Source organism: Falco peregrinus, chromosome 3 (assembly GCF_023634155.1).
Source record: "Falco peregrinus isolate bFalPer1 chromosome 3, bFalPer1.pri, whole genome shotgun sequence".
NCBI lineage: Eukaryota > Metazoa > Chordata > Aves > Falconiformes > Falconidae > Falco > Falco peregrinus.
This window is the reverse complement of record NC_073723.1, coordinates 95,581,647-95,653,735: the sequence shown is the minus strand read 5'-3', so window position 1 is coordinate 95,653,735 and position 72,089 is coordinate 95,581,647. Positions and strand designations below refer to the sequence as shown.

Genomic DNA, 72,089 nt, shown 5'->3' with positions numbered 1-72,089 from the left:
AATCCAAGCAAGAGTGGCTAAGTTTTCACTGCTTTATGAATAACTTTTCTTTACATTTTATTTACCCAAAATTGTATCATTTTTATGTCCCAATGCCAAGAAATCTGGTTAGTAAAGTGCCAGATTCTTTTATTTGATTTTATTTGATTTCATTAGGGACCATCAGCCTAGCTGCTTAAGTGCCCGACTACTGTTTGCAGTTAAACATTCATTAGGGAATCCCCAGTGGGTTCATTCATTTCACTGAGGTCCAATTACAGTGCCACAAAAGCAGTTTTTGCAGCAATTAGCTGATTTTTCCTGTTTATGTTCTGTCTCTTTAGGAAGAGGACTATTTTGTGGAGGTCAGATTTTTAATTAGGCGCAATTTAGGGCCAATAAGAAAACTGATAATTTACTAAATGGCTGTGGTGGACTTAACTACTCAGAGCCGAGGTAAATAACACAACAGGGACACCAGGAATAAGCTCTCCTGGTGTGCATAGCTCAGAGCCCTACAGAGTAAGGAATAGATTACATGTTAAATGGCTGTCAGGGCCCTCATTGCATTGCCTGTATCACCAATCGACCTCACCTCAAGAGCCACCATGTTATTAGCAATGGGTAGAGGGAAGCCAGCCTGCAACAGGACATGCAGGGAGCTGTTGGTCTCAGGTAGCTGGAAAAAGATCTCAGGGTGAAAGAAAACAACAAAAGATCAGGTTCTGCTTCCTGAAGATTTGGTTCACCTCTTTCAACTGCTGCTCCTGTCAAGACGACAATATCAAAGCATGTGTGAAGTCCTCACAGTCCCTATGAGTGTGCCTTTACCATCACGGATTGCCAGGTGATAGCTTCTATTTCCGTGGTGGTCTATGCTTTCTGCCCTTAAACATTGCATTTTCTAAGCGATGCGTGCCGGTAGCCTTACACCTTGGGAAATTAAGAACTGTGATAGCCGATGAACAGCACACGTTAACATCCTCATCTTGTGATCTCTTCTGAAAGTCTAAACAGACCCACTACTTCAACATTTCCTCGTCTAAAGAACATGATATTTGAATTTCAGACATCGTACCACAACAGAATTTCTGAAGAGACTCACAGCTGCTGAAAGGTTGCTCTCCTACAGGAAATAGGTAAGGAAAGGCCAGAAGGTCACTGCATTTTTTCTTCAGCCTTTGACCCAGCACTCAATTGCAAAGTCATAGCCAGACATGTAAAAAAGCAACACCAGCAGGAAGCGTAAGCTACAAACATTGAGATTTCATGGCCGGTTACCATTTCTGGCAACATTTATAAAAACAAAACAAAGAGTAGAATAGAAATTCCTGTGCCTTCTAATGGGAAGAAAAATGTTCAACGAAGCTGTAAGTGTTCACAGAAAATACATGATGGCCTTGTGTCTAAGTGCATGTAGAAATGTAACACAACAATTCTGGAAAACCTAGCGTCTTGATTAAAACACACTCTATATCACAATTCTTCTCCTTCCCATGAAAACTCTTTACCCTAGCATGGGGTCCACAACCAGGGCTACAGTTCTTCATTAAAAAAACCAACCAACCAACCAAAATATTTTATGTTTTTCAGAAATCTTTAAAACATGAAAATCTGTTATTAGGCAGTTATTCCCTTTCTAATTATTTACATAGCCAAAAAAGCATCAGGTTTTTGTCAACGCATCTGTTTTCCTTGCACATAGAAAGAGGATTGAAAGATGCTGGCTACAAAAAGAAATTAAGCACTCACATTTTGAGAACGTGAAACCAAAGGTTTAGATGAGTGGTGAGCCAAAGAACATCTCTTTAAGACAGTCTGAAAGGAACCTGCAGGTGTGTAGATGGTGACTCCATGGTCTAAATTACCTAATACGGTGTAAATTCTGTTCAAACTTGCATTCTACTTTTGTGAGGGCTCTTAAACCAGTAAAATAGCAGAATAACAGGAATGCCATTTTGATTCCTTTTTATTATTCTTTTCATCTAGTAAAGCACACAGCGTTGAGGAAGGCCTTTCTTTTCTAGTAAGTTTTAAAATATTTTCCACATTTTAAAGAAATGTTTGGGGGTTTTCAAGCAAATGAACAATATTTTTTTTTCAATGTTATTGCAAGAATACAACACAACAGGCAAATACATTGCAGCATTAACTCCTAATTACTTTGGAAACCAAATTTCATTTGGAGTCCAGCTTGACTTGCAAAGAACTCAGGACGGTAATTTATAACAATCAGCTACTGAAGTAACTTTGTATAAATAATGTGCTGAACTATGTCCCAACAGAGCTAATACAAACACATGGACTTCAGCATGAGCTCAGCCAAATGAAAAAGAAGAAAAAAAAAATTCTTGTGAGTGACTAAATTTCCTACTTTTTCTGCTTAGCTGTTCCCTTCCTGTATTACCCATTGTATCTCAAAGTCCAGGTTTGCTGTCATTAACATAATCAGAAATGCAATTTTCTTACTACAAGTCACATAAACAATGAGCTGATGGCAGCTAGGTGATAGGCATCATCCACAGCAGGTAGTTCTGGTGGGAAGACAGAAACAATGAAGTGACAAGGAAGCATCACTATTAGGGTGAGAACCACTTCCAAATACACCAGAGAAAGAGACGTTTTCACATTTCAGAGAGTCTCTCACGCTGTCAAACAGTCTGTTGTTTCACCAGTTCACATCCTTCTGCAGAGGAAGAACATCACAGCAGCAGGAACCAGGGACAGAAACGAGCTGTTAGACCAAGGGCTTATAGGTCAGCTCAGGTCGGAGGGGTCCGAATACGACCTCCTGCTCAGAGCAGGGTCAGCCTCAATCACTCCATTCTCTTGTGACAGCACATAAATGAACTAATTCAGCTAAAATAACATATACATATACTAATTAATACATATACTAATTATTGTTATTAAAGTCATACAAGTTAATCCTGGCTTCTTAAGGAAATGAAGCTAATGGGATCACACTGTCTGTGTTTATACTCAGGGGTTGGCCCATCTCATCCATAGTTAGCAGAAGGATAAAAGGTGTGAAGGCTTCAGGCAATCCCAACAGAGTAAAGGTGGTGTCGTGAACAGCCCAGATGCAGGAAAAGCTTTGACGAAATGTTATCCCTTAGTAGAGCCAGCACAAACCAAATATCAAACATGTAGGCACTGAAAAACAGGCCTCATGTGCTACTCGCACTGTTTTCTTGCTTCTTTTAAAATGCTCCATCTCTTCCTTACATGCAGGTGGAAAACAGAAGGGCGAGCACAGAGAAGGCAAGAACTCAGTATTTTCAATTTAACTACAAGCCCAAAGCATTGGAAGTCCCATGAGAAAGGTGATTTTCTGGTATTTGCAGCTTAGTTGGACAACTTGAGGTGGTCTCAGCGAGGCCACCTATTTAAGGACCTACTTGGGCCTCCAGACTTTCTTTCCTTCTGGTTTTCAACTTACAGGTAAGCCTGGTGCTTGGTGGATACTCCAGAGGCCACAGAAAGCTGCTCAACCACAAGCTCCACTTCACCACCCAGCCCTCCTCCCGGTGCAAACAAAACACTCCCAAAGACTCCGACCAGAGAGGGACCAAGTCCTGGAAAGCGGCATTCAAATAATTACATGGCTAAGTGGGTAACCATTTTTTGCAGCCATTTCTTGTTGTACTGCTTTTGAGGACTCCAACACAACAGCAGGGTCGCAGTCCACCCTGCTGTGTTCAGCTTTTTCCTTCACACAGAATTTTAAAACCCATTAGGTTTCAATACACCCCCTATAAAAATTTCTTCAGAGAAGTGTTTAGCTAAGTTTAAAATTATATTTAGCAGATGGTTAGACCAGAATGCTGGTTGAGGTGATCTGGTATTTAAAAACTAAACTAAAATTTAAATAAATTTTATTATTTTTTTTAAATAAATTAAAGAAATTAAATAAATAAAGCAACAGCTTTATTATTTTAATTGAACATCTCAAGCTTGGCTGCTAAGCATCTGCATACCGCAAGAGATGTCCAAGGTGTACATTTTTATTAGTAACCTGTCAGCAACCTTGTAGAGAAATACAAGAGGAGAACAAACACAGAATCATTGTCAGCACACTAAGAGCCTTTGAAGGTTCTCCTGGCTTCAAGCAACAGAGGCAAGAACAATCTTAATTAATAATGAATAATATAGTCACATAAAATAACCTGTTACATTGAGAATCATTGCAGGCCTGGTATTACTTGATCCTATGTGTGTATGAAGTGCCATGATGATGCTTTTGGACAAAACATTCTTGTGTGTACAAATGTAATGCTATATGTGTATTGTTAGGCACCTAAGGAATTTATTGAGAAGTAACAGTTCCTAATTATAGGATACCTGCAGAGCCAGAACATTTATCAGTTTTACTTAAAGTATTTTTGCCACCGTATTTTGCGTAAAGAAAGAAAACAGAAAAATAATTTCCTTCTTCTTGCCTTCCTACTGCCATTGCATGAATGGTAGCTATTACATTATTATTACTGATCTGTACATTAAAAAAAGAGATGGTCAAATATCCACGTACGCTCAAGTAGCCAATTTGCAAATATGATTCATTTGTCTGATTTAATTTTCTAAAATTGCCAACTGACCTTAGTCCTCATTCTGGGCTAGCAATCAGCATTTTTTTAAATGAAACTGTTTTCAATAAAGGAAGAATTAAGGGAAAGGAGCAGAGGGGAATTGAGAAAATTAACAGTTTAGCTGATCTGCTAAATTCTGAAACAAAGAAAAGAAGTACAGTCCAAGGTATAATAACCTTTAGATACAAGCAAGCCAGAGCAGTATTTTGCACCTGAACCATAAAACCACGTACTGAAAACTAACTTTAGTGCCAAGTTGCATGCCATGGAACCATTCTGCATTTAATGAAATCGCATGGGATATAAGTCAGTCCAGAAATCTGATCTTGGTTTTAATTTGAAACTGACAAAAACTTAGCTGTAAAGAAGCATTTCTGCTGTTTAATACTGTGGTGTACCGTGCATTTATTTAATTATCATAAGTATTATAATCATCACCTGGACTCTGTTTCATCCCAGTCTCTTTTTTTTTTCTTTTTTGTTTTTCTAAGATTTTCATCTGTTGTTTTTAAACCTAAATGTGACGATGATTACATAGGCAACAACATGAGGCAATTCAACATCCTTTGTCTAGAAAGTCTCCTTAGAAAGAAAGACAGGCCATAAAATTATTAAACAGCATCTAGATAGCAGCAAAGTCTCAAGAGATTACACTGTGCTACATACAAAATCCCAAGCGCAACAGGGTTGACAGAGGGAATCAAATATTTAGATGGCTTCAGAATCAAACTTTTATCTGAACATTGCTTTTAATATTCATTTTTCACTTTAAGGAAATGAGAAAAGGATTTACTTACTCAACAGTCTGCTCGCTCCCAAAGTAAATTTTTGTCCACCGGGAAGATTGCCATTTCACAATTTATGCACTCTTATTTTAACATACAACAAGGCAGCAGTCACACAGACTGAATATGTGAAGGAGTACGCACTGTGACATGTGAAAGCAATCCACCTCATCTTTCCTGTAAAACTCTTCTCAAATAATTCCATCAGCAAAAGAAGACGATGAAAAGACAAGCATATGTGTAACATGTCATATTGTCTAGGAATTGCTTGTTCACTGGTAGTCCAGCAGACACGCTCCCAAAGTCCTCCACACTTCCATGTCATTGGCCATGATAACACCTACTCTGTTGATTTGCTTTTAAAGCTAATGGAGACACTCCAGGCTGGAACACCATGCATTAGATACTTCTACAGTCCTTAGCTTGCACGCTCAGTGCACACCACTTGACCTTGGTACTGAGGTAACGAACACATGCAGCGTCTCCAGACGGGCACCATTAACAGTGAGCTCATGGCAGAAGCACTTACACTGTACCCAGTGCTTCTCCTTCCATTTCTTGCAGCCATCTCTCTGTGTCAACACACTGAGGCTGGGACATGTGAGGTTCCAGCTGAGGGAAAAAAGCGAAGGACAGCAACCAATATAGCAGAGTGATGTGACTTGGACCCAGAAAAGGCTCTCCTCTCTAATGTATCCAAACGTTTCTGAGTTACTGGAAAGTGTCAACCTTGAGCTCATACCTGTCACATACCACTTACACAACCTACTGATGAGACCAAATGTCGACGACTAATGGTTCTTTGGCCTTTTAAAACGCTGTCTTGGTGAGGCACTGCTGAGTGTAACTTGGCATGGCAGATTCCATAGGTAGGTAAAGCTAGCTATGCCAGTATGGGCAAAGTCTTCCTCAAAGCAATGTGATTGCTAACACCCATGCCTCTGCCAGGCCCTTGTCTCTTTTGAATACCTCCCCTTTCCTCTTTTAAGCCATTCTCCTTCTTCATTGCCAGTCCAGAGCCTCTCATTGCTGATGAAGGTGAAGGCAACAGTGGAGTCCCCAGCTGGGGAGGTAGACTCCTCTGAAGTCAGGTGGGAGCCCTAGCTGCCAGGTCCTGGCTTCCAGCCAAAAGACCTAGACGTTACAGACATCAATACAATATTACTAGCTAGAAAATGGACTACTCGGGACCGCTGCCCTGGAGGCTGTAATGCAACAGAGTGGACCCAGCTAGCGAGAACTACAGCACTCAACATTGATTCCATCGCTGTAGCTGACAGGGGCCACTTTGCTTCCTTGCTTTTGAGCAGGGAACTTGTTTTTCCTGCTCTGTCGAGAGAGGGTAGGAGCAGCCATACAAACATGCTGTGTTTATAACCAGATCATATCTTTATTTTGTTTCTTACAGTGAGAACAATGTCCTCATTATAGAACCATCTTTCCTCTCCCTTCTCCTTCCTCCATCTGGTGGCCCTGTCTAAATCCTCACACTGTTTCTGGGACAGTGGCCAATCTAAAAGCATTTTTAATTTACACACACACACACACACACACACACACACACATATATATATACTTAATATTAAAAAAAAAAAAAGGCCCTGACAAGAATCCTAGGCAGTAGCTGTCCTCACAGTACCCCCTCTTCATGAAATTTCAGCTTTTTTAGATGTAACAAAATGGCAAGGAAGGAGGGGTTTTGTCACTGGAAAATAAGAGAGGTGTACCCAGCTCCTCAGGGGCTGTAGTATTTCCACAAGGCAGTTGCTCCGCCATCCAGTAGAGTGAAGTTCCTGTAGCAAACCCAGACCCCACTGGAAGTGAATGCCAGACTCGGATCTCAGGTTTGCAACCTACTCTCCACCAGAACCCGGCACACGCTGGTTTCATTGTAGAGTAGCCCCAAAGTCTGCTAACTACTGTGACAAGGGAAAGCCCTTAGCTATCTGCTGCCCAGTTGGGGACCTCTGTTCCTAGAACAACTGTTCTGAGATGTCCAGAGTTGCACAGAGGGGTCGGTGACAGGCTGGTCTTTCACAGGTTTTTCTTTACCTGGCTGTAACAGAGGGTGATTCACCCTGTCCTTCCACCTGGCCTTTCTCTTCTCTCCTCTCACTCTACCTTGAGAAGTAGAAACTGAGACTGTTGTGAAGAGTTCACCTCCTGCAAAACATGCCTTGTTACCAATTACTGTTAGCACGTTTGAGAGTTTCATTTCACAAGTCGTTACACAAACTAACCCTGTAGACTTTGAACAGCCCTAGTGACAAATCACTACTCCCCTCTGAGTGCACAACATAGCAAACGAGACCAGTGCCTGCCGGAATCGCATGTAAGAAACACACTGGCCACTGACTACTCATGCATACAGTAGCCCGCAGAAGTGGGCAATGCCTCCCAGAGTGTAAATCCATTGCAATTTCTACCAATGACGACTGAACAAGAGTACATAGGTTGGCAGCTCTGCAAAGCTTGGATTAATGATCTATTCTGCTGCCACAGTAAGAGTGTTTGGCAAAAGGAACAGTTAAAGAGACAGCTTTGGGAAATACGAATTACTGGCAGTTCCCCACCCACTTCCACCCTCTTTACCAAAGATTAGTGTTTCTCACTGCCTGCATGCAAACTGCCATCTGAAATGTAGTCATTTTGACAGGGAAAATAATGCTGAAAAAAACATGAGGAGACAAGAATCTCATTATTTCAATATTGTGTATAGTATTGGAATACTTTTGTTCATGTTCCTCAGATTATTTTATTTCATCTGAGTCACCTTTGTGGCAAGTACTTCAGATGATCTCGACTATCAATAAATACCCATGTAGAGAGTGACAACTGCTAGAAAGATGAGAAATAGAGCACAAACAGGAATGAAAAAAATAAATTAATCCCACTACGTGAAACTATGTGCATCAAAAAAGCTTTCCAATGAGCAGACAGACATTGATCAGTGGCCTTGACACTGACTTGCATCAGTTGACAAGCAGCTTATCAAATGGCTTATGTATACACAGAATCAGAGTGGTTGAGGTTGGAAGGGACCTCTGGAGGTCATCTGGTCCAACCTACCTGCCCAAGCAGGGCCACCTAGAGTTGGTTTCCCAGGACTTGGTTTTTGAGTACCTCCAAGCATGGAGACTCTACAGCTTCTCCAGGCAACCTCTGCCAGTGCTCAGTCACCCTCACAGCAAAAAAAGTGGATCATTAAATCAGTTGGAAAGTATTCTTGGATCTAGGCAGGCTGAGGGCATGACTGTATTGTGAACTATGTATGTACATGCGTGTGCATGTGTGCACATGCATGTTCGTGTGCCTGTGTGTGCACAGCCCGGTTTGTAGAGCTCCTGGCAGGAGCCCAGGGATGCAGTCTGGGGAAACAGTGAGTGCTTATAGGTACTTTCTTCTGAAATGTTTGTTTTTCTTTCTCACTGGTTTCAAACATGCTCAGCATATCAGTGAAACAAGAGGTAAACACAGAGCCCTCTCAGATTACATCTGTTCCCCAGGCCATCTCCAAAGCAAACATTGGTCTCCCAATGAAAAATACAACTATTACCCATTATTGGACATATCCAGTCGCTGCCTGACCACCAAGTTGCACAGTTAATGAATCTGCTCATTTCTAATAAAAATAAACCAGACAAAGGAAGTGGTCAGCTAAAGCTGAACTTGAAGAGAAGAAGAAAAGGGATTTAATAAAAAATACTCAAGGTTGACATTTCCTTTTTATTTGAAACATGCCTTTCTCGGGAATGACATGATCACATAGATACGATTAGTAAAGCCACACACTGGCGCCGGATTTTAAGATCTTTACCCATATGACTTAATTTGGGAAGCAGTAAAAACCAGAAGGGAAATTCCTCTGGCTCTGTTATTTCACAGTTCAAGCTCCAAATTAAAGTATTTCAAAACAGAGCATAAAAGTATACCAGTCAAAATGAACCAAGCTACTTATAGCCCTAGCAGAAACAATATTTTAAGATTATATCTGTATTCCCCAGTCCCCTTCCTGTCTATTCGAGTTATTTAAGAATCAAATAAGTTTATGTAAAGTGGTGATCAAGCAAAGCTCCAGCAGAAATAATCTGCAAACCTCATTTTTTTAGAGACATTTCACAGGGTACATCTTAGATTTTTTACAGAGAATAAGTCAGCTCACACACAGAAGATTCCCTCCAAATTGAAACATTTGTTCTTAATACCGGATCAACATTTCCACTGACTATAAATTCAAGTATTGTAAAATTCAAATAGTGTTGCTAAGAGACACTTAAATCTGCACAAACTTATTTCCAAGTGAAAGTGTGACTCAAGATCTTTGCTTCTGAATTTCTTGCTAGAATTCCCCAAAACTGTTAGTGGCATTGGCCTTTCTTTTCTTGTGAAGTTTGGTAATGCAAACTTAGTTTTTAGCAAAAAAACTTAAACAAGAAAAAAAAAATCCTGAAAGAGACGTCCCTGTCTTGCAAGAGTCATCAAGAAACTACAGCGGCATCATGCTTTCATTGCATTTTTTTTGCAAAGGAAAACCCTACACACTTTCAGTTTAAATATTATTTTTGATTGACTTAAGGAGAATGGGATGGGGCCAGTACAGAAGGAAAAGGGAGACTGTAATTTCCCTGTTCTTTTTGAAGTTTTCAATTTGTGTTCTTCAGCAATGACCTTAACGTCCCATGAATGAATTTACCAAATGCAGTCAAAACATGAACCGAGTTCTCACATTGCAGAGACTGCCATGTTTTGCGCTGATGGTCTGGCTTCCTATTGTGAAAAGCCAATAAGAACTTTGAAAAGAAACCAGAACAGTGGTTTTTCTCCAAGTTCTGGAAGGAATTCAGGATTATAAAATTTCATACTAATTCTTTAATAGAAAAAAAAAAGTTTCAGCTGAAGCAAAACCTCTTAGACATGAGGCAGTGGTTCTTGGCTATGTTGTCAGTTATCAGTGTGACAATCCCTTCTTCCTCAGCCAACCTAACTGCTGGCTTGACAAGCAGACAACATCAAACCCCCAACCAGAATGCTGGCAATCAAAAGCGGTTTCAAGTGCTTAAAGAGAACTGCTCTCACAGCTCAAATAATGCTCCATGTCAGCTAATTACAATACTGGTAATACAGACAAAGGATGTGCTTTGGAGCTGTCTGACCTTGATGAATGTGTTTTCTTCTGGCACTGATTGGTCTTGTCAGTCCTAAAAAATTAAATCAAGCCAGAATTACCAGAATGGCTTTGAGTGTCCATTAATTTCTCAATGTATGAATCAGCAAACACTCCCTTTACAACTACCCTGTTGGGGGAACACGAAATCCTGGGGCCTTTTATTCCTTGTCATTACATCTGAGCAAGGTGTGACTGGACTAAAAGTCTCTTCCAGAGGAAATCAAGATATTCAAGATTTCTTCTCCATTTCTCTCTTCTGATATGTATATCCAGAGATGCACAGATAATTTCTTGGTTTACTCCCAAAACAATCTAGGAATTTATGAATACTCCAGTCCTTGCTTCACTTCTGCCCCAGCTCTAGCTGCCAGAGGTAGAAATTAATCTAATTTAGAGAAGCTGTGGGGGAAGAGAAGTACCCCGTTTTCTGTGGGTGGAAGTCCAGTTACAGATTGTAAGGAAAAGGCAAGTCACAAAAGCATTGCACTCACAGAAAAGAGTCCACACAGCCAGAGTGAAACACAGACCTGGTCTTGACTCCAGCAGGCATGTGGTTCTACTCTTGAAAGCTCCTCACAGGCTACCAAGCAGCCTGCTGCATGCATTAGAGAAAAATTACTTTAGAGAAATGTGTATTTTAGCAAAAAGGCACAAGTAGAAGTAGGGCTAAGCTCTGTAAGTAACTAAGGAATAATGAATAAGACAGGAATAAGCCTTGTCAGGGGTAGGATAGGACATAACTAGCAGAACCTGGATTTTTATTCCTGACTGATGCTCACACGCTGCATAACCTTCATAAATTCATTTTGGGGCCAGGTTCATAAACACGTGCATGATGAACATTTGGGATTTTGGGTCATGAGCACAATCATCATTGTCTTGAGCAATGAAGGCAAATGTGACAAAGAAACACGTTTAGGGCTCCTGACTCAGCCAAGCCCCACTTTAGTGGAGCACGCCAGCCTGTTGCAGGAATGGAGGCTGCTTTCCCTGGGCATGGAGGGATGGAGCTGCCCGGGGACAGATGCACCCCAGGCAGTGTGCTGAGAGCTGCTCATGTCCCCTGTAGAAGCTGCAGGACAAGCTGGTGAACTTCAGCATCAGAGAATGACTGACATATCTCACAACAAGCTCTGGTTTTAGAGAGCTGTTGGGTTTTTATACTGGACCAGTGTGCTTTAAATTGAAACAAAGATGGCTAGAGGTCTCTATCCTTGCTTCTACCCTCCCTGTTCTGTCCCTTCAAAATCCCTGATGCGTTATACTGTGCCTTGTTCCTTGGATCTCGGCACTTTTTCTAGAGGCTATCCAGGAAGATTTTCATATTCGTGAAAAGCAAGCCACAAACAACAAACTAAGGTAATGTTATTGCTTACCTGTTGCTATTTCATGCACCAAGTTTCTTCTTCCTCTATCTGAGTCCTCCTACTAGGAGTTCAAAAGCGGAAAGGAAATCAAAACCTGTTGGTGTTTACAACAATGAAACAAGCATTTTGTTGTTGGGCAGATATTACGTGGCATAGAGGAATTCAGTGCGTGCACCTCAGTACCTGTGGACAAGCACAGGGTGATTAGATTCTCTGCCCCACGAAAGTATCTCATCATGGTACCGACAGTTTCTTATAGACAGAAAAAGCAGTGTCAATGTCTGGGAAATGCATTTTGTTTCTTCATCTCCCTTCAAATATCACCTGTGTTATCATATTTGTGTAAATCTGTGTTATCATAATATTGTGTGTGTTCTTCCTCTTCTCCCTCTCTTTGTAGACTTTCCATGAATTCCATTTCATCTTCTCATAAGCACTAACTTTAAAAGTATGAGCCAGACACAGACTGCTGTGGCCTCTTTGATTTCAGCGGAACCACAAGGAGTTTGAACCCAAGATTATGTTTATACAGTCAGCAGCAGCAAAGTATATTGTAGTTTCATATCATTCTAATCTCTCTGTTCGTCTTGTTATCTACTTCAGCAAATTAATGTATAAAACACATAAATGATTGGCAAAAATTAACTGTACATTTCTACTTTAACTGAACAATTTACATAGCATTATAGGGAGGGGGTGGGGGGGAAGATTAGTTTGTCAAGTTATAAACAAGCATTATTTTGCAATCTTTGGCCTGTAACTGAAAGATAATAGTTTTAATTTGCATTCAAATAAAGTAAATCTCTCAGTGTAAAAGACTTTTTATAGTTCCCATAAACCAGAAACAGATTAAAGTGTAGACAGTGTAAGGAGGACAGGAAGATAAATCACCCAGACAAACAAGATGATCAAAAAAAAAAAAAAAAAAAAAAGGAAAAATAATCCTTTCTAAATGTTCACTGAGTTAGCTTCACAAATACTATGCACTACAGAAAAGTGTCTGTGATCTCTCCAGGTTTCTGTCTTTAAAGTATTGGCTTTAGCTCAGAAGGCAAAGACCCTGATTTAGGGATACCAAGCCTGCAAGCCCTGGATCTACTCTGGCTTTCTGTTGTTAATTCCAAATCCTTTTATTGGGCAACACTGCCAATCTACCAGGACATCAGCGCCTTAGTCCAAGTTTTTCACAAATATGCCAGTGTTGTACCTTTACTGTGTCATATGCAACAGGAAACATGATTTTCTGGCTTTGAAAGTGCAACGTCCCCACAGTTTCCTCTGAAGTCACTGTGGATTATCAGTGTCCTGAAGCTCTGAAAAAACCTGCTAGTTTTTCCCCTGGGGGAACACTGAAACAAAGTATGTGTAGCTCTCAAAATTATTTTTGCTTTTTCGTTTGTTATAGTTTAATGTAACAGATGTGAACAGCTCTGAGAACAGAGATCAAGAACAGGACACCCAAGTAAACAAAGCACACGAGATAAATAAGCACAGTCTGGTAATATGCCATTTATGAGCCAGACCGCTGAGTTTTGCCCACTCTTTGCTCACTGCCCAATGCCACTATTCCACCCGAGAGGTCAGGTCGAGCCGGTTTCCCTCACAGCCTGGGATTTAAGGCAGTCCCATGGGAGATGCGCTGATGCACCTCCATTGGGAGGAGTTGGTTACAGAGCCTTTGCATCTGGATGAGCATGTTAATCACAAGGCTGATTTACAAAAGGTTAATTTTACCTGCTGGCTATGGTTTATGAGAGTTATCCCAGCTCAGACCTTTGAAAGAAACTCTTTTAGACTCCTGCCCTCAGGAAAGGGTGCCAGCTGGTGGGTCCTGTAAAGGTAACACCAACAACTCAGCTCTGCAGAGCAATGGGAGCTAAACCAAATCCTTAATGAGAGTTTTGTCCTGGTTAGCTGCAGTTCTCCCTCCTTTTGCTTTTCTCTTTTGGAACTATATAGAGACAAGAGGTAGTTAATCCAGGAATTTGGACTCCACTTGGAGCAGGCGCTGCCCAAAGATTTAACACCAGACCTAGCACTGGGTCCAGCCCTAAATGGGTTTAGCATTGGGTTAGGTGCAAATAATCGACGTCTTTCAGGTTGCAAAATAAGGGAAGTGAAAGTCTTAAAGTGACAACTAATTTAAGAATTCTATTTAGGATTAAATTATGTTACGGTGCCACAAGTCTTAAAACTAGAGACCAGTTCCATGAAGCCCCATTCCATTTATCAGCATAGATGTATATACCTAATCAGGAAATCATTTACAATAATGCAGTTACTGATTAAGCTTCATGTCCATACATTCAAAGGTATAAGTTTTCCTGTCAGGACTGTAATGTCACCACACTTTGAGAAGTGTGGAACTGATCTGCCCTGATGGAGCGAGGAACTCGGGAGGAACAGCACTTGTCTGGCTGAGGTTTTCAACCAACACAAATATGCTTCAGTACAACTGTTTTGAGTGAAATCATGTAAGGATATGGCTCGATGTATTTTGGCTTCCTATCTTAGCTGAACAGTCTTGGTTTTTTTTAATACATAGAATGAAAGAGAAGCCTAATCAAAAAGTTTTGAGAGATCCAAGCCACTCTTTACCCCAAAGGCATATACTCACATCTCTCATCATAATCAAGGACTGTATTTGGCCTCAAACAGTGGTGTCATCACCTGTGACAACAAAGACTGAGGAAAGGTTGTGCCTTCTGCACGGCATATTTCAACACAATGAACAAAAAAGGAACAGTTGGGGGTTTTGCAACAGAAGATCATGTCCTAGACTGCATTAGAAACCTTTCTGGAGCAAAAATTAGAAAGCTTGATGTACAGTTCTTAAAAAACCTTTCCATAAGAAATTGTGCGTCTTTTAATTAAAAAGGAGAGGCTTGGTGGTTTCTTGTATTGGAGTATTTTGTTCAGTTGTAAGCCAGTAAGAGGCAGGAACTTCATGGAAGCATAGAAGTCAAAAATAGTGCTCTGTCCTGTCACTACCTGACTGATTATTTGCTTTAGAAAAAAGTATTTAAGAACAGCTTTTGCAATATTTAGCATTCTACCATGTGGACATACAATGTTATGAAAATGCTGTGATTTTTTTCCCTAGGTTATGTCTCTCTTTATATATATATTTATGTTTATGCATATATATATATAAGGTTGCTTTTGGAACCTGTTATTTTTAAGAAACAAGAATACTATCCATTTCTGGAATTCTCCATATTCTATTTCTGGAAGAGTCTGTATTTGAGGACTGTATACGCAACTAACAAGATAAACCTTTTTGTCTCCATGCTTTACAAGGAACAGCTTCACTGACTTTAAGCAGAAAATGGCAATTTTGAAAATGGGAAGGAAGTAACAACCGAAGTGATAGAACTTTCACAGTAGCTGGTCTTCCTTTGTACCATTACTACAAAGGGCAATGTTATTATTCACATCCTTAAAGTTAACTGCTTTGATGATCAAGCCTACAAAGCACATCTTGGTTCCCTGTAAGAAACTGTTCCTAAATTTCATACAGTAAATAAGTCTTTTTCTTTGTACAACTACAATGTAAGAAATTACGCAAAAAATAAGGGCAAGATTGGTACTTCGAAGCAAAGAAAAGATGGTGGGAGGCGGAGGAGAAAAAACAAAGTGGACTTAGAGAAGGAAAGAAGGGAGTATCTTTGGGTGACCCAGAGGACCCTTCCTTTAGTTCAGGTGGCATAAAATGCTCTAAACATCCCACACAGTCATGTTCACATGCACACACAAGCAAATGAACAAAACAAAATGGAAACAAAATAGCAAGTGTTCAGCCTCTTATTTAGCTATGACTAAAGTTATTCTGACATTCTGTACAAGATCAGCGTTGGATTTCTCTCTCAGTAGATAAAGTGTTTCTCTACAGCATCAGGGCACAACAATAGGTGGCAGGACACAGCTCACTGCAATTGCAAGCATAAATGCATCTTGTTTGGAGAAAAAAAATGCCTTTCTTTATATAAAGTGGAAAATCTAATCCTGTAAATGTGGCTTTAAGGCTGGTGCCTGTTACACTTTATTAAAAATGTAAGCATGAAATACAATCCAAAAACCCAACGTACTTTTAAAAATGTTAGAGCAATGCAAAATTGACTATTACTTATGTTTCTAGATACAGGGCAATAAAGCTTTTAGGCCCCATCTGTCACTGCACCTGAGTGGCCCTCGCAGTGTGTGTGCACAACGGCAGAGGGCTAAATCCAGCACCAATCTAAGTGGGTGCAACCACAGTGAAACTGTTTATCCGATGCCAGTGGCGAACTCAGCCCGCAGTGTTCAAAAGGAAAGATTTTATAAAATACTATAGAATCTGCTCATACGAGTCCCTTGAAAATTATTTAATGACTGGAAATCTTTGAGGGAACAGAACAGATAAAGTTCCTCAGTGGCCTTTTATAATAGGCGCTCTGCTAATGAACATCTGGAGTTCTTGCTGCTCTCTTACTTTTATACCATCTAATTTGTATTGCATTAGACCTTTATGTGTTCATGATAAACTAGCAGCAAAGGCTGCCTTAAATATAAAGAGAGGATGAAGACAATTTTTCCATTAACAATACATTTCCCTTTGGAGTCGGAGGTACATTATTGGTTTGTTCCAAGAGCAGAATGTAAACTGCCTCCTATTTGTGAAACATTATTGTTATAGCTTCTACCTGGAGATGTTTCTTGAAACAAAAACCTCAAGACTATTCCTGTACACAAATCAAACTAAGATACTGTACAAGCACAGGACCACCATAAGCTATATCGGAAAAAAAATAATTCACGTAAATTACTTGTTTTGAGGTGTGCAGTTCCCACCGATATGTCAGTCAGCTGTTCCTAGAAGCAGCGCTGTCTCAGTTCAGTTCGTCTGCAGGGACTGGGGTATGAGGGAGCAGCCACCTGGTTCTGTACACCACTCCCTGTGGGAAAAGGTCCAACCACAAGCTGCGCTCCAAGCTGCTTGCAGTGGCCCAACCACATCCGTTTTTGACTGTTACAGTCTCATGGCAGCCAAACAGTGAGACGACTGCTTGTTCTGCCAGAGCTCCAAATTTAAATATTTCTTGTCAATGTATTTATTAATGCCACCTTGTAAACACGGCCTGATTGCTAGGCCAATCCTTCAAAATACGACAACGACACCTACAAAAACTGTTTGGAAAATGTGCTCCACTTCCCTGCTTCCAGCTCCCAAAGTCCATCAAGGAGAAGGCAGCAGATTCCTTCTCCTCCATTTCTTCACCAGCAACTCCCCCACAGTCATCTGGCGACACTCACCTCTCTCAGAACCACTGTTTCTGCTCTTCCTTTCCAACAACTACACTATCTACACTATAAATAAAATACCATTCAAATTCTCATTAATAAGAAAATAAAGGGCTTGTAAACTTGTGACACTGTGCTGAAGATTTTGTTTGCAAGGACGTTACTGAAACCTTTTATGTGCTACATTCAACCAAGCCTGTTAAAACTCTCTGCTCATTATTTTCTCTGGTTTTAGTGGATCAATGTTCCTTCCAAAACTGTACTCCTAAATGACTTCCAGTCTCACTCAATTGTTTAAGCATTTCACTTTTCTCTTCAGCCTTCCCTCCATGAGTTTCTCCACAGATTTTAAAACCTGTCCCTTTGAAGCTCATCATCACCATGATACCTGTTTGTGGCACTCAGATCCTTCACGCTCCTCCAACATCCCAGGTCCAGGTCTCAGAGTGGTCTAAGTGCCACCAACTGTCACAGACCTGTGCTCCTTTACCCCTGCCAAGAGCCCCAAGGCTTCAATGTTTCACTAGAGATTTCTCATTTTCAATTTTGAGTTTCAGTAAGGGCCTCGGAAAAGTCTCATTCCTAACTTCTCAAAAATTATTTTTATTTTTTCTTATTTTTTTAAATTATTTGGCAGGCTAGAATTATTGAAAGTCCTCTACTCTGAAGCATGGAGGCAGAACAACTTGCTCAGCATGGGGTAATGCTGTGCTGGGCTTCAGCCTAGAGCCTGAGCTCTGATGGTAAGGAGGAGAGCACATTAGTAGTGTATCTCTCTGCTCCTGCTTTTCTTTTTGGCAAGAACTGCTACTCTGAGCCAGCAGGTGTTTAATGCTATTAAATTTATGGGTAGTGAAAGCTGTTGAATTTTAAAACATCTGGGTAACATAAATTATTAGAACTTTTTTCCAGTATAAGGCTGAAAAATGGTTTTGAAATCTGCAGCAAAGCATTAGCAGCATTGACAAAAATGCGTTTGTTTTTGAACATTTGACCATATGACTCCAGGATCCCACAAGTATCTTCATGCTTGTAGCTACAGTGCCCATAGCATGTCAGCTAGGAAACACCAGGAAGGCAGGGAGCAGCCAGATCTCACCAGTGTTCTGTTTTTGGTGGATTCCAGATGGATCACCTCATATGCCAGAAAGCGTCAAAAGCTATTGCTGTTTCTCATGTTGTGTGCAGTCTCCTGGATCTCATTCTGCAAGGTCTGATCCATGTTCTTCTTCCTTGCATAGGTCTGGCTGCTCTTAACCATAGTGTCTCATGGAAAGGGTAATGGGGGTAAAGCGCAGGAATGGGAGAGGAAAATCTCAAGTTGGGAAAGTTAATTGGCTCCCATGGTGTGGAAGAGCCAGTGAAGGGAGCGAGCAGGTAAAGTGAAGCACGAAAACTGCTTAGAAGTGTTCCATTTGCTTCAGAGCCCACAGTTTTTACCTGAGCAGAAGTAGTGCGAGCTTCCGAGACATTGAGGACCTGTGTGGCCCAACAGGAGTATGACAAAAGGCAGTCACTGGAAGCTGGCCTGCAGATACTTTACATCTTGGAGAGTCCAATCCTGATTTAGATGCTTGAAGGCTTCTGGAGCCTCACCTTACACATTGGGTTTAAAAACTCTCTGAACCACTCTGTTGCAAGTTTAGTGTGAGAAACAAGCAGTGATTCATCACAAACTTGCAGGCTGCCTGGCACAAGCCATAGAACTATCCCGATTTTTCCAGCCCCTGGAGTGTGGCATCACTCAGTGTAGGCGGTCTTCAGGCTGCGAACATACAGCCGTGACCTGACAATTTCTGTTGGAGCAGAACCAAGTATCTCTGGCTGAGCTGCTCCCATGGCCCATGCAGAGCAGGAGACAACAAATTTGCAGCTATGTGAACAAGGCAGACATGCCAGGAAGCAGCACGAGAGATGAAACACGAAGTCCGTGCCCAAGCTAGAAACATAACTCCTGTGACCTGCCTCTTGATGCTGTGCTTTCTTCTCTATTCTTCTTTTGCCACCTAATTCCTTTGTGACCCTTAGTTTCACTATCATTTTTTTCTCTGCTCCATCAAGATTTGCTAGAGCTTCAAACTAATCAGCTCTACAAGGAATTTCAAGCCAATAAATTTGATACACAGAAGAAATACGGCAGTGATTTGTTAGCAGCTATCATCATCAATGCACAAGAAATAGGAGCCAAGGAAATAAACTGCTTTCCATAAATGCTTTTTTTCTTTCAACAGGAGTTATTTTAAGCTTTGTGACACACAGTTTGTATAAATTAAAAAGATAAATTTCCATCATGAGTCTTCAGTGTTGTCCGGTCTATGTTAGTGGTAACACAGGAGATAAAAGCAGGAAGAGGGAAGGTATAACTATCCTATAGCTATAGATACAGGAAGGTATACATATCCTATATGTAGTAGTATGCATTAGGTAAACATTTCCATTAAAAGTACATACCACATGCACAACTGAGTATTTTCTCTGGTATGACTGAGGATGGAACCGTGACCTATTTTCAAACACTCCTGATTCAGGGGAAGGTCAGATGCAAATAAAAATGTGATGTCTGGCCTCTAGTTTTATGGTAAGATGTATTTGTTTAGGAAAAAAAAAAAATAATCAATGTTTGGGATAATATTACCAGCTCTGGAGAAGGAGCGGGCTGAAATACAGGCTAGGCACATTACCTCCTGACCACCCTCACTCACATTACAGCTCTGATTTCTTTTCCCCATGAAAGAGCAAAAACATAACAGAGAAGCTTGGAACTTTCCAGGTCACCTTGGTTTGAATGCCAGTTAATGGACCCGAGCATTTCCCCTCTGCAGCTTTGCAAATCTCAGCTGAACACTTTCCCCACATGACCACGCTTTCCTCAATGAAGCAGCCGATTCTGCCTAGCCTGCTGCAGCTGTGCAACATCTGGGTGGGAAGATCCTTTGCCCCCAGGACTCCCCAGAGCACAGTGTGGTTACTCGAGTGGTGCACAGGGAGTATGATTTGGCTCTCTACATTTCCTGTTGTGAAATTGTAACTTACCCTGATTATTGTTTGTTTTTATATGACTGCCAAGTTATTGGAAGTTCTTTTCCTCCTACCCTCACCTTCCCTGGATATCGTGTATGCACACACACAAATATATATACACATATACATTATTAGACTTACTATTTTAAACCATTAAAACATATGCCTTATAAAAAAATCTCCACTTTTCTCAAGTCCTGTGGAAATTCTAAAGGTTTAGCTTCATACACGATCAAAATCCCCAATTACATAAATTTTTACTTTTCCAATTTAAAATTACTTTTAACCGAAAGCAAAACAAACACAGGCAGTTACCGTTGGCACATATCCGTAACTTTTTTCAGCAGTTTTTTTTTTACTAGCCATTCCCTTAAGCTACATTTCAAAACCACAGCTTGTTTTTCCTCCTGTACAAGAGATTCTGTATGTCATTTTCATGACTACACAAGGATATCTATCATTTTTTCTAACCACCTACTTCCCTTCATTCATCCCCAAATGTATCTCTATTGTTAAATACAGTGTAACACAGAATAAAACCCTATACAACAGAGTGGTTACCTCAGCTAAAATCAGTTTTCTTTGTTAACCAGTGATTTTCCACTCTTTTCTATGCCTGAATTTTATCTTACGAGCTTAAGGTAAAAGAAAATACTTAAAGGCAGCATTCTACTTATTAAATGCCAAACGTTCCCAAAATATCCAGAGAAAAAAACTAGAAAAATATTAGGCTTCACACCACAAACTTACATTCTTTTACAAGTCTTTGCCCTCCAAATTTCACAAATTATTTTGTAGCACTAAAATCTGGTGAACATTCACCATATAAAATGATTCTTAGAGAGGAATGAGCTACTAGCAATACATTATTTAATACTGTATCAGAGGGTCTTACTCTTCTAGTCTCTAGGCTCTGGCTTCGCAGGGCCACCATTGTTCAGGGTTCAGGACACTTCAAAAAGGTGGGAGAAATACCCACTCCAGCCTCCGAAGACACCAGCAGAGTATCAACAACCCAGAAGCAGGGCTGAAAAGACTAATTTGTTCTCAAGGACTGTTTTGCTACAGCAAGAATTAGCGGTTTGGCACGAGGGTAAATCTTAAATCAGGTCTTTAATCAGAGGATGGTACAGCTCGGAAACTGAGGCATGGTTGCACAGGACACTAGAATAGATGCAATTCAACCTTATCACAAGTAAAGAGTCGGGAATTTAGGAATCTAATAACCTATATTGGAATTTAGCCAAGATGCTGAAGCAGATGCACAAAGCTGTTGCAAGAATGCTTTGTGTATTCTTTATCATTTTAATATCTTATGTTATACCATATGCTCCCACATTTCAATCATTGTAATATAAGCCACAAAAGAGGTAAAAGAAAATGTTGACAAAACATTTATAGAGATTAAATTCCCTAAGGATCTTTGGGGTCTGGGATTTTACAGGCATTCCATTTTCAAAATGCTTCTAGACTTAAATAATCCTGGGGAAATATCCCTTTCTCCGGGGGATGGTTTGAAACATAAGCCATAGACTGCGCCCAGTGATGGAGGAAAGTCCACAGACCAAAGGAAAATAGGAGGAAAAAAAAAACAACACAACAAAAAAAAACCCCCAACAACCAAATCACATGAGAATGCCCATGGCAAGAAAGACAAATATTCAGGGCAGGGGACACCAGGCCAGGAAAGAGCATGGCCAGGAGAAGCAGCCAGGAGAGCGCCCACACAGCTGTTCCCTATTCTGCCCCCTCTCACAGTGCTTTGTCCTTTAGCTGACTCTGGCTCTGTCTGCCTGAGCAGGCTTCCTGCTCTTTGTAGATTTAAACAATTCTTTGTTATTTGTTTATATGCTTTCGGCTGTTTGCTTTGCAAAATGCCTTTTAGTATTCCCGCATTTCTGTCTCTTATTTACCTGCCATTAATTATAATCCTCTTCATAAGCCGAGTTCTTCCCTTCCTGTACATAGACGTGTTCAGCTTTTCCAGAATTTTGCCTTTACCTATACCTATTAATTTGCAATCCTGCTCTTTGAGTTGCTCTTTTTTTTCCTAGGGGTAGTCATTTATTACTCATTTTATGGGATGTTTAAGTAGCCCCCATGCTGAGCTGCAACACTTTAATTTCCTCACTTTTCACCTTAACATCTTTTTTTACTAGCTTCCTCATTTTTAAGCCTTCAATTTAGTGCTCAATTTAGCATCACTATACTGGTTCTTAGTACAATTCATCCTCTGAGGACACTACTCAGAATTATACTATTACTTAAGTACATCTACATTAATGTCACTTTTGTGTGACTGCATCACAAAGCAGACACATGGCCTCGCTGTGTGCTGGCCGGCTCGGGTCAAAGCCCTGCTGACCAGGCTACGGCAGCACGGACTGGATGCAAAATCTGCTCCGACTTTAAAGGGGTCACTGGGAGCTTTGCCCTAAAACCAGCGTGTCCAGATACACAGTTTTACACACAACAGATTGGGAGGCTCCCAACACAGAAAACTTGGGGGGTGGCGGTGGTGCTGAACTTTAGGAGTTTTGCTTAGGGTTTTGTTTTGTTTTTTTTCCAATTTCATGGTTGCACGTGTGTTCTGCTCTGTTCGCATTTGCACAGGTATAAATCTACAAGAACTCTCCAGAAAGAAAAATCTGATCCCATTTGTTAAACTACAAAGTAAGCTAAAAGGAAAGGGCAGGATGAGGAAGGCTTTGCGATTAAAGAGAAGACAGTCACATCAAGAAACTGTACTAAAGGAGCATCATGCCAAAATTCAGGGATACCAGTAGCTCTGACTGGGGGTTTACCACACACTGCATGTGAGCAAAATGTCTCTTGACAGAAAATCCTGATAAAATTTGGTGTCTTCCACAGAAAATGTTTATTTCCTTAAAACCTGACCTCCGGATGGTTAATTTTGAATGCTTTTGAATGAATCACATGTACCTCTTTAGGGGCATGGCCTTCCTTTGTGGGATTTTATGCAGTGCCTCTTATAAGATGATATTAATCTTTGTTCATATGACTGGGTCTTAGCCTAATTTCAAGTTTAAACAGTCCCCTGTTTCAGTTTTGTTTAAAACAATCCTATTTCAGTTTTATGCCTGCATCTCTTACTTTTTTCAGATGTGGAAGATAACTCACCTGAGCACTGAAAAATAAACAAAGAAAATGGGGTGTCACAGTACTCCTCTTGACACAGTCTGCTCCTCAGACCACGCTGTCACTCAGCAAAGCTGGTTACTTTATTTTCTGAAGCCAAGATGGGCTGAAAGTTCAGATATGCATTTATCACAACAATGGAAAACAGAAATTGGCTTATTTTCCTTTTCCTTTGTGTGAAGTCATTACCAAACATATTGACTTGGAACCCCAGGGATTTGGAAGCAGCCAGATTTAGAACAGGAATAAAAACACTAGGATTTTTCAGCAATAAAATAGTGAACTTGAAGCTACAAAGGGCAGGGGGTGTGGGGGCGTGGGGAGTTGGAGAGAGAGCCAAAAGCAGTCATAGAATTGAGACTGGTGACTTTGCAATTGGCAATAATACGGTTATGAAATTAACAGACTTGGAAATTGTTTTAGACTCACTAAGAACATTAAAAGTTTGTTCTTCTTCTAAGTATGAATATGGAAGGACCAAAGCTGCAAGGAATATAAAATTCATATTTTCTCCAGCAGGCAAAGGGCTAAAATACAAGTGATGGTGCAGGAGAAGGAAAAAAAAGCAAAATTACAGCTTTGTTCCAGCCTTTTCTTAACCCCAACACCGAACAACTCTGAGACATCTTCTGAAGCTCATTGTACGGATAAAGCATATCTTCATTCCTGTTGGCATCTGAGTTGCCATTAACTGTGGATTGGCCACTGTTGCCAAAAACTATAGTGAAGGGAACTGCTGTCCCTACCCCATCCCTCCTAGAGCAGCAAGCAGACAGGGATGGTGTAACAAAACCGAGAGGTGACCCTACAGACCATACAAGAGGACTGAGATGCTAAGGCAGCTTCTCCTGCCACTGATAGAGAAGGCATGTGGGGGGAGGCGATGAGGGTCAGAGGGAAAGGCAGTCCCCCCACTCTCCTCACCACCGCACCAGTTGCCCCAGCTCACTGCCAAGGCAGAGGGGAGCCTTCAGTCTGTGTCTGCCCATCCATCCCCTGCTGCTCCTGGCTTGTTGGGCAGTTGTTGCCTTTCCAACCACATGTTGATGAGTTTTTCAGCTTCTGTAAGAGGGAAAAGAACACATTCCAGTAATGTAGACTGCTACAGCAGTACCCTTCCCCGTTCAAAATATTCAACAAGAAGCTAGAAACGTTAAGCCATTCCCTACCCAATAATCTCCTTTAAAGGACATCCTGGACCCAGTTGCTTTATGATGCTTCTGGTAATGCACATCAATAGATAGCCAGACAGTTATGTTCCAAACCCTATCCAAAATGTCCCATAATCAATTTTTTTCACCTCATAGGAGATTCAAAATTCAATCGAGTGGAAGCCTAGGCAGGAGAAAGCTATGTTTAAACATCATCCCCTGCATGCCTGCAGAGTATAATACTTTTAAAAAGCTCATTTGACATATAGAAAAGCATTTCACTATCCATAAACACAGTAGCTGTGTGTATAAAAGAGTAGGTAAATTAAACTATCTGAATGAAAAAAGAGCTGAACAATGGGAGCGAAAATCAGCTGAATTGAAATGAGCAAAAGTTGAAGTTCTTCGTATCAAATACGAAGAGTGAGGCAGGAAAAAAATTCCCTCTGAAATATTCATGTTCTGAAAACATGCTTTAAGTATATATAAAAATCCCAGTTTTTCACTTTTATCAGGTCATGACTTAATCCCTGGATACGCACATTCTGACCCAATAGTTCTCATTGTGGGATCAGGGCTTAAATGACCTATTTGGATCTTAGATAGAGCAGCTGCTCTGGGGAGACCCAGGCTCTCTGCAGCATCTGTCTTCCTTAATGGAAAGCAACTTCCTATTTGTTTACCTGCAAAAGGCTGCAAGGGCCATTACGAGAGCGCTCAGGCCAATTTCAGTGTCATGTCCTGAGATACAAAATTGTATTTGATTTTCTACATTCGTTTCAATCAGGAATTTTCAACCTACTTTAATTTTCCTGCATTCCTTGCACCAAACATTAACAGTAGGAAACCTGAAACATCCCCAGTGTTACCACAGTTGTGAAAAAAGGAGATACCCAGCTTACTGAATTATTTCCAAATACTACTGTAGCTCTCTATGCATCTCTAGCATAAAGGGGAAAAAAGTGAAACCTAATCATTAAAAGAAAACCTGTTTGGATTGTTTGAAGTGTGAAGGTCTTGTGTTTTGTAGTTAGAAATTACACTGCCTTACATGTTTCTTAATCTGATGCAGGTTTTTCTATTTTTTCCCCCTCTTGCTTTTAATTTGACATGCCAGTCAAAGTTAACATTAGGAAAACCAGCAAATATAAACCTTGTAATTTATATGCGTTCATGTTGTACACCATAATAGCTCTCATCTTGGCAAAAGTTAGCAGATTGTTCTCTGCTCTCAGGAGGAAATAGCATTCATTTTAGGTTTTAATGGAGCTTTAGGGTTATAGTAACTCAAATTAAACTAAATCATCATGAATTATTTCTGAATCCCATGTTATGTGCTCTCTTTTTTCCCTTTGTTGGTTTATGACCGTGTGAGCTCCAGACACTGGCAACTGGAAACCTGTGTGCTAAATAACAGCCCCCCTCGACCCCCCCCACACCCCACCCCACACCCCAGTTTGGAGGGAAATGGCAACACCTTCGGACCATGCCTGCAGTGATAGAAACCCTGCCTGAGCACCACCAGCACACGCGAACTCATGGCTGTGGTGATCCAGGATGATGATGTCATGGGCTCAAGGAACTATTTAATCACATGAACAACAGCTACAAGTGTAAATTCTCATGCAGAGGTACTTCCACCTGAAAAAAACCCACCTGTATTTGCATTATGTCTCATATATAGAGGAGAAACTAGATGTAAGCACTGGGAGTGTTGATTAATTACTGCTGCTTGGCCAAACGTAATGTAAAATTCCAAAATTAATTTAGAATAGCTTTTCTACAATGTAAAGAGCAAAAATTCAGATCTATCAATAGAAAATTTCAGGTCACGTTTCTCCATTTATCTAAAACCTCCTATTCTGACCTGGACTGGGAATGAACAGACACTCAAGCTCACTGGTATGGCAGTGCATACACCAGTATAAGAAGTTAGCTTTAAATTTCCATGACGTTAGCTATAGCCACCAAAACTTAAATCTTATTTTAATATTTTCCTCATGAGGTTGGCATCCTTGCTAAGGTATCTTTGTGAAAAATTGTGCGTACTTGCCATTGTGCTCCTACATCTGAGAGGTATACAGGTCTGTAGTACTTTTCCATGAGGTCAGTCAGACTCAGCTAGCCTAACGAGGCAGCAGATTAACTCTGCAGCTTTACGAAGAACCACAGAGTCTGATCATACGACAAATGGTTTTGGGAACTACGTCTGATCCAGACAATTCATAATTACTATATCTTCTTGCTACATTTGGTCTGGGACAAAACATTACTGGACTTCAACCACTGAAATTCCTTTTTCTTCTGCAGCCCAATCAATTGGAAGATTGAAATGTATTTTGGACTGTACTTGTTTAGAAATTATGAGAGGCTCAGAAGTTCTTCAGATTTCAATGTTTTGATAAGTGTGCAACACAGCTATGAAAAGTCAGTGTCATTTCTTCCTTGTTAATTGCTACATGTCTTTTCTAAAGTAGATCACGTGTACTTACAGGTTCAGATTTTGCCACTTGTGGTTTGCAGGCATATTTTGTGAATGTATGTTCTTGGTTAAAAGCCATCTAGGATGAATAAGAAAGGGGATAAATAACTTCTAGGTTATCTACATTTGACATGTTATATTTGTTATATGTAATTAGCTATGGAAAAACAATCAAAGTACAAAATACACGTAACTAGCAAGTTATTTATAGCTGTGGCTATTCAGCTACTTGGCATTAACTATGTATGTGATGAACCATTTACAGATACGGAAGAACTCTTGGCCTCCTACCAGGAACAAGCTTTTCTGCACTCCACATAGCTTCTCACACGGAACAGACTCTCACCAAAACAAAGCAGTAAAGCTTCAGTTAAACAAAAACAATATCCAGGCACTTTGGAAAGCCAGTGGAGAGGCATATGTGTCCAGACCACATCCAGCATGGGAGCAACTGCAACCGCACAGGCTAGAACCAGGTGAAAAAATGCAGTTTTGACGATTTTGGCATAGATCTACCAATGTAACTTGAAAAAAGATGCTATTATGATGGCAGCGATGTTCCTAACTCTCTAGTTCACCCTTTCTCATAGCTATATCTCCTGCTGTCTGATAACAGTATGCTTTTACTTCACAACTTTTGATGTTGTGGCTGAGGCCACTCACTTACCAGGAGAAAGAATGATATTACTGGGAGGAAAGGCAGGTGTACTGCACAAAGTAACAACGACTAGCATCTAACAAAGCCAAAGATACTAAATAATAATAACAATCTTTTGGCTTCCCTTTACGATCTTGTTTTCTGAAAGAAACCAGTCTTATGTTATCCTAGACCTAAGAAGGAAAATCAAAATGAGCTTGGGAAAAAAACAAAAAGAGGATTTCTTCAGTCCTTACGGACAAAAAACTGGAGGCTAATAGCTGTAGATGTAAGGTGCTGGATAAAAGAAATATGGATATCTGAGGGAGACCCTGAAATGAGAAGGCATGTATAATGGAAATAAACTGCTGTGCCATCTGTTTTGGGGTATGCTGGCACCCACTCAAAACTAAGAGGCCAAATACTCAGCCATTCTTCTTGTCACTTCCTTCCTTAGCACTATTTCATTTCTCCTTCAAGCACGAACCATTTTTTCTTCCTTATGCTTCAGTGTCATAACCAGGGTTCTCTTTTCTACTCCGTTCTTTCTCCTTTTTCCTCACACAGTGACAAAGGCTTATACTGCCTATGATTCCTACAGGTGCTTTTTTCCTACACAGTATTTTCCAAGACCACCTATTTCCTTTCTTTCAAAATTTAATACTTCCACAAAAGATTTAATTATCTAAACCAAGTATCTCAAATGATCCTCCCACAAGTCAAGATAGTAGGATGCAAGAATTGGCCCCATTATGTTTCTTTTACACACAGAGGGGAGAAAAGGAACCTGTATGATAGGAAAAATATAAAAAGGAAAAAAAAATTAAAACTATCACTTGCAGTGATTTCAGCCCCAGTGGAAAACACACATTTATTGGGAAGAATTCTCAGCAGTAATGCTAGGAATCTTACATTTTCTGGTTCAATTACAACATCAGATCCTAGATATTGGTAAGAGGATTGTTTCTCAGAAATTTGATACTGAATCAATAGTGTGCTAACTTGTGATGCATTAACACAGTGCAGGAGGTATCCAAATGTTATTAATAGTTTCATTGCCTTGCCATATATTCTTCCAGATATACTTAGCTATTGTCTAAATGACTGTTTTATTGAAATAAACACGAGCATGTTATGGGCTTACATGAAGTCGCACTTTGAAAGACAGCCTTGACTGCCCTGGAGCCTGGCTGCACACTCAGTGTCCTTCCTGCACCATGGCCACAGGGGTCCGAAGGCTTAGCTTTACCTGTGGTGACCTGAAAACCACAGCTCAGCCATATTTAGGGTGTGCTGTAGGTTCAGTGACATTTAAAGAACTGAGTACTTGGTCAAGTCCCCAGATATGACAGGCAACCATTGGGGTCAGTGATGGGATCCATCTTCTCTAACTTCACAGATCTGCAGTGGAGGTGTCTACATCCCATCTATCGATGCAGGCTCCCTTTCAATAGCCGATGGAGAAGAATAAGCACCTGCAGAGCACAGTTCTTCTGCTGTATCTTACATGAGGAAAAACAGTATGAAGAAGTGCCTGTTTTTCATGCCAAACTTGCAAAGAAAGCCAAGCAGATGGAGACATGGGCACTGTTGACTCCTGCATTTGGCCAAACAACTCCCAGCCATGGTGTGTGAACTGAACAATGCGGATGCTCTCTTCAGCCTTGTGTCCTAGAGCTATTCCATTCCCCTTGATCCTCCTAGAAGCCCTACATGATGGCTTTTATGTATTTGTATTTTTTTTTCCTTGCTGTCTTAACTGCTGCTTCATTCGACTGCATTTCCATGTTTCTCTCACATCTAGGCAGCTAATATATCCAATTCATTTCCCTCCTTATGTCTTCTAACTGATGATTCCCAGTTTCATAGAAAGACATTCTCGTTATTAGTCTCTTGATGGTTAGGTGATTTAGAAAATCCCATCTCACACCTCTCCCTTTAAAAACTTGACCTTTGTTTCCCTGTCTATTCATATAGTTGTAGACTCCTTTAGGAGCCTGCAACACTATAAATTAGAGTTTACTGTGACAGAATCACCAAATCATTTAGGTTGGACTTTTTGGTTTATTTTTATGAAGTGGATTATTCTCAGCTGGGATCTAGATGTTGACCTCATTGATTTTTTTTACCCCACATAGGCCACTAATACAGCACTGGAATGTATCATATTTGACTAGACCGAATCAAAGCTGCTGAACTTGCCTATATCCACCTTTGTGTGTAGTTGCTATTAGGCTGAGACTATCCGATGCACATGATAAAGTTTCTTTCGGTGTTGGTTGTTTTTATGTTGAACAAAAGGAAGAAAATATCACAATGTTTTGCCAACGATATGATTAGAGGAAGGAATTTTCTACTGAAAATACTGACCCAAGGAGAAATCATTGATTTTTAAGGAAGGAAGAGCTATATAACCTCCACATGGTTGAAAGAAATCACAACTGATCAGTTATTTTGCTCCTCTCCAAAGAATTAATAGCTGACTACTATTTCCTGTTTTAGGACTATTGCTGATGAAATTGCATATTTAAAATCTAACCTATCTGCATTTGCAAAACCTACATTCCATTATGAAATAAATTAATCATTCATCTATGATGGTCATGAAAACCAGTCAGGTTTTCCTTCTGCTTCTTTCTTCCTTTCTTAATCCTTGGGTATTACCTATAGCTTGCATGCAAGTAATGCACATTAGTCAATTAATAGGCTGTTAAATGACAACAGTTCCGGGCAATTTAATTACTGTTGGAAAAATAAGAAATGAATTATTGCATGTCAGTAACTAATTTCAGCTCCTTTCCTTGGAACAAATCAACTTTGAATGCAATGGCTTATTTAGGGGGAGGAAAAAAAAAAAAAAAAAAAAAAAAAAAGATTGCTCCCTTGCAGATGCAAATTGCCGAGTCATTTATTGGCCAACGTGTAAATGCCTCTTCACAACCTTCTTCCCTTTTCCTATGGTGCCAGGCAAAGTTTATTTTAAAAGTGTGTTACTGTTTCTGCAACTAAATATTTTAAAAAATAGAGTATGAATATAAATAAAAAAAAGAACATGCAACCCAGAGAAGGTTCTTCCCTCTACTTCAGCCTTCCTGTATGTTTATATAATAAATGTATTAAAATGAATGAACTTTAACCATCAATTAAATTACATAATTCTGTAGTAAAATGGACTGATTTGCTGTAGCTGATGATATTACAAGGTGGTTTGCAGAAGAGATAACAATGGCATTTTCTTAATTGTGCATTAGTTTTCTTTTCTGAAGTACCAAGAAATCATTTAGTATGGATAATAACGGCTAGCAGAACAATTTATAATCCTAGATTTTACCAACTCCATATAAGATGACCAGAACACATTATTATGTGCTGGTCTCAAAAGGCATCAGCACCACTTACAGGCTGTTCTGGCAGCCCCTGGTTAGGAAAATCTCATGTTAAGTTCAGTATTTCATACCAGAGGGAAGTCACTCGGCAGCACCCCAGCGGCTCCACCTCCCTGGAGCATGTTTCATCACATTTCTGGAGTGAGGTGGCTCCACCACAATTGAATGACTAGAGGACTCCTTTCTCAGAAAGTTTATTTCACTGCTCTGTGACAGTTTATAGGGAAGTAAATAACTGTTAATGCAAAGAGCTCTGAGAAGACTTCATTCTTCTATCCTCGCATATGTGTGGACTGTTGAATAAATTACTAACAGGCTCTTGAACGAGTGCCTAGAAGGAAGGTAAGAAAAATCACTGGAAATGTTTTTTCCTATCCACAGCCCATTTTATACCTTCTGACTGCTGGGACTTTGTCTTTGACTTTGTGTTTGGCTCGTCACCAAAAATAAGGAGAGCACAGATGGGTTTCACACGAGCATTAGTCAATGCAAAGATTGCCACAAATGGAAAATAAAAAATATAACCGCAGCACCAGCAGGCACCTTTTGCAAAATCTTCCAAAAAATACACTTCATTAAACAGAAGATGCACTGGTTTCTTGAAAGTCTGAGAAGAGTTTCATGACAATCAAACTGCAGCAGTTCTTAAAGAATCCAGCCAGGTAAAGGAGTAAAAAGAAAACAGCTTTATATCAAAGTTTAAAAACTGAGCCAGTCCAAAGATCTCAAAGAATATAGTTTTCACTTAAAAATCACCTGTGCAAGAGAGCTGCTTAAACTCAACTGTAAATTCAAAGCTGTGGAAAAAACAAACAAAAAAAGCCCCTACTCCCATATAGCCCAGGAAAAATTAAACTTCCACATGTATAAATTTTGTTAATGAATTTCAGATATCACAGACCTCAATTGGGTCCAGAATGCTTATTGCATTCACCTCTACGGGCTAAACCCCAGCGTCTGTTAGGGCATCCAGACTGCCATTTTTGTCTGGCCTCAACAGCTGTAAAATGTTAGGAAAGGGGTTAGCTAACAAGCTGCACTTCCATCCTCTCCATCAAGCACTAGTTCCTCACCGTATAATATTATAAATTAATCCCTTAATTATGAAATGGGATGTGACTCCCAAATGGAGTGACCCAGATCTGAGAACTAACACACATCACGATATGAATGACTGACTAAGAGCATCGGACAGATTTCCCAATTGGTCAAGGATGAGGTTTGTGTCTCTTTTCTGTGTCCTCTGCTGGAAAGACATTCACAACTGAAAACTTTGTGAATATGCTGTCTTCTGCCACTAGACTCTGGACTGACATTAGCCCTGGAGTTACTGGGAACTTCAGAAATACCAGCTACACCAGCATGGAAGAGAACCTCTACACCTTACTGAGATGAAAACACTGCAGGCTATTCCCAGAAGGTCAGACCTTTAACCCCCCTTTTCAGTGCCAATATTCCAGCCTCTAGGCTCTTCTTTTCCCTATCACAAACCTTTCCTTTGCATTCTATTAATGTAGCAACCACCTACTGCAGACTGTCCACAAAGCACTGCCTTGTCCTGCAACTCTGATGGATTACCAGCTGGAAGAAGTGCTACGCTGAATGGTAAATTGTGTCGTACACAAACTCAGGAAATGTCATTTCTGCTTTTGTATTAATTTCACTGTACTCTTTGGTACCACTCTGTCCTTTACTATTTTATTGCCAAGCTTTTAAATGAAAATGAATACAAATTCAGTGCAGAAGAAATGAAGTGCAGGAAGAATTAAATGCATGCTTCCTAGTAATTACTGCTTATATATGACAGACATCAATACTAGCTTTACTGCTGATGAAGTCTAAGCAAGCTGTCTGAAAACATGCATTAAAATTGTGAGGTGTGAGAATTGCTATATTCACCTTGCTGACCTAAAGACTCCCAACAACAGTGATTTCCTAAAATAACCTCAACAAACATCCACAATACGATAGTGCCAACAGCTTCATAATTAGCAACGTTTGTGTACAGAATGACTTCACGAGTGAAACAACCCACATTAACTCTGTGTAGTTTCTTGATAGTTCATTCTTTGATGTGACCATCTAAGGGTTGTGTTCTAGATATAGATATAAGACAGACAAGAAATAATTCCTCTGGACAAGAGTTGCAGTATTTCTCTTCATGACTTTGTGGACATAAATAGTTCTGGTTTAGACACACAGTGAAGCAACATGAATTTGGTATGTTAGGATTCATCGGTCTTAGAGGGAGGTGCATAATTAACAAGTCAGCTCCAGAAACATCAACTTTGTTGTGCAAGCACAGTGAGTGTGTGATGCATGCAGGTAGCCCAGTGTTTTCTAAGACGTACTGCACAAAGCTCTTTGCAGAGTTCATGCACGTTAGCTATAACTAATCTGCTACAGTTATGTCGAAGGTATTCACAAGAGCAGTAACACAGACAGAATTATCCTGCCTGTTAGAGCAGACAACTTGAAAATCCATCAAATCTATGAAGTCCTGAAATTCTGCTGAGACCATCAGCTTCAACCAGACCATTTCGGCTTCTCCTGCCTAGGCTCAGATTAGTCCCAGGTCCAGGCAACAGGAATCAGTGGTCTATTGCTTAAAGCCCATGCAATCAACTATATAAATGCATTTGCAGGTAACAGGACCCTCCATCATCATAATAAGAAGTTCTAGTGTCATCATGGTCACTACCTGGCCAAAGGTACTGTTTTTTCTCTTTGCCAGTTATACAGGTCATTGCTGGCTGTCAATAGAAAAAGCAAAAAGAACATGTAATGTTTACGGCAAAGAATAATGGAATTTGTAAACTTGCTCCAATACAGAGAACTCTTGGAAGTTCACATATTCCTTTGGAAGTAAAGAAATCCATCTCTCCTCCACCTTATCTACATTTATGTCATATCTAATGCAATCATCCGGATATAAACGTTCCTCATTAATCCCCAACAACTCCAAGAACTGGAGCCCCATTTATGAGTATATGCTTTGCCAGAGATAACCCTACTGCATTTATTTCCTCTCACAGCTGCACAGACAGACACCAGGAAGGAAATTCCTGGTATGCTCTGAACAGTTTCCCCCTTCAGCACCGCCATAAATAAGCAAGAGCTTCTTCAGGGAGGTTTTCTAATAGACTGGATGATACCCTTGAGTCCAGAAAGAAGAGTTCAGCCACCATGGTGTATAGCTACATCCTTGTTCTTAGGAATACACTTCCAGTCATGTAGCACATTGCCTTACATTGGTAGGTCTCCTTGTATTTACACGGCAAATGCTAGCAGAAGCAGTAACTAAGATGGAGAACAGAGGCAACAGCAGGAAAACTATGGTCAGATGTACAGTTTGTGCCACAATGCACCCTCTATTATAAATAAGAACATCTAAAAGCATCCATAAGGCTGAACCACAATCTAGACAACAAAAGCAATCTAGAGAACAGAAGCAAGAAACGTTGCATGCACTATTCCAAAAGGATATTTCAGAGAGCCCCTTCTCATAGGCACTGTCCACTACCTTTCCTCTTCTCATAAAATGCCTCATAATAGAAAGGACAGGGACAAGTTCCTCCTCAGGGCACAGATTAACCGTTATGTGCTATTTCATAATAGGATGCAGGATTTCACAGTGGCAGTAACAAGCACAATTCCCATCCTAGATTTGCACCCAAAAGGCAGGCCATGGAATTTTAGGAAGGACCCGATTATCACCCAATTATGAATGTTCATTGAAAATTCACATACGCATCCTTAAGCATACCTAGATGTCTCTCTTCTGATGTCTGTCCCTTCCTTTCTCTAGTTAGCAATAGTCATAAGGAATTATTATATCAGAATGCTTTCAATATCAGACTATTAAAAAAAAAAAGTCTATCAGGCATTTTATAATGCAAATATGTCTTTTCAGGACTTGCAGAGTGAATCCAGGAGTTTATGTCCATTCATTCTTTGACCTCTCAACTTCCCAAGCCTCTGGCACATCTGCCATTTTCCTTATGCATTAGATATTAAAGTAGCAGACTTCAGCACTGCTTTCCAAGGAAACTCACATTCAATCCCCCACTTGTAATAGAGATTTACAATTTAGTTATCTATTGTGAATAATTAGTCTCCTTGAAATTGCTTTGGTAACATTTAACGTGACACAGGTTCTCTGCTTTGATCTCATTCCATATTTCAATGTTTTATACTGTAGCTCCCTTTTGACAAACCCTATTAACCAAACCTTCCAGGCTTACTGAAAATGTCAGGCTATAGAAAACAGATAAGAATTGTCATTCTGCAGTGCCAGCAGAGGCCCGCTGACTTGATTCTGGCACTGCTTTACTAAAGCTATAACTCACAGGGCAAGAGAAGCAACAGCATCAATTGCTAGGGCAAGGGAAAAGTGAACATGGCAAGATGTTTTACAGTTTGCTGTGTTCTGTGGTTAGCCACTATCTTCCTTTTCTCTGAAAACCTACGGAAATTGCAATCTTCAAACAAGACAATGATGGATTGAGTAAGATTAAAGAAGTGTCTAGGTTACAATGCAATGAGCAGTGCAGGACCCTGTATTTCAAAGCACATTTGATTGCAGTATCACTTGCTATACCAGCAATTTTAAAAAGCATGTCTAACTTCCAGTGGACTTATATTTGGAAGTGCTTTTAATTGTATCAATAACCAAGTTGAAGTAGGGAATGTGGGTGCATTTAACGCATATCATCTCATTTCAATATTTTAAGGGCTCAACACCTAAGTGTTACAAGATTCTTTTGTGTAATTTGAAAATTTGTAGTCCTCTTAGGAAAGAAAAAAATGCATTTTCTACCCACAGATGAAGAATCAGAATCTAGTATTTATGCCATTTGCGGCAGTTGCTTCATGTTGTTCTGATCACAAGAGTAGGTCTTGGAAACAGAGCTCCTGGGACACATTACTGCCTATAAGGATGTCCCACACTGGGATCCTGAACAGCAGTGGCCTTGTTTTGACTTCCAAAGTTTAGGCATTTCCAAGAGGCAGGCAGCTAGTGCATTAACTCACTACAGCTGTGTTCAAAACATCTTGCAGGAAGAGCCCGTAGTGCCCAAGCACACCCCGTGGCAGACAGACCCTGCACAGCGTCTTCCAAACCGTAGATGTTGGTGTAAGTCTCTTACTCTCACTCCCATTCATTTCACCTCTCTAACATGTTTTGGTAAATCCTAGGTATCGAGCTGAATCCTCAGGCACCCAAAATAGCATTTAGAAACAAATGCCAAATGATTCAGACCACCACCATCACCTGCTTTGCCTGTGCTGGAAAGCCAAGCTGGCTCCAACCTCTGAGAGAGAGATCAGAAGACAGAAGTTATTTCTGGGGGGAACCTGCAGTCACTAACAACTTTGCTTTCCTCTCAGCAGCATGAACAAGTTTGTAGCAGCAGGTCTTTTGTTTCAACTTTGTATCCCAGCTCTGACTCCTGTAGAAGGTGCTGCCCATCCTCAGTGTAGAACTGTTGCTACCACTGTTGAAATGGCTTCTTCCACTTCAGCTGCCATCACCTCCTCATTTCTACCCAAGTAAGTCCTCTAAACAAGTTGTCATTGAACAGGAGGTCATATAATGCTCAGAACTTGACTTAGGTCTTAGTCACCCTTACCTGACCTGAGGAGCAATCACAGTGCGCCTTGGGAAGCAGACCTAAAATAAGCAACAGGGCTTCTCTTCCTACAGATTGCTCCTTGCTCATAGCTGGGTACATTAAGTCCATCTAATGAAGTCAGAAGCCTCACATTTAAATGTTACTATGAACGAGTCATCTTTCTATAATGGTGCAAAAGCAAGAAAACACAGCAATCGCTGTTGAAGTTGTTGCTCGCACCACTACAGCCGTATTACTTGGTGACCTGATGAGCTAGGCCAGGGGGTCAAACCCACAAGTCCTTATCTGTCCTAAAAGGTAATGTCAGCAGCTGCACTCGCCAGTAAGGCCTGCCACCTATTGCTTGTGTCATGGTAAATGATTATAGGCAGACAAATCTGCTGCTTTGTTTTAATCAGTTACTTAATCAGCTTGCTTGGAATGAACTGGTTTGGCTCAACATACTGAGTGACAAAACACGTCAAAGAGGAGGGTGTAATAAAAATGTACTGATAAATCATGGAAAAGTGATAGCATCATTCTTTTTATTTACCCTTTTGTTTCTATCAGAGCAAGTTAACCTCAGCTCCTTCCATCCATCTTTTGTTGTTATTGCTGGGAAATTTAGTATTTAGCTCAAGATGTTTCGCATGATGAATTATTAAAAATTTTTAACTGTTGGACAACCTTCCAGAGGTATAAGATTTTTTTTTAAAAAAATTATCCCTTGTTTTGCTGTAAGGGGAGACAGCTAATGAAAAATGGTCCAGAATTATTGTGAAACAATTGTCTGTAGTGTAATCAAGTCTGCTTCTGCCCTCCAACTACTCCAAGATATAATGATACATGTATCATTAAGCAGCTGCTATGGATGCCTGAGGAAACTGGTAGAAATTTGTACCTATTGTTTTTCTTTCTCCCCTTCAATCTGCTCTGTTACACCCCTTCCATCCACTTCCCACTGCACTTTTTAAATGTTACAGGCTTGGGGAAGAGCAGCTGGAAAGCTGCCTGCTGGAAAAGGATTTGAGGGTGCTGGCCATCAGCTGGGTGAACATGAGCCCCCAGTGTGCCCAGGTGGCCAAGGAGGCCAACATCATCCTGGATGGTATCAGCAATACTGTGGCCAGCAGGACCAGGGCAGTGACCGCCCCCCCGTGCTGGGCACTGGTGAACCTGTGTTGGGGTTTGGGCCCCTCACTACAAGAAAGACACCGAGGGGCTGGAGCGTGTCCAGAGATGGGCAACGGAGCTGGGGAAGGGTCTGGAGCACAAGTCTGATGGGGAGCGGCTGGGGGAACCAGGGGTGCTGAGCCTGGATTGGAGGGGGCTCAGGGGGGACCTTATCACCCCCTAAAACTCCCTGATAGGAGGCTGTAGGCAGGTGGGGGTCAGTCTCTTCTCCCAGATAACAAGCAACAGGACAAGAGGGAACAGCCTCAAGTTGTGTCAGGGGAGGTTTATATTGGGTATTAGTAAAAATTTCTTCACCAAAAGGACTGTCAATCATTGGAACAGGCTGCCCAGGGAAGTGGTCAAGTCACCATTTTTGGAGGCATTTAAAAAACATGTAAACATGGTGCTTAGGGAATGGCTTAGTGGTGGACTTGGCTGTGCTAAGTTAACAGTTGGACTTGATGATCTTAAAGGTTTTTTCCAACCTAAATCATTTTACGATTCTATGTAATTTTGGTTGGATCCTGCCACTGGCTACAGTGGTGTAACCCTTCACCCAAAGGCTTGTCTGCTGTCCCTGGGACAGAAGGGTTTTGACATTCCTTGACTAAGTGGCTACTTAATTATGGAATCTTTCAAGTAAGCTCTTTTAGGGCTGTGATTTTTAACACAGCAAACAGAGGACAAGGGAGAGTATGTGACTAATGTTCAATTAGAAGAGCTTTGAAATCAAACAACTGCTCGTTTAATGGTTGCTAAATGCTGTGTAATACTAAAGGCTATAATTAGGTGTGTTGGGTTCTCCTCCCCTGTCCCCAGCTCCACACACACTGTCTCCAGTTTGCAAGTTATCCTACACAAGGTGCAAGGCATGCTCTATGCAATAGGCTCTTGGAGCTAAAAACACTCTTAGGGGTGACATTTCTCCCACTAGTCTATTCAGTACATAGAGTATTTTGAGGATTTTAAATAATAACAATATTTAACAGCAAGCCAAAATTTGGCCAATGAAAAAAGTCATCATGGTCTACATCTGGTTTTATTCCTTTCAAGCAAGAGGCCCCAGCACTACACGCAGGATGAGGCAAAATTCTAGGAGTACTTACGGAAAGAGAGAAGATGGAAAAGAAGCATTTTCCTGAGCTCTTTAACAAAATAATTCAAATCTGGTTTATAATTTTATTTTATTTTTTTAAAATGAATTATCTCAGTCTCCAGGGTGCCTGCCAACAGAAATTTGTTTCTGGCATATGTTGCAGAACGATAGCCTCCATTTTAGTCATCAACAAAGACACTAATATGATCATGCCAGCACATAGGTACTCAAGAAGGTGGACACTGATGAGTGGGTGTCATGGAAATCATTACTGAGAGACCTTTTTAATTTGTAGAGGAGGTTTATTTGTACATGGCAGAAATCCACAACAGCCTGGTTTTCCTAAGAGAAAAACACAAAAAAACCTAAGCAGCTCTCAACTAAATATCTGTGTGCTGGCAAAGAGAGGGTAACAGGGTAAAGCTGCATGAAATTTTCCTGCTGAAACCTGAGATAATGCTAGATCAAATCCAAACCAGCCTCCAAGAGTCAGTGAAGCTCTGGAATGATTTCAACCAAGGAGATTTCTCCTAGATTTTGCCTCTGTTTAAGGGCAGATAGGACAGAATGCCTCCTATCCCATACCCAGTGGCCAGGCACCTATCAAGAGCCTCAGTGACTGCAAGGTTTCCCAAGCAATCAGCTTTACTCTAAATCTGCTACCGTTAATTCAGTGATGGAAAGCTTTCTGAAAATTCCAGCTCTGAGGATCTGGTTTTATTTATGTAAAACAAAGAAAAATCTACATCTTTCCATGTATAAAAAGGCTAAGACTCAGTACATAAAATTCAGCACAAGTGTCCAGAAAATATGGGCAGGTCTGTGGCAGCAAAAATAATTTTTCAGAGGCATCATCTCAGAAAATTTCTGGCAGTTACTGCTTAAAGGGTTACCACCTCCAGCAGCCTCCCCAGCCAGGTAGGCTCCTTCCCCACTAGGACTTGCTGTTCCAGCAGCACAAGCAGAAACAAATGTATTTGCCCCCTTTGTTCAGCTAATTTCATTTAACACGCCTTATACCAGACTGAGGACGTGTCAGCTAGGGCACAGATACTTGTTATCTTCTGCTCTTGCCTTCAGAGGGCATGGGGAAAGGCACAGGGAGGCAGGAACCACCCAGTGAGGTTCACCACAGGATGTCAGAGGGCTTCTAACCCGTCACAGACAATTCTGACTGTTACTGAAGAAAGAAGGAAGGCTATAATTTTTTATGTGTCCAAAGTACCAAAAAAACCCTTGTATTAGCCATGCCACAACAGAGAGCAGATCTATTTGGATAGAAATGCTTGATTTCAGCTTTGAAAATACCTTTTTGCCAACAGGTATTTTCAACAGGATGTTGGCAAAAAATATTTTCCAAAACATAATTAATTAAAAAACAAAACACAGCAGCAATCTGTGAAACGTCAATATTGTGCAAGTCTTATGGTGCTCTTGTGTTTTTTTCATGAATTAGTAAAAGAAAAGGGAAAAAATGCCTATTTTAAAAATTATTATTGATTTTGCTTGTCCATATCACTTCAACTTTGACCCATGAGATTTGTCTCTTCTGTAAGATCAATACAAAGCATTGGACCTTATAGAATATAATTTTTCACATCCTTTAGATGACTTGCTATAGATTCATATTTTGGTCAGAACTTTCCCTTTGCAGCCAGGCAGTAATGATTATGAAAGCACTCATAATAATAAAAGAAAAGAAAACCCATAATTAAGACTAGTAAAACAATGATAACTGCACTTTTTGGTTGAGAAAGGAGAAAAGACTTTGCAGTTCTGTATTCTGTGTAAATTACACAATTTACATTCTGTTGTAAGATTTATGACATATAACAAGCCCCCCTAATCCAGAAAGCACATCCCTTTCAACAAGGTCATCTACAAAGCAGCTGAGCAAATGATGCAGGATTAGTCAGTCACTTTTCCTCTGAGTACAGAAGAGGGGAAACAGAGGGACCGATAAGGTCTAACCCATCACTGGGATGATCTTCAAACAGTGAAGCATCACACAACATACTGTATGCTTACAGTCTATCCCTCACCCAGTCCCTGAACTCTGAAGCACTTCTTGATGACAATTCCATATCAAATTGTCAGAACAGAGACATTTACTGTCCCACCGTTACAAAACACACAGTGAGTCACCTGTTCATAGTTCCAATTTCGTCTCAGAGCCAAAAGTGGGAGAAACTAAGAGATCACAGATCTTTTACTATTGTCTAGGGTGACCTTCCAGTGTGGAGAAGCCTCTGAGCAGCACAACATTTCTACTTGTGAATTCTGTACTTATTTTGAGAATTCATTGGTAAACAACACTAAAGTGATGACAGGAAGCTCTTAAACCTCTTGCCCCTCAAACAGAAACCAAAGAGCTCTCCTCCCAGACAAATTATTTTCCTCTTTTAAGAATGGTTGCACAAGAATTTCACTCTGACTTATATAAGGAATCATGGGGGTTTTTTTACTTTCCAAATAATCAATAAAAGTTGTGGGAAACATAACTTGGGACTGCATATTAATCTTGCATTCAGCCTTCCTTGCTAGCTTTCAACAGGACCTATTCATCTTGCTGAGTTTATAGGGAATGATTTGTTTCATCTGTACACTCCATGCACCACTAAATATAAAACCAACTTCTGTTTAACAAAGTGGATAGCAGCATGAGGCCCCTTCTGATAGCCTGGGCCCTGGTAAGAGCATTGATAATGGTGAGAAGTTGTCAGCCTGGGAAAGCGACTGGTTTATGGCACAAGCCATATCAGTGAGCAGATCAGTTTTGAAAAGAAACAACTTGGAGCAACTACACAGATATCCTGTGGACCTGCTGTGATTTAAGATATTTGTATGAAGGCATGGTAACACATGAGCCTAAGAGCAGCTGGACTGGGTCAGACCACAGGTCTAGCCCAGCACCCTGGATCTGACAGTGGCCAGAAGTGGATGCTGAGAGACAGATGTAATAGGAAAAGCTGTATATAAAGGTACTTTCCCCAAATGCTCTTCCAGCTTTTATCAGTCTGCAGTTCAACAGGTTTCTGTCTGTCACAATCATCATGCTTTTCATCTACAAACTTTCCCAGTTCTTGAACCTATGCCAACATTAGCATTTGTAGCACCCTGCAACAGGCAGCTTCAATGCATGATATGTCTTTTGTCAAGATACACATATTTTTGGTCTTTTTCTTGAACCAGCCACTCTGGCTTCATCTGATACCGCCTAACTCTTCCATGAGTTAGGCAGATCTGTATTCACCCACATCTGCCCCCTTTCCCCTCTCTACCCTGGGCTTGAAGCACCATGGTTTACCTCAGAATTCCTTGGGCAGAAGCTGCTCCATACCCTTGTCACCATCCCGTAACTCTTTTTAGATGCCAGGAGAGAAAGGGTACATGACGCCAAACATGCCGGTTCTGCAGAAGCCCCAGGGGGGATAAGGAGCTCATGACTTTCAAGCTGCAGGAGGAGGAGAGTTTCAGTGCCTCCATCCAGGTCTTGGATGAGATGACCTGCAAGGGCAGTCCTGTGGCTTTCCCTCGGTTCAATCTGGCTGCAACACAGGGCATCAGTGTGGAGAAGAAAAGATGGACCCACAGTTACAGCCCCGAAATGCCACCCCTCCCTTGCTGGAGAGGTTTAAGAGCACTGCAATACCTGCTTGCGCTGTGGCTCTGGTCAGCAGTGCTGTGAAAGGTTCAGGTGTTACTGTGCACACCTCGTCGCTCTTCTCCTCCCTGGGGATCTCAGCAGTGACTATCACGGTGCAACTCAGAAATTCTTGGGGTCTTTGTTGCACTACTGCTCCACGGTTATAACCATGGCTTTCATCAGTAAAACCAGACACAGGCGAAACTGTGAAGGCCTCAAGGGTTTCCACTGGGAAACGTCACTTCTGAGGAGGTGTCAGCAGCTTTGTGGCTCAGCCAGGTGCATGATTCAACCCAAACTACAGAAAATATCTGTGGCAAAGGCATTGCAGTGTGCCTGGACTGGAGAGAGGTTTGGGACAGGTGAGACCCCAAAGGTCCAGCTTGCTTTTTTCACTCGTTGCCCAGGAACTGCTGCAAGGAGGAGAAGATGGTGACACGGCATCATCATTCCACAGGTGAAAGGAAAGATGCATTTTATGCAGTGCAATGTTTTTGGAGAATACAACATACAAATAAAACAGCTTATAAAGAACTGTGAGGCCTATGGTTTGTACCAATGCTATGGAACATGCAATTGGGCAGAATTAATGAAGAATGACATTGATCATATCAGGGTGTTTTCTGACCACGGCCTGACAAACAGCATTTCCACCTCTCTGTTATCAAACGCATACCGGTATAATATCACTTAAAGTGGTGACAGGAGAAGGAGGGAAGACAACTGGGTCATTTTTTTCGTAGAAATTTCCCCATGTAGTCTTGCTAAGGTCTGCTGTCTTGAAACAAAAGATCAGTCTTAATACCGGGGGTAGAATTACAGACTAGAGAAAGGGAACAGGAATATGTTTAGATTCAATGAGCCACAAAACATATGCACACAGAAAAAGAAAACCTGAGAAACTACAATCCTCTTTTTAATAAAGTTCTAAGATAAACTCCCTACATTTGGGGGGAATTGGAGAACAGGAAATTTAATTCCTTACTTTTTCCTTCTGACTTCAAAGGAAAGACCTGATTTCTTATGCACCACATTAAAGGAGCATTTTAGCAAACAATAGCTATATGTATCCCACAGAACAGAGAAATTTAAATTTATTTTCTTGCAAAGTTTTAGCAATACATAATACCCTCCACAAGCTCTTCTAAACACTAAACAGAGCTACTATTGACTATCCAAAATTTTTTGGTTTCTACTGTTTTCTAATGGATATATTTCAGCAAAGAGGAAAGAATTTGTCTCTGTGGTCTGCATAATTAGCACTTGCATTCTCAGGGTGCTTCCAGGCCTCCTTAGGAAGTTAAAAAATACAGTAATAATCACTTCATATATCATCAAGAATCACTGATGCATAGTAATATGTAACAATACAGAAATCTTACTGCAGACCACAGCAATATTGACTATGAGCACTATACCAGTATAACAATTACAAAAGTAATTAGTGTGTCACCTTCTTTTCTGACAACCAACTAATTAAACAACAGAAGCAGAACACACCAAAACCAAAAAAAGAATGCAAATAGTTTTAAATAGCTTTTTCTAGGTATTGGTGATACATGTCTGCTGGTATCGTTCTTCAGCATCACCGATGAAAGCCATGGAAGTGTGAGAAAATTCAGGATCCTGAATTAGAAGTTTTATTTCCAGACCTGCCACACAGTCTGAGCCAGCTGCCAGTGGTGAGGTCTCTGCCAGGTAGGACATTTTGCCCCTAAAGATCACGACAGTAGTGGCAAGGGCTTCTCAGAAAGGTGCCACTCACGTCAGGGTGAGGAACTACGCTTCCTGAGGCAAAAAGCAGTCATTTTCTGTAAAGGTTGTGCAGGGTGCTGAGCATTTTGTGTGCGTTCTCCCAGTGCTTGCTGGTGTTGGAAGACATGGTGGTCGAGACACAGCCCCAGGGAAGCCAGTGGCAAAGCTCTCATTTGCTTCAGCAACCCCCCATCATCTGTATTTGCAGAGAAACCCCCATGTTGCCTCTCTCATTTCGGTACAGGGAGTGCTGGGGTTGAGGAGGATGGGCTGAGTGCTGGGGAGCTGGTGAGGGCTCTGCGCCTCGGCGGCAGCAAGCCGTTCCCATCCGATGGCAACACGCTGGTCCTCATGCCAGCCTGGGCAGGTGCCTCCTAGACCGAAGGAAAGGTGTTTGACAGGTTAAATAAGCGGTGACTTGATGTGGGCTACTCCCTCGCTGTGTGGGGACTCCCACAGCTCCTTCCTGGAGATGGCTGCTGAGCTGCAGGGAGGCTGGAGCAGCTGACTGCGCTTCGCTGCAGCTACCACAGGACTTTTTGGGGGGACTTCCAGATGTGCAGTCCCCATGCAGTCTCGGTAACATAATTAGACCTGGGATTTATTTAGCACTATTCAACATGTTTTCAGCAGGGCTGATTATGTGCTGTTCCCTTAGGACCCCTGTTATAATTTGGAGCTTCCTCAGAGCTGCAGGGATTTGAAGCGGGGGGGGGGGGGGGGGGGGGATGGGGGGGGGGATGGGGGTGTGTGTCTTAAATAGCATTACATTTGTACCGCTGAGGTATTCCCTTTCGGGCCAGAGGTAGCTTAGCCTCCTACCACGCCCGCACGATTTTCTTCCTGTCAGCACATCTACAGTTGATAATTCGAAGCATTTTCCAGGGGGCTGGACAGAGTTATGTCTCCCAACAGTTGTTATTCAAACACGTTACGGCTATTTGGGCATTTTGGCATAGAGCGGTTTGATGTAATTAGGATCAGTTTCTGGTTATGGCCATGCCAGGCCAGAGGCAGAGGGCACTTCTCATAGTGGGAAGAGGAAAAGCCAAAGGCAATGATTAAAACAGATTATTATACACTTTTCAGCTAACATGTGGAATCAATAGCAAAACATTAGCAGCTGTGCTCAGCTGTAGAAAAGCCTGCAGTCTTACTGTAACCAATAAAAATAAATTATGGACTGAAAGGGAGGATGGAAAAAATGGTGGGGAAACCAGAGCAGCATTCAATGAAAAATTGTAATATAAACATTGAAAATAATTTCTAACCCAAAACACTGGGTTGGGTTGGTTTTTCTGTTTGTTTGTTTGTTTGTTTTGACATTACATCCACCAGTGGAAAGCCTGCCTCAATGAGCGGTCTCCATGATAACCAGTGCAGTAACGGTGACATCCCACAAGCTCTGAAGGTGAAAACAGAGAAGGTGATAATCAAGTTGGCGAATGTTAGATGTTGCACTGCATTTTTCTAATAAAGTGAAATGAGACCTTATCCTGGCTTTCAGCTCAACAGAAATATGAGGAAGGAAAACTTCAGACCTGAGAGGCTTACTTGGTGTAACGGCACTGTACTGAGTGAGCTGATGAACAGCAGGCATCTGGTCACCCAGGAAGAAGGTAAGGATCTAACTTGTTGATTACAAGCAAAAACAAAGTATATGATCTTTTTTGTTAAGGTACAGCACATGACTCAAAGTTAGGGACCAAGTGTAAGATTTTGTTCCAAAACTGGATAATTGTAGCAATATAATAAGAAATGCTAATGTATGTGATTCGTGCAGACAATAACGTTTGGTCAGGGTAGTGTACTAACCACTAAGGTTAAGAAATGCTTGGAAGACAAATCTATTAATATATACTTCAAGACAAAAAAGGTGTTATTCTTCTGTGATACTACATTTCTGCCTCCTATTTAAACATGTCACCTTACCAAGTAAAAAAGGGTTAACAGATTTAAGCTCAGAAAAAAAAAAAAAAAGAAAAAAGTTGTGATTTTAGTAAAAATGAGAAAGCTAATTCTGCATCTTAATTTCTACTTAAATAAACTTGTGACTTCCAGTGGTAATTTCAGCATGGTTGGTCAGAAATGAAGCTAACAAAAGTAACAAGTGTTAATTGACCCATATTTAATTTTAATCTAATCTGACGGTCAAGAATGACTAATTAACTTCACAGAACAAACAAAGACTTTGTTAAATATCTACTTTCTTCATCCCTTCAGTTTTGATGTTAGAGGCCATGAGAAATCATCTCAGACATTGCCAAGGCATTTCTAAACAAAATAGAGAAGACTAGAATGCATATTTGTAGACTTCATAAGGAAAGAAAGTAAAAAAGGGAAAAGCAAGAATAAAGGATTTAACTGAACAAAAAATAATTAGGTGATGATTACCTTTAAAACTGGTCTGGGTTCAACATACAGTCAGAATTTTTATAGGAATAGTGTCCATACAGATAAGATGAGGTAGGAGAATAGTACCAGATCTTTCTTAGAAAAATAATTAATACAGTGAGAGATGACTGGCTGACTATCCCAAAGAATCTGAGGCAAACTCAGAGATTATATCCTTAGCAAAGCAAGGTCTTAGGTGTTTTTCCCATACCACAAAAGTTCTCCGAGTCTGAAAAATTATTTCATCCTTTTTTTGAATGAAACTTTTCAAGTTTTTCAAGTCTACCAAAAGTTCATGCACAACAAGTGAGAAACTATCTTCACCGCCCCAGAATACCTGCTAACTTGGAAGACAGAAGACTCAGACCCCAGGACCTTCCCTGCTTGATTCAGTGAACAGATAAGAACCTCATCACACCCTAGACTGCATTTAATAGACAGTTTATGCATTACTTTAGAATGAAAGTGTCTCTTTGTTAGTAGAATTTCTGCTTAAAATGAGACACTTTCAAACAAAACGGTGTATTTATTACCCCAAATTTAGGGGTTTTGTTAACCCATATTTTTGTTTTGAAAGACATTTTTGTCTGAAAATTTCTTATCTGCTGCAGTGACCACAGTCCAGCTCCAGGTTCAAGACCACATTATCAGTCCTTTCTCTTGCTGCCACGACTTGCTCCTTTTCTGATGTTTCATTAGAAATCTGTCAGGATAAGTCATGTCTTAGTGAATTAGGCTATTCTGTAATAACATTTTAAATGTATATATCTCCTCTTATCCAGCAGAACATCAGTTTGCAAATGCCCCATCAGAGAACCATACCACATTCTATACCAGCAAAGCCATCTCCTGGGTACTTAACACAAGCAGCTGGATTATCACAGTGCAGGTGTAGGATGAAACCATTTGTGTTACAAAATGCAACAGAACTCATTTTCCAGCTGCATGCAGTGAATATAGTTTCAGCTGTAAAGGCCTGAGCTACCAGCTCCACCAAGCAAGCCGGAGGAAGCCGCTGGGAGGGAGACCTTAACTTTGCCCGCCTTTGAAACTGTGGCTCCAGGATCAGTAAGTATTTCAACTGGGAGGATGAGACCACTATGCAGTCTCTGCCAGCAGAGGTTGAGAGCTTCATCAATACCATTTTCTTACTTTCTTTCAAAACCAGCATCTCCACAGACATGGAATAAGCTTGTGGTCTGCATTTTACACCCAGATTCCTCCCATTCCTCCTTATTTGCATATCCTGAGAATATCTTGCTCTCCTCAGCCTCCACAGAAGCAAGAAGCCCTGCATATGCAAAACAAAGTTCCCCTCCTTCTCCATTATCAGCTGTGCAAATACACATACTTTTGTGCTCTGCGTTGCGGGAAGGATAGAGCAACTGACTCTTACAGGAAACTGCACAAAACCCCTTGTTTAATTCACACAGGGAGCATGTAAACAAACACCAACATCTCCATTCTAGCATGACTCCTAAGTGATTTGTTCAAAGTCTTATAGTAATTGAATGTCTAGCTCAAGGAACAAACTCATGGATCCTTCCTGACCTGCCTCAGAACATAATTCACTCCACCTTGTTGTCTTAGTCTTCTTCCCTGAAAAATGGGCTCGATCACATGCTGCATGTTTTCAAATGTAGTTTTAAACTGCATTTTACTGTGCCTGAATGCATGAGTTGTTGTTCTGAGATAATTAACTCACCTATGATACCTGAAAATCTGTTCTCCCCCTGTTCAATCCAAAACTAATTTTTTGTTTTATTAGTTTTAAATTAATCAGACAAGGCTATATCCCTGCATCTCCATCCACCATCACACTGGCTGACCTGAAAAATCCAACTTCTTCTGTCTGCAGAAGTAAAGCGATGTCCTTCATGTCTTTAACTGCATCCAAAATAATATGAAAATTGCACTGTTGCACTGTAATAAATTTGTTAACTTAGTAGGACCATATAAATGTAATTATCATCTTTAAGCATTCTTAATCCTTCATTCTACCTTCCTTTCATTACCTAGTAATTCCTTAACTAATATATTATTTCACCTTTTGCTAATTAATAGCCAGTATCCCTCATTTAGGCTCACCTGTTGCTAAAATCTTTCCAATACTTTATTTGGAGGCTCTGACTGAAAACTCCCCAACTGCAGGTACAATTCAATTGATGGCACAAGGGCTACTGAAATGCTGGGACATAGAAACTGGCAATGCAATGAAAATCCGTTTCCTTAAGATGCCATACCTGGGCAGTTTAGCCGCTGCCATGTGAGCAGTTGAATAATCACTACAATTCTTCTGGAAAGAAGCTGGATGTCTACAGGAAAAGTAAAAACAAGACCCAGTCAGAAGCAATATGAGTTAGCATCCTGGGCACATGTGCTGGAAAACAGAGAGGAAAGTCTGTCATCTTCTATTTGTTATCGCTTGAAAAGATGATGTAAAATCGAACATCTGCCTTGACAAAGCCCTCAGTGTCAGGTGACGGTGGAAGTACAGTCCTAAAATCCACAGAAATCCACAGACAAGTTAATTATATACTTAGGATTGAGAATAAACTGATATTCTTGACAAGGCTTCCAAGAACACATCTGGATTATAGGATTTTTTAACTCCTCCCCTTTTCAGCCTATCGGTCCCTCAGGATTCAAACAACTTTATAAAAACAAATGAGAAATCCCGTGTATTTGTATGCCCAACTCAATTTACTTGGGATGTTATGCAACTCGAAAAGCATCGAGGTCCAGAACAAGGATGTTATCAATGTCTTCCTAGTCCTGGTTGTTCTCAGAAGACTGAGAAAAACTCAGTGCTGTTATCTTTGCCATGTTATCTATTCTAGTAACTCCATTAAAGCCCAGACTAGCCTCTCAGAAACTTCTGTTACTCAGTCAATGACCTCGTTTCCATGGCAGGCTAACACAAGGTGCCATTGATGATGACTTGATTTCCTTTCGCATCTGAAGTGGAAAAGGAGAAGACAGACTAAATGAAATCCCATCCATCTTAATGAAATACAATTATATTCTCCTTATTAATCATTTAAAAATCAATATGTCTCTTCTTGGCAAACCCCGCCAGAATTTGTCATTCTCTGCCAGGCCTCAATACATCTTGTCCTGTAGTGAATTTTATAAGTTCAGTCACCTGTTTCCCAGGGTAAATAACAGTGTTTCTTTGTGCTGTGATGGGAGAGCAGAGAATGGCACTGTCAGAAAGGCTAAAAAGAGAGTCTATACATTTTAATCAGTAAAAACAACTATTTCCTTCCTGTGTACATTTTTAAATGAGCAGTGTTCATTAAAAAAAATAAATAAATGTTTAGATAAAAAACAAAGACTGCAGGTCAACTGATATGTAAAGTTTCATATGGAGTGTTACTTATCTTGGCAACAATAGTACCATTAGTTTCTAACTTAAAAAGTAATCTTACATATTTTATGGGCTGGTAATAATTGTATAAGCTTGCCTGCAAATCTCAAGGTCTGAAAAAAAAGTGTGAGTTGGAATTCTTCCTACACCAATTTCTGCTGATTTACAGACTTCCAGAAAGAACATTTCTCAGTGTATCCAAAAATGTCCACATTATCTACTTTAGATGCAATACAAAGGTACAAACTTCAGCAATTGCAGCATGCATTATCTTGAAATAAAATGGAAGTATTGATTTTAAAAAAATTTGTGAGACGCTGTTCTAGTCCTCTCCTGATATTACCAGCAAAGATAGGTATTCTCAAAATTAATATGACATAGGACACTGGGATACTAACTAAAACTTGTGTGAGGGGGAGTGAAATGTCATCCTTTTAATTTTTTTTCCTCTTAAAAAAGCCCCAAAACTCTTGGATAAGGTTTTAAGGAAAACAATCCCCAAGCCATCACCCTATTTTGAAAACAGCTATCTTACAGATGCTGCTTCAGCCAACCATTCACATACACCATCCTTGATATTCCCATGAGCAAGTCATTAATGTGCCTCCAGTGGGTGAAAAAGATGCCTCAGTGCAGCACCAGGATGCAAGCTTGGTTCCACTGGCCCCAGGCACATCGTGGGGCAGCTGCACTCTGTGACACCCCTTACACTCCTGTTCCTCCTGTTACTTGCACTGAGGCAGCTTGTGGGAAACCCCGCAGAGTGTATCAGCTTTCCAATGATATTTCACATTGGCAATGAAAGTTGCAACAGTCAGGATTTCATCTGGAGTGTAACTGAGAAAAAAGGAGGCCAGACTAGCAGGTTTCCCCCCCCTCCAAAAAAAGAGAAGAAAAGTAACTGAAATAATTGGCAGGGAAAAGAACTGACAAACAAGTTTGACAAGATTACGAAAGCACCCTCCCAACTCCTGTTCACTTCTTCGAGGCTTGTGATACTATGAAGTTTGCTTTGTGTAACTATGCAAAACACACACCTGCAAAGGCAGAAGGGGTATACAGTAACGTGTGTTACCATTTACCATTGGTGTTGATTTTTTTCCCATTAACCTCCTCTAGTTTATGTTCCAAAATGCAGTCAAATACCTTGACATGACAATTCAATATTTACCTGCCCAAAGTAAATAAGAGATCCCTAAAGACATACATTCAATATGTATTGAGTTTCTAATAAATCCTGTTTGCACATGGAAATACAGGACTTGCCAGGATGGATGATATTTCAAACCTATTTAGTCCAATATCCTGCCTTAGTAAACAGCATCAAGGTGCTTCAGAGGAAGGTAAAATAAAACCAGCAATAAATAGATGTGTCGAATTATAATTCAGGTTGGAAGGGACTTCTGGAGGGCATCTGGCCCAAACCCCACTCAAAGCAAGACCCATTTGCAGCAGGTCAAACTTGCTGTTTGTACAGAGAACACGGAGGCAGGGCTTGGGATGTGATGGGGGAACAAGCCCTCACATGCTCTGGCATTCCCGTGTCCAGTTCAGCGTGCTGTCAGGCATGCCAAGACGAGTGGCATGTGTAGGCCTGTAACATTCATACCTCCTCACAGGATGCGTGAACTATGTAGGTGAGCGCTCCCACAGGATTTGCAACCGCTTCTAAGACTGCTTGTTACAGCTCTCAAGCGCTTTTCTATGTTTGTTATAGTAAATAAAATCAAATGTCCAATTAAGTTGTTACTACTCAGAGTAGCAGTTTTAGTGGGCATTAGCAAGAGACACAGTCCTCTGGTACACGCTACCACAAATGGCCATCAGAAAAGGAGAGGCATCCTCTGTTACCAGATTTGCCTCTATTGCAAATATGTGCTAGCTAGCAATGACTTCTCCTTCAGCAACAGCATGTAATAGTTTGTAGTAAATACAACAGAATCCTATAACGGGGAATTGTAGAATTCTTTCCTCCTACAGCCTGTTTGAAAATTTTGTCCTTATCTCCTACCTCACATTATACAATTTGAACAACCTAATATCAAGACATTTACTTTCGAGAAAACCAGTGAAAACATTCCCAACAACTGTGCTTTATATGTACACAGATTCGTTCGTCAAGTCATGTGGCCTCCACTATTCCCATAAGTGTAATCAGGAAAGTCTGCTATAGTCCATTTGGGTTGAAATAGAAAACAAATAGATGGCTGCACTAGTCTTTAACTTTTGCCCGCAAAAGGCTTTTCACCTATGGGATGAATGAGCTTTTTGTGGGAATTTACTGTTAGAACACTAACGGGCACATTGTCAAAATCAAAACCTAACAATAGAAAGCCTCTTTTTGGTTAAGTCTACTATTTCATAGTGCTGCCTGCAAAAGCAAAACCAGTGTCTTTTGCCAGTGGGAGCTTTTTCTCAAGTCCCTAGGCTTTAGCTCAGGGCTGAAATTGGCATCTTATTATATATGACCTGTATTTCATGCAGGGTCTCCAGCAGGACCTTGGAATAACTCTAGTGATCAGTAATCGAGAAAATATTAATGGGTCTGCTGGTAACACAGTCAGGAGATGGTGGCTGTCACAGAAGAGGTGGTCACACAAAAGACAGCTGTGTGATACTGACGACCAGCACAAATGTGATAGCAGCAGAAGTGGCAGAGTGCGCCAGCACAGCATTCGTCCCACCTCACTGATGGACAGCTGAAAGTCTAGTGCCTCAGCCAACAGAGAAAGCAATGCAATGGGTATCTCCAGAGGAGAAGCCATCCCATCCTAAGACAGGGGCCTGGCCACCAGGCCTGGCCTGCTACTTAGATGCTGAACTTACCTCAGAAGAAATGTGTTTGCTATCCTTTAAGGAATTACTGATAACTATTCTTCCCATAAACTATGGGATCATCAGGTGGAGAAGATAAAGAAGCAGAAACAGTTGCAGTAACCAACTTCGGGTCAACTATCAGTCACCACCGAGTCCCTGAAAGCAGTATTATCCCAGGGTGCTTCAGCTTTAAGTATTTCCAGAAGTAGAAAAAAAAACAAGAGCCCTTGTTTAAGCATTTGTGCAGGCAGACTCATAAAGACCATGAAGCCCCAGTTTGGTCAAACATGTTTATGATCAGTTTGTTTAAAGAGCAGGTAGAGAGCAGAAACTATGGAAGGGAAGGAGCACCCGTTGTATTAGAGGAGACCAACACAGCACTGCATGTGTAAGAGCTAAGAAGTGCTATGACTGCTGTCTATAAATGCATCGGGGGCTACGCAGCAGGGATGAAGAAAGCTATTCACATTGAAGGACAGCACTGACACAAAACAAATAGGTATAAACCAGCCACAGTTATGCTGGAAATCACACAAGGATTTCTAACCATCAGTTAGAGCAGTGAAATATTTCCGAATAGTAATAGAGGGGAGCAAAACCACAATGATCTTAACTCTGGACCATGATATATTTGTGAATGGGATTAGAGATGATGTGATTATCCTCCATATTCAAGCACTAGTTTAATGATTAAGGAAGTCCCCTGCCTTCCTTCACTCCAGGTATTTAGCAGTTTACTGCCTAAATACAATAGGCTCATGATAATTTGCTTTTAGCCTATTCTAACACTCAGTCACCTATACAAGTTTTATCTCAACATTTAATATTTACTGAAAAATAAACTATGGTTGTATATTTAGATAAGAAAAAAACCCACACAGAGCCCATTCTTTCCTTTTTTTCACAGTGTACTCTCACAATTTTCATGATTTAGCCATATTAAATGTTTAAGTTCCTGCAGAAACACTGATGTTATTTATACAAGTACAAACTACACAGAGATGTCACTATTTCTGTCCTTGCAAGCCTTTGTGTACAACCAGTGTTCCAAAAAGATGGAGCTGATTTTCTTTAAAAAATATCTTTAATTTATTCAGACTGTTTTATTATCCTCTTCTTTTTTTGTCCCCTAAACTTGTGTTTCAATTCACATGCAATGTTCTACTTTCTTTCCATCACCCCTCCATCCTTGTTGTCCAAATTCAAAATTGATGGAAAGAAAGTTAAGTCGTTTAGGGTTAAAAATAAAAACATTTTTCAAATGCCAAGGAAAGAGGAGGATTATTGCACTTTGAAGTTAATACCATGTCTTTTGTAGTTTTCCTGTTTGTTTGTTTTCATCTTCCCCTATTGTCAACAGTGCACTGGATTTTATAGGCAGTCTAACACAGAGCAGATGCTGATTAAAGGAAATGTGGTTTTCAGTGTGACATTTAAAAAAATATCACTTGCTCTAGTCTAAACGTTATCTTCCTAATGAGTTTTATTTTATTAACTGTTGTGTGAAAATACAATGAGCTTATATTTAATTGAAACAGAAGTTTTTACAGCTAACTTGATGGACTGTGACTAGGCAGTTAAGACTGACCAGAATACTCCTGCTGTCTGTCCTGAGGGCTGAAATATCAGGTGCGGATACACGTAGCATTCACTCCCGTGCATCTGCATGGCTGGACCAGAGCGACTGCTTTGGTTCCTGGCATGTGCCGATGCTCTCTCTGCTACTGCTCCCTTGTTCTCCGAATCTTCTACTCTTCCCTCCCTCCTGGCTCCATCAACATCCTTCAATAGAGGGCAGAGGCTGGCTATTTTTAGTTTAATGTAAATGAACCCTAATTCCAACCAGAGACATCACCTCAGCAGGCATTTCTAGGTACTTTTGTATGTACCGTAGGCCTTTATACCTTTCACATATACAGAAGACATAAATTGCCCCAAATGCTGGTAGCCTAAACAGATGTTGCAAATGAAAGTCAAGAAGAGAAGAGCAAACTTACATGTGAAATAAAACTTAATAGCGGCAAAAGAAGATGATAACGCATGATGATTTTTATAACATTGTAGAACATGTCTGTTTACTTTGGCTTAAAATCCAAGTTAATTTTACCTGAGGTGCAGGTGGAAGATACAGGGGTATGTTTCATAACGCTTTAATTTTTGGAATAAGCTCCCAAAATACCACAGTGTTGGGCAGACTGTTCATTGTTACAAACTTCAAAAGAACTAGAGGAACAGGTCACTTCAGGCCCAATCCTGGAATGACTTAACTCAGTAAAACTGCTGCTGAATTTAAGATGACCATGATCTGATTCTCCCACCCGAAAAGGAGTGGCACTGTCCCAACCTTTCTATACTGAAACCTAATATGCTTTTCCCACTATGTCATTTAAATTGTACTGCGTGCAACAGGTAGTGACAAAGGGTTCTTTTCTTTAACACCGTATCTCTAACAACATCTGCATTCATAAAACAATGAGCAAACACAGATGAAGTAATCCAGAGGTTAAATTACTGAATTTCTAAGTGTATCCATTGCTTCTGTTGGAAAACCAGGAAGCACAACCCCAACTTTACATATCATTTGCATCTCCAGTCAAGAGCATTTGCAATACTGCACACAGAATAATAAAAAGATATTCAAAACCCTTCTGACCTGTAAAATCCAAACCTCACTTCACCTGAGTTTCAAATTATTTATCTAGTTAAGCCGTCTTTTCATTGCACGATGGCAGTAACTCACGATTTTCATCATTACACAACGGATCAGGATGTCACAGATGGCTGACCAGGGGGGTGGAAGCATTCTGGTGAAATAGTATGCAAGATACTTTCACAATGAGCATACAACAAATAACTGTTGACTACAAATTAGTATCGGGCTATCATACTAGCTAATTGGTTTCAGAATTCACTGCCTGGTAGAGATTATTAATGGAAAGTAACTGTTACTTTAAAAAAAAAAAAGTGCCAACAAACTCAGTTTTCATCTCCCTCTCACCCTGCCTTCCATAACATATCAGCTCATTTTCAAAGGAAAACTTCAAGAAACAGCAGGAAAATGATGGGAACGAGTATTGGGGTAGAGAATGCAATTCAGAAGAAGGCTGAAGGGGCCACACATTGCTCGAAGGTTAGGCAGACAAGATGGTAGAAGCTCACATAAAGATCTAACCACCAGGCTTGTTGTGGAGGGACAAAAGGTGCTAGAATCAGCCTCCCTTGCATGCCTGTATGAGGGCATTTGTAATTTCCCATTGCGGTGTTCCTTTCTCTTTAAGGTAAAACCCAAGCAGGCAGTGCACACACAATAGTGTGTGTGTTTTTTGGGAAGACCAGCCCAGAGCCTGACACCAGCATCCCTTGTCCAGAAATGAGATGGCCTTGAAGATTCAGATAAGCTGTCCTTGCACTGTCTCTAAGGATCCTCCCTCTTCATCCTATTCCCACAGAGTGCCAGCCTTCAAATCTCCAGCTCCGTAACTCTTGGTGCCACTGACCTTCCTCAAGGACCTTCCCCAGTGGGACTGCAGCCATAGCACTGCAGGGCAGACAGACAGACGTTTGGAAGGGACGGTGAGTAAACTCAGCAACGTCCATATCACCCATGCCTTAGGTTCTGTGAAAACAGTAACAGTGCCAAGCTAAGGATTCGCTGCTACAGACAACTCACTCAACATCTGACTTGAGTGTGGCCAAGGTAGCCAGCAGATATAAAATCTTATAAGGTCTCTGAAATGTCCTTTTTGTAGCATTTGACGTGTCCTTCACACAGCGACTCCAAGTATTACACAAGAATCAATACAGATGGGTGAAGCAACGCTACAAGGCTTTCAGAAGATTTGATGTTAAGCATGTTTCCAAGTCATCTGCTTTCAGATTGCTTCACTATCACACAAATAAATATGCATTGTGACTGATCGATGAGGGAGAGGGGGAGAGCATGGCATAGATGTCCAGACAATGAAATTTCCAGTCACATTTTCATGTCATTGAAAAGAAAGACATACCTCACTTTTGACATACTGCTCATTTTGAAGCTGGGCTAGCTCGGGGTTCACCGCTCTGTAGTTGTTCCTAGTTGGATACTAGCACGTCCTATGCAGTCAAGCCCGGTTTAGACTTGCAGCTGTATATCAAAAGGAAAACAAATGCAGACTGGTTCTCATTAAGTTATTATCCATGCATCAACATACAACGAGCCATAGCAAGTTGTAATTCATACATGTTTTGCCACAGCTGGCGGTTTATGATCATCACAGGGCTTGGTCTCAACTTGTTCCATCTTCCTACAGAAAGCAGTTATAGCTTCTGTGAAGCGTATTTGTTTGCTTGACACCTTCTCTTTCTCCAGGTCCAAATATAATTACTACTAGCTTCTTCTCTATCCTTTGGGCTCCTTGGGATCTCACCTTCTCAACACTATTGTCAGAATTCTCCTTCTAATTGAAATCCCCGATAGGCATTTTAACAGCTAATGTACGTGATTACAACCAATCCAACTGCTGTCAAACATACAATTATAGGGAATCTAATTTTTCTTTGTCTGAGGTTTCCGTTATCTGAAATTCCCTGACGGGAACAGATAAGCACCACCAAAAATCAAAACCACACTGCACATTAACAGGATACTTCAATGTAATAGTCAAAGTTAAAGATATGAAAATAAATTAATAAATAAATCTAAATAAAATCTTAAAATCAAAGAGATAATAGCAGTTTCAGGGAGAAAACCTGCAGACCAGTCCATGAAGGCTGATCTCATTTAGTTTAAGTGTTTGCATAAGGAGAACAAAAGCCGCTAACCACAGAAAGCTAGCAGAAGACAGAAGCACCAACGGCCCAGGAGCCTCCCTAGGTTTTTAGGATGTACTAATGGCACAACATTTTCATAGCTTCTATCTGCACCACCAGAGGGACTAGGCTTTCTCTGTCTGGGAATTCTTTTTGTCAGAGGTCTTGCATCTTGCTAGAGAGGAAGGTGCTACAGAAGACATCCAGGAAACTGGCTGTGACACAGAAAAAGGTTAAGCAGTGTTCAATTAGACAAATGCTGAAGCACCGTGTTTCCTACAGTCCAGGGGAATAACATCCATATTCAAGATATTATTGCTTAGCATGTAAGGCAGGATTTCTAAACGTATATCCTACACAAGGGCTATTTAAATATCAGATCCAGGTAAGGTCTGGGTTGCAAATACAGTCTGCCCAGACTATGCCTAAGTCCCAGGTGCGTGATGATGCCTGCATTCCTCTTTCATATATCCCACCTCTCTCCAGACTTCCAGGGATGGAATATAGCACAAGAGCAGGCTGCTGCGGCAGTGTGCACCTTGCTACCCTGGAAGAACCTGGAGACAGCATGCTGGCGAACAAGGCTAGGGTAAAATATCTCAATAGACCTTGGTAAATGTGATTTCAGCAGCTTTATCCAACATAGTCACAAGGAGACTGTTTGGAGCAAAAGAGTTGTATTATCAGGGCTATGGAGCCAGGCAGAAATTATTAACTTCAAGACAAGTCCTCCAGCCTGGATATTTCCCTGCAAGTAAGCTGTCATTTCCTAGACTCACCCCGATCCTGTATACATGGCCATATCCCTAGTTTATGTAAATACAGCTCTGTTGATGTCAGCAAAGCTGTGTCGACTTAGACCAGCTGAGGATAAGATCCAAGCTCTGTATGACATAAGTAGAGACAGACAGGAGGAGATAAAAGAAGGAAATACCCTCAACCACAAAACAATAAAAAAACCTGTAAATCCTTACAGTTCTTATCTGAGCTTGTAGCCAAATCGGATGGCATCACGCTGTATTTGGGATGTGAATTTGCAGGGAAAGCAGGCGCCATCCTTTTAAACCAGCTTTGTGCCCACAGTCTGTAACACAGCAACGTTGGGGAAAAGATGGAGTAAGACACTGATGGAACTGAAGGTTTATGTAATTAGCATTTCTTCATAATTTCATTTCTTCATAAATTGCTCCTCAGTTATTATAGCACACTTCTCTGCAGACCCTGGTTCTAGCTGTACAAACACAGCACACTCTTTTAGCCTGGGATAATCACACATACACAATTCTTCCTTTGTGTGTGTGAGTCTCTAAAACTTTGGATACTGCAGGCTAATTCCGACCAAATTTGCCCAAAAGAATGGAGACTTGAATGTATTAGAGGACCACATGTAATGAATTCAAATAGATTTCAGGGAAAGGCGTAAATGGATAGAGGAAAGATACCAAATGAGTGCCTTGACCAAGGCAAAGACGGCAGCATTAGCGACTCACTGTTAGGTACCAGGGTCCGCAGAGGAGCTAACCACAGATTTCACAAGTTCATTGCTAAGATAATAATTTCTTAGGTTTTGTCCTCTTATCTACCATGGATATCTTTTCCTCACCTGCTTCACAGAAATGTGTAATATTTCAGAATTTTGGTAGCAGAGAGGAAAGAGGACTTCAAAGCCCAGCTCGTGTTCAGACTCATACTCAGCAGACAGACCTTATCTTTCTAACGCACCATCCCCAGACTGGTAGGTGTGAACAACCTCAAATTTTTAATTGTTTAAAATCTAGATACAACAGTCCAGACTGTGGATTTCTGCTGTAACCAAGCCAAATAGTTACAGAGTTTCTTAGCTTTTTCTATTGTGAAAATGGCAAAACTCATCACCTACTTAAACAAAAATAATTTTGATGTATTGTAGGACCATGGGATTGAATTTCAGCCGTACCTGAGACAAGACAGATGAAATGCTGTCATAAAAAAGTTTTGAGAAAACAGTGGAAATCTTCTCCTTCATTTATACTCTGTTTCAGGTGTGCACAACACTTCACAATATGGGATCCTTGTGCTTGTGCATGGGTTGGGATTCTCTCATGTTACAGCCACTCAGTTCTTGTTTTCTTATTAAAGATTAGTAACGGGGAAACGTTATATAAAATTCAGTGGTTGGATACGGAGTAAAGATTTCAGGCATGCTTCCTTCAACTCTACAATAAAAGAAAACAGGCAAAGGTATGCCACACTAACACACCCAAGTCCAAACCACTTCCCCAAGAACAAGACATCTCTCACAGTCTGATGTAACGGGCAGTAACATACCACAGTGATATAAACTGCAACAAGAAGGCTGAGAAGTAGCATTTATATTTCTTTAACACAGCTGAAGCACCAAAGAGCCTGTGATTGAAAGCAGGGCTAAGAATACAGTTTGCTTTCCTCAGAATTGATCTTGTTTCCTCAGTCCAGTTTCTGTGTAACACCTTGTGCTAATTTCTTCCTCACTCATGGATTATCACTATCAAGGTGATACAAAAGCTCTAACACAACTAAGTTTATTGTTTTCAATATTTTCATTTAAGCACTTTAATCAATATCTGCCAAGACAATTAAAGGGTCCAAATACTTTCAGAGAGGAATTGTTCCCTCAGAGTCGAGCTCTTTTTTTTTATTATTTTTATTATTTATTTTGTATTTATTCCCCTATTTATTTTAAACACTAACAAAAAAAAGTTAACACCATTTCCCCAAATTCATACACTATTCTGATTCTTGTTTTAGAAAGGAAATGAAATTTGTCATGCTGCTATACATCATTTGCACTGCAGTACAATGTCCCATCTGTGTGTCAAGTACAAAACAAAAGCATTTTGTGAAAAATTGCTAAAGTAGTAATGATTTTTGTCCTCAACTCTTTGTTTTGCCTTTCAATAAAGAAGGCGACATGTGCCACAAATGATATATTATTGTTTAAGTACAACCCTAGTAACACAGTGCATAACCAAAACCATGTTTCACAGCAGAGAAACTATAGTTTACTGCCCCTATGGCTCTGATGAGAATATAATGTTCTACAGTTTATAAATGCTTTGAGGTCAACACATGATTTACTTCAGCTTGTTCATCCAATGAGCAGGAGGTCCAAAAATATATCAAGCTATTAGACAGCGCACTGGAAGCTTGGCGGAGGCTCCCAGTGATGGAAAGCATGCCATGGAAGCTTCTCTGTCAAATGGAGATGAGATAATTAGATCCAGGTAATACATTGGAGCCCCATCAGGGAACAGGACAGCAAACATGTCATCTTTACGATTTTTTCTCATCCTCCCCAGCAATACTGGCCTGAGATAGTAAAGAGTGTGAAGGATTCATCAGTTCCCAGCAAAAGCACAGCAGCAGGATAATCAAGCTATCATCTTTCCATCATCCTCATTATCCAGAGACCTGGTGTACTGTATAAACAGCAAAACAACATCAACAGCAGATTGAGGAGCCGTGCTAGTTAGCTCCAACTCCTCTTTTGTGTTCCAGGGTAACACCACACAACACAGATGGACTAGAATCTTCTAACATCCCCAAAAGCTTGAAAGACCCCATTGAAGTTACAAAAGGTCTCATGCAAAAGTGTCTTTCTACTAATTAGAGACCTGATCTTCAATCCTACAACTAAATATTCCCAAGCTGCTGGTAGATCACAACATGTCTGAATACTGGGGTAACATAGTGATTTTATGTAGTATGCTCAGCTAAAACCATAACACCCTGGTCCTTTCTCTCACACACACATTGCTATCCATACATTTTTGAAGGACCCACTAGCTGGAACTTGAAAGTGGAGAGTTGCTACAGTGCATAAGAGTAGCACTCACTTTGCACGAGAAAGGTAATTGTAAAATACCCATCCACATGTTAGCGCAAATTAATGTGTTTCAGACTCAAATTAAAAACTTAGAAGCAGCTTATGCTTTCCTTAGACACACATCCACCCCTGAGAAAGAATTTAGAGATATTGTGGTCAGAAATCGAAATAACTTTGAATACAGTCAGTTTATTCTAAAAAGGTCACCTTTTCCACATTCCAGATTGTTATGGTTGTAGAAAAGGCAACAGGATAGTTTAAAACATGACTGATTCCATGTTAAAAGAATATGGTCTTATATGTGCATATTGATTATTACTAACACCTGACTTTATTGATATCATTATAGAAAAATATACTCACATTACATACAGTAAAATTATTTCCCCCAAAACATATAGATTACTTATGTTCTGTTTCTTTTCCTGGTAACTGACATTTAGAAAAATCTTTCTTGTCCCCTCCACTTTCTTTCATTCACACATTGCACACAGGTAAAGAAAGGAGGTTATAGGGGAGGAAAGGACAGAGATTCTGTTACACCAGCTACAGAAGCTCTCTGAAGCTTCTCTGATAACAGTGGCACAGTCCCTCACTGGAGAAACTGATGGACTAACTTCATGTGCTTTATCCAGATATGCACTAACTTCCTTTAAATTCCTGAATATGTGGGCTGCCAACACACCAGGAGAGGAAAATGAGAGGTGGCTCTTGCATGCTGGGAATGGATTAACTCCATTTCACACTTCAGTCTTAAGCAATCTTAAAATATGAAGCCATGAAAATCCAGGATCACCATGATGTGCATGGCTTAATCATGTAGAATTTGCAATGAAATTTCTAATGAAACTGTTGAAATAGATATGATTGAGATCCATGCCTCAGAAAACATTTACTGCCATGGCACATACCCATCACCGCTTTTAGTTCTTTTCTGAGAAAATATGAACAAAACCTTAAGGAAAAGAAATCCAGAGCACTGCAAGCATGAAGGAAGTTCTAAAGAGAATCACAAAACTCAGAAGTCAGACAGCACTACCTCTAAGAAAAGCAAGCTGAATAAAACATTCTGAAAGTAGAATGTGGGAGAAAAATGTATTTTCTCCAGTTGCCATCAAAGTAAAATTGATTTTTCTGTTCTCCCCCTTACAGGAATGACAGTGAGTATCTTCATGGAGGTCCAGGAACCTAAGAGAACAGTTGTGGCAACCATCTTTGATGTGACCAAAGGTGAGCAAATTAAAGCTACTGAAAACAGTAAAAGAGGAAAAATTCATGTCTAGCAGAGAAAGTACTAAGATTAAAAATGAAAAAGCAGAGGTAGGCTAGATAAAAATCAATATGACTTTTCCCAAGGTGTTCTTTTATAAACATTACTTTGCTTCTTCCTTGACCACAATATATACAGAAAATAAAATGACATTTTTATGACTCATAATCCCAGTCTTTACCTCCATGTAGTTTTTCACAAAGACTTAGAAGCTGAGTGGATTTAGGACTAGAACTACAATTGCAAATCACACTCTTTTGCATCACACAGTTAAGGAGGCACATGGCATTGAGGATTCACTGTCTACGCAAAGGAAAAGGTAATGGCAAAGCCAAAAATTACCCCTACAGTTACAGGATCCAAATTTAAATTCTGCAGCAGTACTTATGAAGAAAGCTTTGCAGTATAGTTCTCACCTATACTGGACACTGGGTAAATTACAGAATTTGCATGTTTAAGAGTTTCCTAGGCATGGAAAAAAAATGTAGAAAGCGTGTACATGCTAAGTACGCACAAAACTGCAGGCACAAACCTTAAGATTTAAAATTGGGCTCCATTTACCTCCAGTAATAGGATAAGAGTACAAAGACTATCTTTTTCCCATTTTTCTTTCTTATTTTGTTACTATAAAGTATGTTTATCTCAAGTAGCCTGGAATCAGGAAAAAAAGGTCATCCCTACGGACAAAACACATTTGCAGGCAAGACGTAAGCAAAACCTCAGTTAGAACCACTCATGAGCAACAGCCACACAGGAAAACAAGGCTTAAAGAGGAGAAGCCGACTGGTCTTATGACTTAAATCAGAAAAGAGAAAGATACCTAAGAATTTAATAGCCATGAAATCTGGAATAAATGCCAACTTTTACACAAGCAAAACAATGACACAGTGAAGGAAAAAATGGCAGATAAACTGAAGCTGGAAGATTGTAACAAGGCAGACTCAAGACTTGAGGCAACTGCATAGTAAAAAAGGGACTAATTTAGGACAAGAGGAGGGAAATAACTCCAGAAGGCACAGGAACCAACAGACAAATTAACAAAGCAAGTAAAAGGACTTTAAAAATAAGCAGAGATTCAACATGTTAATGAAGTGTATGATAAGTGGATGCTAGAAACAACAACAAAAAATGTATGGTTGGAGGAAATCTGGATGTCCAGAGACAGTATCACAGAGATGAAATAAACTTATTCATGGTTATACTTGACACACTGTAAACCAAACCATTTTAATTTTATTCTTTTTTATGATTCCATGTTAAAGAAAAAAGCCAAACCCCAATTTAATTGATTCAGCCCCCAGAATCTTCTTAATGTTTCCTAGTAACTGCTTTCTTGGAATGCCGCCTGTTTGACTTCCACCTGAACACACACTTTTTACAACAGTTTTATTGCCAGCGTGGTTGAGGAGACAGGCACAGCCCACTCTGTTGGACCATGGTCCTAGGTGGGACTTGCCGTCTTCACCCTCAGCAAGAACAAATCTTCGGAAGGCCAGGGAGGCTTTGAAAGAAACTTCCCATTTACTTCAATGAGCAGGGCCACTACAGACCTAACAGTTCACCCACCAGAAGGAAGAGTGACAGATCTTCGGCCAGTGGGAGCATCCTCTGCAAGACTTGTATGAGAGACCTCCAGAGTGAAAACAAGACAGTTTAACTATACATGCATACAAAGAACCATGTGCGTTATGTAGTCCTAAACTTCATTTCTTTAAAAAAAGCTATAGTGAACTTGCCTAGCAACTCTTTCCATCGTAACTTTATTTTAAAGCTTTTTGAGAAACTTCTGATCCAGCTTCACTACCACCACCACCCCCCGAAAAAAAAAAAAAATAATCTTAAACCCACCCAAAAGAACAGCCAAACAAAAAGAACCTTCGCTTGGGCTTGTCACTGAAGTTCAGGTTTGCGTAGTGTTTTTTCTTAGCTGTATACCATCCTCTGCAAAACAATCGCAGCTAAATGTGAAAAACTGCCTCTGTCACAAGGAGACCAGGAAAAAAACCCGGTAAAAATACTAGAGATCATATCCTGTAAGTGGAAAGGATTGTGTTGTTGGTATTCTTTAGCAAAGAATAGTATGAGAAAAAAGACTTTCCATGAAAAATGAGCACTTAGAAATTAGAATGCTGCCAGGTTAGATATCTGTGAATCAGGCTGCAAAAAATTAAATGGATGAGTTGTACTGTCAGTCACCAGTGATGTATAGTATTAGTATAGGAATATATACAGAGGTTATCTATTGCATGTAGAACTGATGATTTTATGAAAGCTAAAGATCATTAGTCTGCTAAACAGTTGGGAAGATTGCCTCAAAATAACAGATTTAATTTTTTAAAGAATAACGATGCTAGAAGAAATCAAAGAAATTAGTGGATCGTGCTTATCCTATGCAGTAATATTCTTTTAATGATGACAACTGAATCTTAGTGTATTCTATACATAAATTTCATACAAGCTACCTTCAAGCACTCAGTAGATCAATTTAATTAAACCATGATTTCTCAAAATCATTGAATAAATTTTATTCTGTACCATTACCACAGATTAATATGCATGCATTTTTTGAGGTTAAGCATACATACTGTGGAGCATATCTTCCTGTAGAGACAATTCAGTCTAAAATATTAATTTATTACCTTTGCCTTTGTTGGTGCAATAAAGTGTAATAATAAGTGTACTTTTACACTGACACCTAGCAATGAGAGGGTCAAGTCAGCTCAATAAAGCTGGCAGACTAGCACAAGTGCCTATGTTTGTGTTATAAATATTACCTAGCAGACATTTCATGATCAAGAATATGAAGGAATATTCCAGAAAAGGAATGCAAATTTACCATAAGCACCAGAAAATTGAAACAGCCGCACAAGTTCAAATACCCATGATTGTAAAAAGCAGAACCTAAATCAGGGAGGTGTCAACAACATATTTCAATGTGGTCCAGAAGAATACAGCCAGGAAACATGCAACATGCATAGATGAAATGCCTTAAAACATATGCTTTTATCGAAACCTGTAAGGATTATTAGAAGACAGTTATTATATTTGTGAACCATTTTTAATGTGCTCACATAGACAGTTGATTAGTTTGCCACAATTCTTTGAACTCTCCCCAAAACCCTAAGAACACCTTGTAGATGGCATACACCTTATGACACAGCTCAAAGGAGATTACAAATAATATAGCAGGATGGAAAGTATTATAAAAGTAAAACTAAGCCTTTGGATTGTTCTATTTATATTTTTGTTTGCTAAACTACATGCCATTGGATCAGAGTTCTTACACCTCCAAATCATCTGGTACTAGCCATTAGTGAAGGTGGGCAACCAAATTGATGGTCTGACATACTCATGAGATTGTCTTGTTTGTATATGCCAGACCATCTCCAAAATCAGATCTCTTCTTCTAATCTTCAATCTAAAAAAGATGTGGACACTCCATTTTTCTTGCAGAAACGGGTTTTTGGCTGAACTAGCAGAGACTTACGCAACTGCTGTCTGGCTTTGCTACAGAACTTCACTGAAAATGCGTGTTGCCCAAAGTCAACATTTGTCAATACTCTCTAATGACTGTAATATTTAAGCTCTATATTCAAAGTACTTGACATACGCTACATAGTCCTGCCAATATTTCCTAATACAGCTGTAATTTGGCATGTGGCAAAAGAGAAGGTAAGCCATTTGCTTATGACCGGACAGCTAAAGTCTGGACCAGAGACAACGCACAAGTTCCCCCCTTTGAGCAATGTGGGGCGTTTGCTCACGTTTCAGTCTGACAGACTACACGTCCCAGTGCATTCCAGATGCAGTCTGCTGCTGGATACAAATACGTGGCAGTCACTCATGGCAAACTTCGCAGACACCTACAGCAAAAAGAAAGAGACATATGGGTGCTTTCACATCAAGAAGACCAGGCACCCTTTTGGTAACGCTTGGGAGTAACTGCCAGACCCAGCCCCCCACCGAACTCATGCTGCAGTGGCAAATTTACCTTGCAGACGCAGGATCACGCCAGCACACAGGGGAAGGAAGCCATTGCCTCTCCATCAGTTCTCACACTGGGGTCACCTCCCCGTCCATCAGATGCGAACAGAAACGTGTCAGAAACAGCAGCACGGTATTGCTGTAAGTCTGCTAATTCCCTGCACTCTGTTTAATTATATGAACTGCTCAGGATACTAATCAACGCACCACATCATGATGATGCAGTTATAAATGTAATTACGAAAGCAACATGAATAATTTCATTAACTACTGTATTTCAAGATGTCTAGTTCTCTCCCTTGGTTGGCAACATACTATGGGTCTGCTCAGCACTTCTGGGAATCAGGCCATGTACCTGTGACAAGTTTGTACTTAAAAGCACAATCCAGCAGACCTGAATCAAGGAAAAAGTAACTATGGCCTCTGTTGGAGTTTTGCCAGAATTAGGACTGCGGTATTCAGGCTACTATGTGCCAAGGATTCTGAAAAGAAATGCGTCCTTACCAAAACCAGTATTTGATCCTGAAATTGCAATTCCATTAAGCAAATGGCAGGAAGCAAGTCTGCTGGTGGCCCGATAAGTGCAGCGTCGATAACTGTCCATTCTTCTTTCTGCTGCTTGCTATTTGCAATCCAGCAGTACCTGACAGGCTACAACAGGGAGAATAGCCACGCCAGCTGTGTGTTTTACAAATAAAGGAAGGAGAGAGTTCCAGTCTCAGACAACACATAATCTAGAATTATGGAAGGAAAAGAGAGAAGTTGAAGAGTTAAGAGGACAAACTGCTCCTCCACTGAAAAAAAAGAAGAAGAAAAAAAAAAAAAAAAGAAAAAAAAAAGTGCCAGGGATGGTTTCAACAGTGCCAGTGGATCAGCTTTTACAAAATGCCTCCCGTCCTGGTACCCAAACCAGCTTTTCCCTCCCCTTTTTTCCCCCTGGTCTGCCCTTTCCTCTTCTCAGTGTGAGACCCAGCAGTTCCTGCAGCCTTCGGCAAGGCAAACGGGGCTGAGTGGCCACCCCCACGGCCAGCTGCTGTCCTTACAGCAAACTGCGCCTTCTCATCTCGACTCCTTTTAGAGTAGATGGCACAAGTGAAGACAAGCAGAAGTCCACCAGAGCAAGTGCTTTAAATTATAGTTAGGGCTTAGTAACTACCCACAGAGTGACTGTCCGGAGGCAGCCGTCTGTGCGTGCCATACACCGTGCTGACACTGAGGCCATGTCTGTGCTGCAGAGCGAAGAGCAGGTTTAAAAGTGACTCTGAGCACCACGAGCTCTGTGACCTGTCCCATCTCCCTTCCTCGCTGCTTTAAAGCTCAGCTTAAATCTAGACCTGAGCATGCTCCTGCATGTCAAGAATGCAGGTGGTAGACGTGTCCGGAGCATGATTAGCCATGTAAACACAGCCAACATCTCACACGACAGCTGTGAAGGACATTGGGCACCTGATGGATTCAGGTCCTGAGGAGCTCACCTGTGGAGTGGACTGGGTGGTTTCAAATCCTGCAGACACTACAGTTAAACAATAAAATCTCAAAACGTTCCTACCCAAATACTGCATCTAATTACAACTGATGGAGTGTTGCTGAGCTAAAAGTTTAGGGTGAAGTTTCTTTATTAGTTTCACACACTGTATTTTAATGTGCATGTGCTATAGGAGCTATAAATTAAGACGTTAAAATAAATATATTAGTCAGATGAATAAATAAAAACCATGATTAAAAAAAAAAAAAGAACGGTTGGCATATTGTGTTTGACTCAGGGTATCGCTATGAGTTGTATAAAGATACCAACACAAATTTTATTCAGAGATCCCACATGGGAAGTACACAGAAGCTGGCTTTTGAAATAAGGACAACTATGCTAAGCTCATGAACTTTTTAAAATCCCTCCTTACATTTATAAACAATACAATAATTTTCTGAGTGAGGCATGACCTCAAAACAGGAAGTCTGAATTACACGTCTAGCTGGGGGATGAGATTCAGATGAATCCTAAAGAAGCATGAACTTACGACTAAATTAAAACAAACACATCATTAAAAGTATGGAAACAGTCTATTTCACTGAAGTACTGCTTGTCTTGAAGGCAGCTTCAGTTTGGAGGGCAGAGACAGTGACATTAACTTCTCGCACTTTGCTAGGCTGAAGAAAGAAGGGAAAAAAAAAAGAAAGAAAGAAAAAAAAGGAGAAAAGAGCTATAATTGTATTTTCTAGTGAGATATATGATTTCAAAATCATGTAGAGAGTCCAGACTATATGAATGTGACTCTCACTTAAGCTAAACTTAGGTGTTGGTTAGCTTTTCCATTACAAACATTATTCTTATTTTTATGATTTCTGACTGGGCACAAAATTTCACAGTATGACAAAGGCTGTCAATATAAGGTCGCATCTTGGAAGAACAGTACTAGGGTTTTTTCTCTTTTTTTTTAATTTTAAAATGGTTTTAAAGAAAGTTAGGCCATGATAGTGGAAGTGAGGCGACAATTAAAAGTCTCTCAGTCACAATTGCTTTCTGCTCTTGTGTAACGAATAAAGAATTTATGGGTCTGATTCTCAGCTTTATGTCAGTGAAACTGCAATGATTTCAGTGGAGTTATTTTGAGTTACAGCCACAGTGAAAGGAGAATCAGGACGTATTGCACTAAATAAACTTAATACACAATATACAGTCCCACTGGACTGAGTTTTAAAGAAAAACAACAGAAAAGAAAAAAAGAAAAGCAGCAGCAAAGTGAAAAGCCACAAGAGTTCTGCAGTAACATTTAGCAAACAAATATTATTCTGAAATCCTGCATTTCCTTGACCTTCAGGAAGAACTCTACTGAACAACTCCGAGTGTACACAGAAAAAGGGTATGTGATATCTTAGAAGCACAAAGGCAGCAGAGAAGTCAAACTTTGCAAAATACGGAAGGTCGTCTACAGAACAAAAGAAAGACCATAGAACCATCCCGTGTGTAAACAGTGGAAGTAAGCAGATTCTGTTAAAGCTTATATGATTCTGCTTACCACTTCTGAAGTTTTGTGCTTGGTCAGAACAGGTTTCAGAGGACTCCCTTTCCTTAGCAGGAGTAATAACAACATTAAACTGCTTTTAAATTGCAACAATTTTAATGTTGACGCTCTTCTGTCACACGAAGCACTGGTATTGCACAGACCTCAGAAGAATCCATGCTATTACACAGGCTTATTACTTTTTACTGCTTTGGCTCACTAGAACTACTGTTCTTCAAGGCAAAAGTCTTGTGTAAATGTCTTAACACAAGCAAAGCTTTACTCACCTCAGATGTCCCTTGTGCAACTCTTTTGTTTGCAGAGGAACAGCTCCAGAATTACCCCACACCTGCTGAGAGTGTGTTGACTGGCTAAACTCAACTGCGGGAAGGCTCTTCACCTTGGGACTTCAGTTCCCCACATTCATTGCCAACAGTGGGAAGCCAAAAACGTTACCAAGTGAGGTATTCAACACATGGTATGTGTGATCATAGAATCAGAGAAAGGTCTGGGTTAGAAGGGACCTTAAAGACCATCTAGTTCCAACTTCCCTGCCACGAGCAGGGACACCTTCCACTAGACCAGGTTGATCCCTCTCTTCCACAAACCACATACTCTCCATCCCTGAATGATGGCAGACTGTCACGGGAAATGCAGGAATACTCAATCTTGAAGCTTCAAAGAATAAAACTACTGTGACTCTCAGCCATGGCGGAGGTTTTGCTTGTGTGCATCAGAGGAGAGTGTGCAGAAGCAGAGCACAGCAAGGCTCACCAGTCCTTCCATGCGTTTATTTGGGAATGGCTGGTCATTCACACATACCTGAACTCGGGGCAAAATCCACAGATGAATGGGGCGGGATATAGCACCAGCCTCTGCGTTTATGAAGAAAACACAGTGCCGCAATACATCAAGCTGTGCCCCTGTAAAGTCACCTTCTTTGCTGAAGAGATTTTAATTTAACCATAAGCAGTATAGAACAAGACTTTGCTTTTCTAGTAAGCTCTACCATAATGTGAAGGGAAAAGTGAAATTGCAGGGAAATTCATGTGTGGCATTTCTGTTTTATATTAGTCTGTCGGGGGTTTTTATAAGACAAACATGAAAACATTAACTTGTCTCACTCACTTTTGGTCTGATCAATCTCATGCACCACTTTTGCATGTTAAATTAAAAAAGACTGCTTTAATTGAACTTTACAAACTAGCAGTGACTGTGTTTGGTTTTGAAAACCATAGTGCTTTTCTTAATTTCACTCTCATATTTGTGACAGCTGGGGCAAAGAGCTCAAGTAATTGCAACAGGACATCATTTTCTGTGGGAGAAATACAGAACCAGTGATGTGTACAGAGCAGCCTCGTTTTTTATCTGACTACAAAGACCAGGATATATGGATTCTCAAAGTGTATTATTTTAAATCTGGAAAAATCACACTAACAATGCAGGGACCATTTCAATCATTACTAAAAATTACATCTTAGCACAGCTCTAATAAATCAGTGACATTTTAAAGGAAACAAATTTGTATTTAACACAGATGTAAAAATAAAGCCCTACATTAAGAACTGGAAATGTAACTGCTCAAAAGACGTTGAACTCACCAAGTGTGCTGTTTAGGTGGAGATATCAGCCGGTGACATGTCATCCCACCGAGGGCTCCTCCCTGAAAACTTTGATCCAATCAGATCATTTCCCTGAAACCTTCAGAAATGGAATATCTGAATTCAAGCAGCCTCAGCTCATTCCCAACATTCGTAAACAGCAGCAAAGCATTTGAAGAAATCCAGTTTTATAGAATCAACATCAAAATTGCAAAGTCAAAAATTTGGCCAGCTGAACATAACGCCCCTGTTACACGTGAGCCCTTTTTCTTCTCCATGCTAGAGTCCCTTTCTTGCGTACATTAAGAGAGCAGATGGTCAGCATAAATATGTAGACTGCTTTGTTGTTAAACACAGAAAATATTGAGCACTAAAAATAAAACATGCATTGTTTAGATTCTCCAGAGTAGCTCCCCAGGTTTCATTGCAGCTTTTGAAACTCTAGTCCACCGTGTGGAAATAGTGAAGTTTAATATAATATGCTTTTATAGAAGCTCCTTGTCACCTTCTGCTGAACAAACACTGTAAAACAACATTCTTGGACATTTCCCTAGTGTCAAAATAAATAAATAAATAAATAGATTTGCTTCAAAGGCAAGCATGACCCTTTAAATAAGTTTCCCACCAATGTTTTGCTATGCATGATATCTCCCTCACAAGAACACTTACAAAACTGAAAGACTTTGACATATATATGCAAATACGTTCACACAAAAATTTGCCCAAGG

The 72,089-nt window shown here is 40.4% G+C and overlaps 1 long non-coding RNA gene across 1 annotated transcript; it reads right to left on the bottom strand.

Annotated features, from left to right (window-relative positions):
* Positions 1–26,990: 26,990 nt before the first annotated feature.
* Positions 26,991–42,663, bottom strand: LOC114012627 (uncharacterized). The gene is made up of 3 exons (XR_003555199.2): positions 42,543–42,663; positions 42,198–42,438; positions 26,991–27,059 (listed from the first exon to the last, which is right to left on the bottom strand). It is a non-coding gene; the product is annotated as an uncharacterized LOC114012627 (long non-coding RNA).
* Positions 42,664–72,089: the final 29,426 nt, after the last annotated feature.